The sequence below is a fragment of the Haliotis rubra genome, unplaced genomic scaffold, assembly GCF_003918875.1.
Source record: "Haliotis rubra isolate DU_JTF1 unplaced genomic scaffold, ASM391887v1 Scf351, whole genome shotgun sequence".
In the NCBI taxonomy this organism is placed as follows: domain Eukaryota; kingdom Metazoa; phylum Mollusca; class Gastropoda; order Lepetellida; family Haliotidae; genus Haliotis; species Haliotis rubra.
In genome coordinates this window covers 634,372-698,296 of record NW_025767026.1, presented here as the reverse complement: position 1 = coordinate 698,296, position 63,925 = coordinate 634,372, and the positions used below count along the sequence as shown (strand labels likewise).

Genomic DNA, 63,925 nt, shown 5'->3' with positions numbered 1-63,925 from the left:
TCACGTTGTTTTTCATTTGCTTAAAAAACTAATTCCAGATTTTAATTCCGTTTACTGACGCCAGCACAAACTGATGGGGTCACTGTCGGATATCGTCTAATGGTATATCCATTGTGTTATACAGCAAAAACCACTAGGTTTAATTACTCCAAGAAAGCCGTTATATTCGTGTAATTACCCCAATCACTCTCAATTTTGTCCTAATGACTCTCGCTCTTGATGTTCTATCAATAAGCAATGTCGAGTCTCTAAGGGAATCAATATATGCTCATGATGTTTTATAGGTCGTTATTGGTTAATGGAATAATTATTGATATTAATATACCAAAACACTAAGCAGGAAGACCTCAAGAATATATTCTTCTGACGAAGAGTAAGTAAGTGAGTTTAGTTTTACGCCTCTTTTATCAATATTCCAGCAAATTTTGTACCCATGTGTGGAATCGAACCAGGGTCTTCGGCGTGACGAGCGAACGCTTTAACCGCTTGGCTACCCAACCGCTGCCTCCTGACGAAGGATGACTGATGTGTGAAGTCCATTTCTGGTGTCCCCCGCCGTGTTATTGTTGGAATATTGCTAAAAGAGGCGTAAAACACAACTCACTCACTCACTCATAAGCTCCTTGTTTAGTGCAGGGAAATATTCTCTGTAGCGTTCAAATTGAACAAGCAGTAGAAACAGGGTGTGTCAAAATCACTGCGACATACACGTACATAGAGATGACGGTAAGTTTATAAATATTATTACTCAGGATTAATAAATCAATGGAAGCGTCCTTAAGTGGTTTTCCGGAATATACTACCCTCTTGACATACGAATTAATATCGGACACTTTTTGGAGCAAGAAAAGATTAATGTAAAGCGCTGATTTCCCCTCGACCTAATGTCAGGTTATTACTGTGAGTGCAGGTACCATTATGAGTGACTTCGTAAAGAGTTAAGAGACGTCATAGGATAACCAAAGTCAGTCATGAATGACAACATTTTGATCATGATCACGTATGGAAACACATTTCTCCAAGTTTCTGAAAGTGATTCAAGGAGAAAGTACAATTGTTTATTAAAAATGCACAGTCATAATGAATAAAGCATTACATAATATTCGGGCAGGAAAACTCAAATTACATGCGTGAAGCAAGCGCCATACACTATTACATTTATACACAACTCACTCATCCTTTACTGATCAGGGTCAGCTGAATTTGGTTGAATTACTAAAGCCACCCTCATCTCAAGAATCATGCAAGTAAAATAAAATGTATTAACACAGCATTTCTTGGTCAACCGAGTTATTTTTATATAACTGAAGCAATATTTTTCTTCTCCTATATATCTTGATGGGGTGTTCTTAAACTTACGTTTACATGGTTGTGTTTATACCAATAAACATATGATATTGTGTTTATACCAATAAAAATATGATATTGTGTTTATACCAATAAACATATGATATTGTGTTTATACCAATAAACATATGATATTGTGTTTATACCAATAAACATATGATATTGTGTATACCACTAAAAATATGATATTGTGTTTATACCAATAAACATATGATATTGTGTTTATACCAATAAACATATGATATTGTGTTTATACCAATAAACATATGATATTGTGTTTATACCAATAAACATATGATATTGTGTTTATACCACTAAAAATTTGATATTGTGTTTATACCAATCAACATACGATATTGTGTTTATACCAATACAAATATGATATTGTGTTTATACCAATGAAAATGTGATATTGTTTCAGGCAAATCTATGCAATACATTTCCTCTCACTTATATATTGATGTTTGTGTTTTTAAAAACAACTTTTGTTTACACATTTGTATTTACAAAAAATTATATCAGATGTTTGATAGGCATTTAGAAGTTGCTAGGGTAATACAGCACTCTTGATATGGATGTGCAACTTCTTTATTATTTACACACGACATGTCATGTGTGTAAATAATACAGAAGTTGCACATCCGTATCAAGTGTGTTGTATTAGCAAATTATATGTTCAATAAAATATGATATGAATCAAAACCATGTCCATTTTAGCAAACAGTGGAATTGGTGTATTTGATCCAAGATATTCCAACCCCGGTAACCCTGTAGAGAGTTAAGTTGATCCTAACCCTCATTTGTTTCTGGTCTGAGGCAACTGAACTGTCCATAGTCCTGTTCGGGAGTTTTCCCAATGCACAGTACTCCAAGACAATGGCCTCAAGTCTGCAGATGACGCTAGATGATCTGACAGATCACTGCAACTCGCCGCCTGACTGCATTCTCTCATTAATCAGCAGGTCATCGGTCAAATGGACATCGTATACTTATGGAAGTGTCACCATGATATATTTCACGGTGTGTTTGACAGTCGCAATTCTAACCTTTGTCACCTGACCACCCAAGGGAATGTCCAGTATTGGGTCAAATGGCTCTTCAGCAAAACATCGAGACCAGGCTGGTCACAGTCCACCGAGTCTGATCATGTCAACGATTAGGTTGCTGGGGTCCCGGAATTTCAGTTGTATTACGACGATGGCATACATTAACAGAGGAGACGAAGGAGTGCCCGGACCTTCAAAGTGTACTGAGTTCTAATTAATCAATATATCAATTTGCCGTCTCTGGCATTACGTGAATAGCCCTTGTTATATCGCCCTTATAGGAGTAACAGACAGGGTAATAACAATTACCATCTATTGAATTTGTTTGTTTTACGTTGACAGGCGACAGAACCACCGGTTCTCGTGGCAAGAACAAGGACCAATTCCTCCTGCAACACAAACTCCACACACTTGGTCCGTCAGCAGGCAACAGGCACGTGCGCCTTGCCTAGGTTTCTAAATCAGGCATATGCCATGGAATCACCTGCATTTGATTGATACAGATTAGAGCACACGACCCCAAATGTCTAATTGCCTCTGACTTTAACTATCATTTTAACGATTAGACAACCTGTCATGCGGTTTAACCATAACTTAAATTCTTACGCGTGAAGACCCGGGTTAAAATTGGTCTTTAGTAACCCATGCTTGTCGTAAGAAGCGACAAACGGGTACGGGTGGTCAGGTTCACTGACCTGGTCGTAACTTTATAGTTTACCATAGACTTACGAACGCTTTGTGGATCGGGACCCTGATTATTTTCTCTCCAATATATAATACGCCTATAAGATTAACATCCATTGTCAATTTTACTGATAGAAATAAACATTAAGCAACAACATCCTTCTCACTCCTTCCTCTCTCATGTTTTATTAATGTTCATCCCATCGATCGCTGATTTCACTATCCTATGGTCGTTACTGCTCCGAATTGTGTAACCTGATATTCAGAAACTCTGACTTGACAAGCACATTTTTCTGCCTGCCACATTAATGGGCTACGTTGGCAAACAACCAGGGACGCTATAGAACATATAAGGGCAGCTTAATGCGGCTGAGCCCTCTAGACAAGAGTGCAACAACCCCTGCCTTCACAAATGATGGCAATCACGGAGCTGATGACGTAGATCCTGCTACCGGCGCTAACGGAAACGTTGTTGTGTTTCGGAATAACACAGTCCTCGATATATCGCGTATTGACATTACATAAGGTTATGGACAAGGCGACATAATTATCCCTTATCTGTTGCACTTAAATGTTTGTGAAACATGAAATCAATGACATACAGTATGGAAGTTACAAAGAAAACCAAACTTTCTTTACATGTTTAAACACTGCATTTGCACAAAATCCACAAAAGCCAGCATACGTTTCCAGGAATCAAAGTGATGTCAATGAAGTCCAACTGAAGAACCTCGTTCGAACAGTCAACTTCAGGGGTTGATGGCCTTTCTTTGTTACTCTTAAGATGTTAGCAACGGATTTCAAAAGAGAAAAAGAGTCCTCAACATGGCAGATGATACTATACAAATCTATTATGACTGCACTAACTGACAACGTATCGTGGAAAACTCACTGAAGACAACTGTGATGACTATTGTTGTAGGGGGTAGCTTAGTGGTTAAAGCATCCACTCGTCAAGCTGAAGCCCCGGGTTCGATTCCCCACATAGGTGTAGTGTGTGCAACCCATTTCTGGCGTCCCCCGCCGTGATATTCTGGAATATTGCTAAAAGCGGCGTTAAACTAAATTCACTCACTGATTCCTTTTGTGACGGCTGCCATGCATCCTCTATATTCATCAGTTTGGGTATACATACTTGCCACAATCAGTCTATAGACCGAGATAACTATAGGCTGCTCTTTACTGAGATATGTCACTGGGCGAGGAACGCGAGACGCAGGCAACGCCGGTGTTTTGGTGTTTTGGCAACACGTACACCAAGTAGGTGAGTGAGGGAGTGAGTTTAGTTTTACACTGTTCTCAGCTGTTCCAACTATATGGAGGCGGTCTGTAAATAATCGAACCTGGACCAGACAATCCAGTGAGCATTGACCTGTGCAATTGGGAACTGATGACATGTGTCAACTAAGCCAGCGAGCCTGACCACCCGATCCCGTTAGTCGCCTCGGACCTTCACGGGTACCTAGTAGTGTTTGGAATTGGTTAAAATCTCATAATTGATGATTTGTTCATTACTACCGATCAATCATCGAAAATAATTGGTTAGCGTCATTTATGAAATTTTTTAATGCGCTTAAAAATAAGGAAAAAAACCATGTAGTTCTTTTGGGGTGTTTTGGCAAAATTTCATATCTTTTAAGGATGACTAGTATGTTAGGAACATAAATTTCCTGGAATCTTTAAGATAAATTCAATCATGACTTGAAACGAGCTTGTAGTGCTTATGAAATGTAACAGACAAAACCAGCCATGTGAAAAATATTGTTAATGAAAACAAGTGTTCCAGAATTGTTTGTGTTCGATTATGAGAATTTATGATCGATTGCTTGGTCGTTTAGTCACTACGACCAATCTTCGATTATTTCAATTAATCGGACCACCACTAGTATCTAGTGGGTGGCTCGTAAGTGACAATCAAAACACATTTCCAAATATCAGAGTGGGGGTTTTTTCAGTAAAAGAACAACAAAACAAACAAGGTGTCTACTTTCTTTTGTACGTCAGTTTAGTTATCAACGTACTGGTTGCAATCGTCATCCTTGGAATAAATCAGGGATAACACAACGTTCTAGGATTGAAACATCTAAACTATGACAAAATGGAAGCTTTATTTATCACGTTCTCAGAGATTCCATATTTACAGATGTTCCTGGATGGAGGCTGGGTGAGATGTTAAACAACAAAATAGCTCTGATCTCCTTTGGTAATCTTTAGGTAATACTGTATGATTTAGAATATAAATGCATGTAAAACACTTCAGAACAAACCTATTTCCTGTATCCTGTCAGATTCTGCAGCTGCTTTGAATAAACATGCTCTTTTATGAACATGGAACATTTGTTCTGTGTCCCGCATCATGTGATATTGATCGCCTTTCGCCATCTTATAACTGAAGATCACAATGTAGGAATTGAAAGAATTGGTCTTACGTTTAGATGCCCGTCAGATCCTAATTTCTTTTCAGAATCAATTTCACTCGCAAATCTAAAATATTTGCTAGACTAAGTTATATTGATTCGTTAAACGTAGAATTACTCACCTAATTCTCGGTGGCATATTAGACAGTATGTGACGCATACAATGTGGTGAAGTTTGCGATTGTGTAACCATGGAAAACTGTATGCCATCTTTGATGTTTGCATTTCAGCTGATGACACTGATCATAGGGGTGATGACCGGAAGTGCCGGGGACGCGGATCCGGCCGGAGAACATTAGGGCCTCGTTAGATTAACGCTTAATGTCTAAATATATATCATTTTGATCGAAACGAATGATTCCTCTTAAATTGAAAAGGAGCCCTAGTAGGATGGAGGATTAAGAATCTCTGGTCATTTTGCTTCATGTAGGGCTTTAACATTGCAGAAAGGGCTGGGCGGAAGGGAGAATAATGCTGTTCAGGGGATGTGAGACGGACCAGGGCCTCGTTTAGCAAAGCAGTTTTATCCTGCAACTACCAAATATATTTCCTATTCCTCTACAACAGGCTCAGATCCAGTGGTGAAGTCGGGTTTCGCGACCAAGACGGTGTTTTAACACGGGAGTGCTAGTTTAAATGGTAAATATATATCTGTAGGGTTCCCTCGCTGTAGTACCATGTTCCTTGGCAATAATTTTCGCGTTACCTATATTAAACGCGAGTATATTGGGGAATCAGATCACCTGGCAACATGGCAACCAACCACACACAAGACTTGAGTGAATAAAATGAATTTAGTTATTAGACAATCACCAAATGATAATATACATTCTTCTCTATCATATATACAATCGTGTTTTATAGCACGTTACAATCATTGATAGAAGAACATATATAAAACAGTAATATCTGTAAATATTTGAAAAACAAAAGAGGGCATGACACCTTCCACATAAACCTGAAGGTAGTGTCTTTAGTCGTATATTCATACCCATATGTATAATGAAACCCACTAGAAACGCATCACCGAAATAAAACGTTTTATCTCTGATGACTGAAGAAAAAAACTAGTTCCTACTGACAAATTTTCAGTAAAGATGGAAACACAAGAAAAAGCAGTCATTCATCGTTTAGTGCCGCCGTAAATATACTATACCAATGACGGGTCCAACTGACATTTCACACGCGCTCAAAACTTTCACACAGTTAATGTCAATAATGGGCATGGGCACCATCTGCGTCGAGCACAGCTACAGCTCCATCTTCGCCTCATCGCTTGGATGACCCTCGTCAAGAGAGCTGGCGGTATCTGGCTCCATATTCGTTCCCCAACTCATAGATCCGTGGTGTAGTGGTAAGAGCGTCCGCCCGGAGTGCGGAAGGCCGCGGGTTCGATCCCCGACCGCGTCATACCAAAAGACGTTAAAATATGGTACTTGTTGGTCCCTGCCTGGCGCTCGGCATTAATGGGTACAACAAGGACTGGTCGACTCGGAGTCAGTATAATGTGCCTGAGTGGGGTATTCATGCTTCACAGCGACATGGTATCTCAGTGGGCTAGCACTATAAAACCAGCTTCAGTCTGGGCTAGTACAAGCAGCCGCACATACACATACACACGCACGTCGTCATATGAGCGAAATATTCTCAAGCACGACGTTAAACCCAATTCCACCACCACCTCTCATAGATCTCCCCAACTCCCCATCTCGTCCCACACATCGGCCACAGCAGTACAGGGATGTTTTTTTGCTGAAGAAAGTTCATGCTGTGTATGAGGGCGTGCATTATCCTGTTGCAAAATGTGAAGACGTTGATCTGACGCCATATTGGGAACGACTATTGTTCCCCCTACCTCCACCGTATACGTGTGAGATGTAACTCGACTACGACAGATATGTGGCGTTGTACCGTCTGGGGACTGACGATTCCCCTTCTTCCACGGATGGTAGTGGATGTCTGCACTCTGGCTTGAACCTTGAATAAGTGAGAATGACGAGACTGTCTCGAGGGGGGATCGTGGCACGTGGTTGCCCTGGGTGTGGTCGAACACATGTTCTGCCAGTTTGTCGTAAGCTCTGTGACAATTTGACATTATTTTTAATTGTGCCAATAAAACCTTCTGGCCATTTGGCGTGTAGACAAACCAGCCTCAAGAAACCAAACAGCTCTCTGTCAAAGTCAGATTACGTCATGCACAGTTTGGGTTCAAAATTGGTTTTGCATATTCCGTGATATTCAATGGTAAAAGGATGATGCGTTACTAACAGATAACAATATAGTTAAGGTATGATAGATTAAACTTAAGACATAATGGGGCCTGTAAGTCTCGCGGAGGCGCTATTCCCAGTACTAAGCTGGTTCCCGGCTCCCTTTTAGCGCACCAACTTGCGATATGCGAGACAGGTCCCAGCTTACTTCCGGTACCAGATTTTCGGTGACAAGCATATATTCAAGAAACAGTTCTGGTTCCAAATTGCGCAACCGCCAAATATGACTTTACGAGACCGGACCAAGTGTACGTTGTTTGTCACCGGAAGTACTAAGATGCCTTGACCTACTTACGGGCCCTATAAAATATAGATTTTAACAAAGTAAGTAAAGTATTTTTTTTACCTGAGTGAATAAACCATGGGTTAATTAGACAGCCATCCAATAATTTGTGACTGTCTGTCATCCGTATTTTATTCCTATTCTTGCTATCACATGTAATCGCATTTACTGAGTAAACTGACGATAAAGTTGTTATTGTAAACTTAGGATTATATCGATTAGTTTGATCGAAATATCGATGATAACTGTGTCTAATCGATGACCCGTCGTGAGTATGCCATGCATGTATGTGTTGACCAACGTGTAATATAAACATACACCACTGATAAACAAATTGCACATTGGATCTGAAAGATTCAGAGATACTGGTCCCGGATTATGCCCGATGCTCGTTATCAATATGATCCTAAGATACTGAAACGTGGTCACTTCGTATTTAATATTTCCTATTTCCAATAGCATATAATGTCATGGTGATGTGGAGAGTGTTACCTTTGTATTCATATTTTATTTTCATAAATATTCTTAAATATAATATACATGCACAATGGCTACGTAAATTGGATCGTTGATCAAATGTCTTGGCGCCTTATCGACTCGAGTCTCGCCCCAATTATTCCTCGCTTGGGCAAATTACATATTCATTCTGTCTTGGTACAATGTGCGAGAGTCTATATATAGATCTAATTATTAGATTCAGGAAACATAAGTGCAGAAGGAAATGTCCAAGCTTTTATGAGCTTGTGGAAATCGAGAGTATGGCAGTATATGGGATCAATCGGTCCTGAGTAGAAGTGGCTACACAGAATTCAATCTATTGGGCACATCACAATTTAATTAACTTGTTATATAGAATTTTCGGAAAGTTATGAACTGTATATATGATTATTAGTGGGTGTCTGTGGCGGCAAAATTGCCATTACCTGATTGATATTTTATAATTATTCTGATTTGATTCTGCACTTGGTTTGTTCGTTGTTTAACGCCTCACTCGGCAATATTCCAGCTACATGTCTGTACATAATAGAATCTGGACCTGACAATCCAGTGATTAACAGCATGAGCATCGATCTACGCAATTGGCATACGATGACATGTGTCAACCAAGTCAGCGAGGCTGTCCCAGTTGGGATATAATGGCATCCTTCAACCAAGGCAGCGAGCCTGTCCTCCCGATCCCGTTAGTCGTCTCTTACGACAAGCATGGGTTACTGAAGACCAATTCTAACCCCGATCCTCACGGGTCCCAAACGACGAATGGCGTTGAAGTGATAACCACACACAGTGACCTTGTTCTATGTGTCACCATGGTCTCTTGTAACAGACGGTTGGGTAGCCTAGTGGTTAAAGCGTTCGCTCGTCACACCGAAGACCCGGGTTCGATTCCCCACATGGGTACAACGTGTGAAGCCCATTTCTGGTGTGCCCCTGCCGTGATATTGCTGGAATATTGCTAAACAACTAAACACACTCACTCACTCTTGTAACCCAGTGTTTGTGAATGAGTCTGGTATGATATATTTCAATTATAATACGGCGTTTAGGCAAATCAAGTTTCGAACCTATGATCGTTGAATTCTGATACTAAAACGGGACAGAACACACTATGCATATCAAATTACGAATCCTTGTTAGATGTGACGTCTTTGATTGGCGTTCTTAAAGTTGAGGAGATGAAGAATGAGGACAATACCAATATTAGAATCTCTATCGAAACGTCGCCTATGCAGAATAAAGAAGTTGTATATCGATACAAATTGTCCTCATTCTTGTTAGGTATCGTCAACTGTTCCTCCGAATCCTCAAGCGATACGGTCTACTGTCGACCAGGAATCAGCGTGAAACAGATTCGAACCCACGACAAGCCGACACTTGTATCGTGGCAATTCTGTACAGCATATGAAAGTGAGTGAATATATTTGTCCGCCGCCTTTAGCAATAGTCCTGCAGGGAGATAGGCCTACCCATGTAGGTATCGAACCTGGGCCTTCGGCGTTGAGTGAGTGAGTTTAGTTTTACGCCGCACTCAGATACCAAGATGGGCTTCACACAAGCATAGGCCTACCCATGGGTTGCTGAAGGTATCGAACCCGGACCTTCGGCGCTGATGATCGAATACTTTAACCACTTGGTTACCCCAATGCCCTTTCAATATTTGATTGATGTAATTCTGTACAGCGATCACGATTGGAGCGCATGAAAGTGAGTGAATATAGTTTTGCGCCGCTTTTAGCAATAATCCAGCTTGGAGGTAGCACGCCGATACAATCTATTGAACCCATGCCGATCACTAGGCTACCCCATCGCCCCCTAGCCCCTGAGAACAAAGAGATACCCATGCTTTATTGACTGCGCAACGCACACCAGACACATGAGGGTTAGAGAGTACATGACATGCGCACTGTGGAATCTGGTTCCGCTGATGATCGAGACTAGTTGCAATGTGGCGTTGACGTGATACTTCCATATTGACATACTGAACACTTAAAGTTGTCTTTCATTAGTTCCACAACACAAGCTGAAGGTGGAGGTGCCACCATTGCTTTCCCAGTAGGGCACTGAGATGAGTGTAGACATAATATGATATCTAGTGGTAATGAAGCGTCACTTTTATGGGTCCTCTGGAGAAATGAGCTGACATATTTGGTGAAGTCCCTGGCCACGCGAACACCTCGGAGTGCCATTATGTCGACATTAGGGTCAGGTCAATATATATGTGCGTCATCGTTTATTCACTCTCATCATTGGGGGTGGGGTAGCCTAGTGGCTATTGAGTCCGTTCGCCTCGATGAAGACCCGGGCTCGATTCCCCACATGGGTACAATGTTGGAAACCCATTTGTGGTGTCAGCCGCCGTGATATTGCTGAAATATTGCTGAAAGCGGCGTAAAACCAAACTCACTCACTCACCCCTCATCTATGTCAAGCAGAGTACACTACGTCTATAACGTACACGCCTATAACGAACAGGTGGATATAACGAACTGGCGGATACTGGCGGATATAACGAACTAGCGGATATAACGAACTGGCGGATATAACGAACTGGCGGATATAACGAACTGGCGGATATAACGAACTGGCAGATATAACGAACTGGCGGATACTGGCGGGTATAACGAACTGGCGGATATAACGAACTGGCGGATACTGGCGGAAATAACGAACTGGCGGATATAACGAACTTGCAGATATAATGAACTGGCGGATATAACGAACTGGCGGATACAACGAACTGGCGGATACAACGAACTGGCGGATATAACGAACTGGCGGAAACAGCGAACTGGCGGTTATAACGAACTGGCGGATACAACGAACTGGCGGGTATAACGAACTGGCGGATACAACGAACTAGCGGGTCTAACGAACTGGCGGATACAACGAACTGGCGGGTCTAACGAACTGGCGGATATAACGAACTGGCGGATATAATGAACTGGCGGATATAATGAACTGGCGGATATAATGAACTGGCGGATAAAACGAACTGGCGGATACAACGAACTGGCGGATATAACGAACTGGCGGATACAACGAACTGGCGGATATATCGAATTGGTTTTTGTCGGTGACGGCCACTTGCTGTATATTTTGGTTGAAATTCGTAAAACGAACCAGGGTTATAACGAACTAAGTTTGTGGTTCGTTATAAGTGACTGAAGGAGTTGAGTTTTACGCCGCTTGTAGCAATATTCCAGCAATATCACGGAGGGGTACACCAGAAATGGGCCTCACACATTGTACCCATGTATGTTCAAAATGTATCGAAAGTATTATTTCAAGGTCGCCATCGAGTCATTCAAAACGACTGGAATACCTAAAGTAACTCGTGACCAAATACGCAATGGACTGAGCCCCATCAGCAACACAATATCTTGACTGCATGTATCGCTGAAACTAAGAATATATATGCACTAGCAGTGTTATGTCCTGTATTTGTAGGCATAAAGATCTTTAAAGATTAATGCTCCATTGTTTGGTTTCCCGTTTTCAGTCTCGGCCTTGACATTGAAGCGCATGACCTGTATAAAATTGACTGATTGTGCTCATCCTATGCACGACACTGTACTGTCCAACATACTTCATTAACTTTAAGACCGTGAAAATCAGGGTTGGAAATGATCGCCAGAAACCCATGCTTGTCGTAAGAGGTGACTGACAATATCGGGTAGTCAGGCTCGCTGACTCGGTTGACACATGTCATTGTATCCTAATTGCGTAGGTCGATGGTCATGCTGTTGATCACTGGATTGTCTGGTTCAGACTCGATTATTTACAGACAGTTATCAAATAGCAGAAAAAGTGCCGAGTACGACGACATACAAACAACCATTAACTTTTACTCTTTGATACCCTCAGTTTGGAGAGTAAAATTAAAGGACTTGTATCCTTGAGCAGCTAAACTGGATATTGGAAGCTCGCAAAATTAGTAGAGTATGACTTGTATCCTTGAGCATGATGATGATGATGATGATGATGATGATGATGATATGATGATGATGATGATGATGATGATGATGATGATAAAACTTGGCTGACAAACGACTTTGCCATTTTCTCACCTGCTGACACTTTGAAATAAAGATTCTTTCGACAACCTAACTAATGGTATTTTACCATGCTTTCCTCCAGATCTCATCCGAACACTGACCTCATCACGTGGTGTCTGATTAATGTGGAAGACAAGCCCGATGTGGTGCAGGTCTTGGCGGAACCCGCAAGGTCAATAAACTGTTTGATAATCTTTAAAAAATGATTTGGAAAACTGGTGACCCATGTCATACATCATACACACCCCGGGGACAGGCATGAAGTGATCTGATCACACTTCGTCATTTTCGGGCGTGCATCAGCTGGTTTCCATTGGACTTCCATTCATAACTGTGTACATGAGCAGTCCCTAGTGTGTGGACTGTGTATGTAATATAGTGAATAGTTGCGCCATTCCACCCCTGTATAAAATGCCTATTGATATACACGCAGTTCTGCTCCCTAGGGTATACGGAAGGCGCTTTTTTCATGAATATATACTCATGCCAATAATGGTTGTCACCCCCCTCCCCACCCCAACCCCACACACCTCACACCCCCATCCCACACCCCCACTCCAATTAAAAAGATTGAAGGGTGTGACAACCATTATTGACATGAGTATATGTTTGAGTATAAACGAGTGGAAAAATTGGACAACAGTGCGGCAGGGAGTGGTGGTGAGACATTTCCGCATTATCGACGTAGTCCTTACCTTTCTTGTTGAGTATATATCAAACGACGATGCTGTTCTTCGTGGTTACGGGCGGTTGGGTAGCCTAGTGGTTAAAGCGTTGGTTCGTCCCGGGTTCGAATCCCCACATGGGTACAATGTGTGAAGCCCATATCTGGTGTCCCCCGCCGTGATGTTGCTGGTATATTGCTAAAAGCGGCGTAAAACCCAACTCAGTCAGTCAGTCAGTCTTTATGGTTACAGTAATTTCTGTTAGCAATACTCCAGCAATATAATACGGGGGACACCATGGGTTTCACATATTGTACCCATGTAGGGATTCGAACCCGTCTTCGCCATGAGGAGCGAACGCTTTAACCACTAGGCTACCCCACCGAACGTCATTTATCTATCTACAATGTATCATAGCTGATTATTTGTTACGAGATTTTTACACGTAGTTTGTATTGACGTTAACATTGCTGTTAAGACGTTAGTTGCGCTTTGCAGTTCGCTGGCGATCATCTGAGAGTATTACTTCCGGGTTGAGAGGTGTATTGAAAAAGCCACCGTTTGGTTCGACCATGGACATAATGTATTAAAGGAAAAGAAATATGCGTTTCTTAATTTACTTCGAAGATATAAACCAGATACTAATTAGTGTGTGAGTGAGTTTAGTTTTACCCCTTTTTCTAGCAATATTCCAGCAATATCACGGCGGGAAACACCAGAAATGGGTTTCACACATTGTACCCATGTGGAGAATCGAACCCGGTCTTCACCGCGAGGAGTGAACGCTTTAACCATTAGGCTACCTCACCATGATTACAACATTCCAGAAACCAGCAAAGGTTTTACAAGGCTCTTTGGTAAACATGAGAATAACATTTCCTAATTTGACGATTCAGTGGCCCAAACGATGTCGGATGCAATTCCCTGTTTTGACTTTACTATAAGTCCCATGTTGTTTCAGGAAATAATTGACCTACCTGGAATGTTTGCTATGGCAGCCACAGGTAGGGGTGGGGGTGGGGGGTGGGTGGGGGGTACGCCCACCTTCTCGCGTGTCACTATTGGATCATGATCATTACAAACGTAATCGTCATAAATTGAAATTGAGAATTACGAAATCGAATCCCCAGGCAACGCAATACACCATTGTACCATTTATAAAACCGACAGAAACAACACGATTTGTACTACTGTAGCGCTTGGTATTTGACAATATGGCGGACTTCAGGCGGATGTGACGTCACGAGCGGAAAGGTCACGTGGGTTCCAGCGAAATATGCATAATTGCCGAAGCTGAGATTTACAGAAACTGTTTTCGCGATTAAAACATAATTATACATAATTTTTAATTGAAAACTTGGGAATATGTTTCTGATGACTTTATCTTTCACCCAGCAAATGATTGCAATTCACTCGTATTCTCCTTTAATTGTGGAAATGTAAAAATGGAAAATGTTCGGTTCTATTTGAGTGTGAATTTGTATCGAGAGCAAGTTAACGCTTACTGTTAACGACTGCACTCGATACATAAAGCCCCATTATCCAAGCCCCAATGTGAAAGGCAGTGACATTAACCAAAGCAACACAACCAATGCGACAATGCGACATTTTGGCAATGTGTCGCATAGTCGTGCTTTTGATAATATTCTTTATTCTACGAAAAGTGTCAATTTCGCGTTGTCGCATTGTCGCGTTTTCGTTGATGTTAACACATTTTGTAACGATGTCCCATCTGGGATTCCATAGGTGACAGGTTGTTATACTTATACGTGTTATCACACAAGTGCATTACAAAGGAATCAGAGCCCTTCTCCATAAAACGCTCAGGGTGGTAACTGTTTACGCGACTTAAAAAATTAAACCTACAAACAAAAATAGATTTTTCAATGGAATTTGATGATAATGAAACGTATATTGCACAAAACCGTGCAAAATGTTCTTCAAAATATTCTGAATTTAGGGCCTGACACATTTCAACAAACACATATTGTTTAGAAATTGTAAACTGTGTTTTTTTATACGTGTTTGTGTGATTTGAAAAAAGCAATGAAAAATGGCGGCCATCTTGAAAATGGCGGCTGTCAAAATGACCTCCAGCTGGACATGTGGGATGTGTCCATCACATGGTTTCATGTAGCACAGACATCTGCATATTTGAAAAGCATAATGGAAATCTGTCCCTCGATTTGGTAGTCAAACATGAAAATCAGGGGTCTGGCTCATGGCCTAATATGTGTACATGTACTGGATAATTGTGTTATTACCGTCTCCAGCGGTCTGAAGTCGGAGCAGCTTGGCACCAGCCCTGTGGAAGTCTGACCAACTTGGCACCAGCTCTGTGGCTACTTGACGAGTCTATGACCAACGACGGTCTCCAGAAGAATATGTTTTAGACATTCGTCAATTTGTTTTAGACGCTCATCACTTCAGTGGGATCTACACGCAGCTTATGGCGCTAACAACATCGCGTAAATATTTAGTGAGTGCGTGCTTGGACCTATGCGTGGATGAGTGAGTGAGTGAGATTAGTTTTATGCCGCACTCAGCAATATTCCAACGATATGGCGGCGGTCTGTAAATAATCGAGTCTGGACCGGACAATCCAGTGATCAACAGCATGAGCAGCGGCCTTCGCAATTTTGAACCGATGACATGTGTCAACCAAACCAGCGAGCCTGACCACCCGATCCCGTTAGTCGCCTCTTACGACAAGCATGGGTTACTGAAGATCAATATTCTAACCCGGACCTTCACGGGTTTGTCCTAACAAGCTGACACCATCTAGAATGACCATACCTGGCCGTAGGGGTGCGTGACTGATGAATGAGGGGAAGTGATGGGAGACTGAGGCGAGATGTACCTTTGCAGTCTGCACACGTTTCTTGCAGTTTACAATTGATGCTTTAATTCTTGTAGTCCTATCAAATTGTTAAATTGTTGTCATGGTGGTTGTGTCCGATGAGGTAGTGTCGTCTTTGTCGTTGTTGTAACAGTAGCAGCAGCAGCAGCAGTAATGGATCTGGGACCCTATCACTAAGCGTTCGTAGCATTACGTCAGTCGTAAGCCAATGGTAGAGTATAGAGTTACGACAGTTCGTAAAGTTGCGAACGCCTTGTGGATCGGGACCCAGGACGTGTTTAGCCCATGAGTACAGTTTTACACGGCTGTTAGCAATATCCCGGCTGTATTAACATCGGGCGACACCGGGAGTGGACTTCACACAGTGTATCCATGTAGGGAATCGACCCCATATGTCGTCACTGTGTTTCAGGGATCCAGCCTTTCATACCTACTTTGACTTGTCCAGTGGGTTCTGTTTGGGTGGATATTTGAGACTGGTTATTCTCTGGCGCTGACCTTACGTGTCTATTGAGACACGAGAGGTCTTCAATATGCACGTGCATGCCGTTGCCTCAATAGGTAATCTCACACTGACCCGGACCTGTGAAGATCAGGGTTAGAATTGATGTTCAGCAATCCATGCTTGTCGTAAGAGGAGACTAACGGGATTGGGTGCTCAGGCTCGCTGACTTGGTTGACACATGTCATCGTATACAAATTGCTTAGACTTGATGCTCTTGTTGATCACTGGATTGTCTGGTCCAGACTCGATTATTTACATATTGCCTCCATATAGCTGGAATATTGCTGAGTGAGGGCGTATAACTGAACCCACTCACTCACTCATATTAATTTCTACCTTGATGCTCATGCTGTTGATCACTGTATTGTAAAACAACAAACAACAACCAATCGAATTGGTCTGGAAGTGAGATCATGTTACCCCACCACAACTCATCGAAGTCCACGCATCGGCGTTTTGAGCAATGTTTTATTTTGAAACTAAAGCAAACATATGTAATATCTATAATCCTATTACATGTGTTTGTAATATAGAGGCGGTGGGGTAACCTAGTGGTTCAAACGTTCGCTCGTCACGCCAAAGACCCAGGTTTGATTCCCCACATGGGTACAACTCAAGGCCTCCATCTCTCTTTTAATGACAGTTTTGAGACAGTACGAAGCCTCATCGCTTGTGTTACAAGTGGTATTTTATTCCTGCTTCAGTCGGCGACAGCAGTAGGATTTGTGTTGTACATGTAGTTCCAGTCGTATAATCCAGCCAATTATACTTTTTCAGCCAACTGTACATTTTCATACATGTATACATATACCATTGTATTATTAAGAAAGTTATCTATACATGTTTGCCTGTACATGAAATATGGAAAATAAATTTTTTTAAAAAAATGTAGTTCCAGTCGTGAAAACACTGACATACCCACACAAGAAAAGTTCAGCAGCCAATTACCGACACTAGAAGTGAACAAAAAGTTGTTTGTATTTTCACCACAACATTGAGCCCTACATCTCAGGTATATGGAGGAGAAAGTACTTTGCACATTAAGGGCACTTTTGACTTCTTTGCTTCACTTTTTACGCTTACAAGAAAGGAAGAGTTTATTAATATATATAATGTGTGTGTGTATCTTTGCATCATAGGATTTCATCTCTACAACATGGGATTTCATCTCTGCATCATGGGATTTCATCTCTGCATCATGGGATTTCATCTCTGTGACATGGGATTTCATCTCTGTAACTGTAGTCACAAGTCTAGGGGAGATAACTCTCATTTGTTTTAATTCTTGCCAGGTGTGCCCTCACCGGCGGAAGGACAGTCACTGTCTGGACATAAATTCATCGGAATCACGGTAGCAGGACTAAATTATGTCAGAAAACAAACAGAAATATTAGATGCTATTGAAAGGATCGGTGGTGAGTTTAGGGAATTTAGTACAGACAGAAGATTTCATGCCACTGAATCGCAGATTTGTCATCGCCAGGATAGCGGCCATCTGCATGCTGACGTAGCATCATCGAGTAATGACGCCCCTCTCGGGCCTACGGACAATCCACAGGATTGTACTGTCGAGATAACAAGATCTGTGAACAGTTTTGAACAGCAAGGTAGATATAGGCAGATCAAAGACAATTATCACAAACTCACACTTGAACGTCAATATATTGTTCCCGAATGCAAGGGCGTAAATCGGGATTATGAGCACTTGGCTTCTGTGGTAAACAAGAACGCTGGGTTCGTGGAAACGGCCATTAAGGTGCTGTGCAGATAATCTGCCTTCGACTACTGCATCAATCCTGAATGACCTTAGTTCTGTGCTGCAGGCACAAGTTGCGTATTTACAAGAGGAACAGGCACATTTGTTTGTTCAGAGCAATTTTGACCACGATACGGCACGAGTGTTCAAGTAGTTACAAGGAAATTCACAGGAATATTCCGATTCCACGCTGAGTAACATACAAACTGCGGTTTTTCTCTCAGCTGCTCGAGTCCCAACCAATAGAGGTAGATTTGGCTTTAATGGTCGAGGCGGCTATTCACGGGAAGGTTTTCAAGATACGCGTCTTCCTCATTCCGGGGTGAACACAACTCTGACCGAGAAGTGTTCAACAATTACACACGTGCGTCTGGAAGATGATTTCAGCCATCTCCACAAGAGAAGAATAAGACCCCTAGTTACGATGACAATAGAAACTAGACACAATGTAGTAAGTAACATCTATGGGGTCTGTTGCTAACTCTCTGAAAGAACATTTATCAGAATGGCGTTCTATTGGTGTGAATGATAACATTATAAGTTGTATGCTTCTCTCGAGGGTAATACGGTCTGATGTACGCCTCTTTGTAGTTGTGTTACCCGAGCCAGTAGGCGAGGGGTGACACTGCTACAAAGAGGCGTACATCAGACCGTATTACCCGAGGGAGAAGCATACAACGTATTTATCTTACCGCCATGTTCAATGTTCAAAATATCATTTTATTTTATATTAAAGATCGCTACCGATTATATGACATGCAAACAAAATGGCGTCTGCCTCTCGACTGGATTTTTAACATCAGTGAAACATATTCTGACAAGCATAAAACTGCTATAAAAATTGTTAATCATGTTTAAGCTGAGTGTGGAAACCACTCAATGTATAAAACAGCTTAAATAAAGCAGTGAAAGTCGGTAAAATATATCTGTACAAAGTGAACACAAAACAGCTGAGCGAACGGTTTTCGAACTCAGGGCACTGCATGCGTCATATTATGACGTCATACGATTGTTAGCGCTTCAGCTTCTCGGCGGAGAGCTTGGCGGTTACCGTGGCAGCGGGTAATATTTTTTCCAGTTGTCGGAAACTTGTTAAACCGTCATTGACCAATAAAATTAAAGAATTTTACATGGAGGTAAGAAAAACTAAAATGCATATCTGAAGGCGTTGTGTTTGACTTTAAATCTCAAGCATAAATTTATATGTGTGATAACCATGATTTGTCAAGGGAGCAGTGGAGTTTTGTTGATACAGAAATAACTAAATTAGTTCAATCTGGTGCTTTTGTGAGATCAAAGACTGCTCCCTATTGTGTGTCTCCTATTGGCTGTGTACGCAAAACGAAGAATAAATGGAGACTGATAATTGATTTTCGTAGACTAAATGGACACATAACCACTCCATCATTTAGATATGAAGATGTCTCAGCTCCCAGTAGCATTGTTCGCCAGGGTGATCATATGGTAACCTGGGACCTACAGAATGGCTTCCATCATGTACATGTAGGCATTCATGCATGTCTACAGTCGTGTCTTGGAATATGCTGGAGAGACCATATGGTAACCTGGGACCTTACAGACTGGCTTCCATCATGTACATGTAGGCTTTCATGCATGTCTACAGTCGTATCTTGGAATATGCTGGAGAGACCATATGGTAACCTGGGACCTTACAGACTGGCTTCCATCATGTACATGTAGGCTTTCATGCATGTCTACAGTCGTATCTTGGAATATGCTGGAGAGACCATATGGTAACCTGGGACCTACAGAATGGCTTCCACCATGTACATGTAGGCGTTCATGCATGTCTACAGTCGTATCTTGGAATATGCTGGAGAGACCATATGGTAACCTGGGACCTACAGAATGGCTTCCATCATGTACATGTAGGCATTCATGCATCTCTACAGTCGTATCTTGGAATATGCTGGAGAGACCATATGGTAACCTGGGACCTACAGAATGGCTTCCACCATGTACATGTAGGCATTCATGCATGTCTACAGTCGTATCTTGGAATATGCTGGAGAGACCATATGGTAACCTGGGACCTACAGAATGGCTTCCATCATGTACATGTAGGCATTCATGCATCTCTACAGTCGTATCTTGGAATATGCTGGAGAGACCATATGGTAACCTGGGACCTACAGAATGGCTTCCACCATGTACATGTAGGCTTTCATGCATCTCTACAGTCGTATCTTGTAATATGCTGGAGAGACCATATGGTAACCTGAGACCTACAGAATGGCTTCCACCATGTACATGTAGGCGTTCATGCATGTCTACAGTCGTATCTTGGAATATGCTGGAGAGACCATATGGTAACCTGGGACCTACAGAATGGCTTCCACCATGTACATGTAGGCGTTCATGCATCTCTACAGTCGTATCTTGTAATATGCTGGCGAGACCATATGGTAACCTGGGACCTACAGAATGGCTTCCACCATGTACATGTAGGCATTCATGCATCTCTACAGTCGTATCTAGTAATATGCTGGAGAGACCATATGGTAACCTGGGACCTTACAGAATGGCTTCCATCATGTACATGTAGGCGTTCATGCATCTCTACAGTCGTATCTTGTAATATGCTGGAGAGGTCAATATTATAAATGGACAGTGTTACTGTTGGACTGAGCGTAAGTCCAGTGTTTTTTCATTAAATTACTCGTTCTGTGGTTACATGTTTTAGGTCACAGGGTTACCGCTTAGCCAGTTATGTAGACGATGGTCTGTTGTCAGCTACTCCAGAAGACATTTGGAACCATAAGAATTTTGTTGTGGAGACACTTGGTTCTCTGGGATGGCAGCTAAATGCTGAGAAGTCTAATCTGACCTCAACTACACATGTTAGGTTTTGATATTAACTCTTGTGGTACTGGCGGCACTCCCACGTTACATGTGCCACAATATAAACTGCAGAAACTAAAACATGATTTGAACAGAGCCTTGAAAAAAACACAAATCTCGGCGAGAGCTCTTGCACGTGTAGCTGGTCTTTGTATAAGTTTAACTAAAGCAGTGGTGCCTGGCAAATTGATGCTGCGGAGTGTGTATCGTGTGCTAGCTTCAAGAACGTCGTGGGAGGACATGCTTTGTTTGACTTCTGAAGCTGGAAGAGATTTAGAATGGTGGATACATTCTATAGGCCAGTGGAATGGCGTAACACCTATACCAAAGGTCATTCAGACCCAGCTTTATACAGATGCCAGTCACACAGGATGGGGTTCAGTACTCGAGAACAAAGTGGCACAAGGGTTTTGGAACCCCCATATTTCGTACATGTCCTCAAACTTTCGAAGCTATTGAAAGTACGCATGGCTTTAGAATCGTTTGGACTGGAAATGCGAGGAAAGCATGTGCAGTTGTTGTCGGACAACGTTACAACTGTGGCATTTGTAAATCACCTTGGTGGGTCATGCCAAGATCTGATCAATGTTGTAACGGGAATATGGGGAAAGCCTTTCAGTTGGACATCACGTTAACCGCAAAATATCTGCCTGGTGTCCAAAATATATCGGCAGACAGATTTTCAAGACTGAATCCTCAATACGAAGGGATGCTGAATCAGGTGGTTTCAGGTGATAGACTTTATCTATGGTACACACGACGTCGATCGTTTTGCATCAATGACAAACGCACAACTACCAGTATTCAACAGTCGTTTTCACGACCCACTGTCAACAGGGGTAGATGCGCTCGCCCAGCAAGACTAGGGACAAATGAACAACTATGTCAACCCTCCATTCAGACTTTAGAAAAGATGATGAATGTAATTCAGTCTCAAGAGGCACATGCAACTGTCATTGCTCCTTACTGGAAAGGTCAGGTCTGGTTCCAGACTCTTCTAAGCATGTTAGTCGCCCCACCATTACCACTACCAAACTGCCGGACAACTGTCCTACGCACAACAGTGCCCCCGGAACCACTGAGAAATCCTCGCTGGGGGTTGTATGCCTGGAGACTTTGTGGACGACAAAATTGTTGTCGGAAGGTTGGTCGACGAGGGCTTGTGGAACAATTCAAGTAGTGTTTAGCTACATCTACTTTGGCTCTGTACAATCGACTTGTGCAAAAACTGCAGCAGTTTTGTTTGGACAAACAATTGGCGTTTCCAGTAGTATTTGCTTGCAAGTTGGCTGATTTCCTGTGTCACGTGGCTGACTCCAGTGATCGTCGAGCCTCTCAGCTTCGTTCTGCCTTGGCAGCTGTGTCCTTTTGGTGTGAGGCACAGGGGTGCTCTGATAAAATCTAGCACAACACACGTGCGTCAAAAGTCAAAGGTCATTCCAGTTTTCCGGTTCCGAGAGTTGTATCATGGTCTCCCAAATACAGCAGACATACCAGTGAAGGATCTGAGAGAGAAAGCACTCGTGTTGTTGTCCCTGGCAGCCATGTTACGGCCATCGGATGTTGCTCGCGGGGTGTTCACTTTGATCCGCATTTGCTTAGTTCATCTAAATCTGTATTCAGTGCTCACAATGTACATTTTAATAGCGATGACTCTATGGATATTGAATTTCATCGGATCAAGAATGACGCTGAGCGATCTGGATTTCGCGTGACAATTCGGCCAGCCTCTGATATTCAGATGGACATTAAAAGCGTACATACATCGCACAAGTGTACGAGAACGTGTTCCCGGTGAACCTGTATTTCTGACATTAAACCGTCCGTACAAGGCCATTGACTCCTGTACGGTTTCACGAATACTTGATGGGGCTTTGCACAGAGTAGGTCTGAAACAGGAGGGATACTCTGCAAGAGAGTTCAGGTCCACTGGGGCTACAAAGGCGGTAGAAAGCAGGGAAGATCCTAAGAAAGTGATGCTAGTTGGCCGTTGGAAAACAGAATCAGTATTCTATGATCACTATGTGCATGCCAGGCCAACCAGGTCCATAACTGACAGTATCATGTCATAAGTGAAACATGAAAGGCAACAAGTTTGTGGATGGCATTCCAAACACAATCCATTATGACTATTGTATTGCATTTGTTACATTCTTTTACCGTTATTCAGTTCCATACAATGCTCCACATTTGTGTAGTCTGTGAGTTTTATCATTGACAACTGGTTCAACAAGTATTTCCGTTTATCTCTCTATTGAAGGGCATTTATGTTCATAGAGTAACATATAGCAAAGTGACGTAAGTTTCATTAAACTGTAGTCAGAAGACAAGTGGAGATAACTCTCATTTGTTATAATTCTTGCCAGGTGTGCTGTTTTTGTAACTGAATTGTAATCGTCGATTGCCATAACTTGTCTGATTAGAAGCTGTGTACTACTAATATGTTGTACTGCTGCGTTGAGGGCCTCCTTGACAACAAGGGCATTTATGTTAATAAAGTTATCATATAGCGAAGTCACGTAAGTTTAATTAAACATGGGATTTCACCTCTGCAACATGGGATTTCATCTCTGCAACATGGGATTTCATCTCTGTAACATGGGATTTCATCTCTGCAACATGGGATTTCATCTCTGTAACATGGGATTTCATCTCTGCAACATGGGATTTATCTCTGTAACATGGGATTTCATCTCTGCAACATGGGATTTCATCTCTGTAACATTGGGATTTCATCTCTGCAACATGGGATTCATCTCTGTGACATGGATTTCATCTCTGCAGCATGGGATTTCATCTTTGTAACATGGGATTTCATCTCTGCAACATGGGATTTCATCTCTGCAGCATGGGATTTCACCCTTGCAGCATGGGATTTCATCTCTGCAACATGGGATTCATCTCTGCAACAGTTGGTTACCACTTTATGTGTGTTATTTCAGTTCCAGAAACTTCCTACACTTGTTCGTGCTTGTGGGCCTACCAGTGCGTACGTCTGTCTTCAAACCATATAACTACTGTTACCACTTAGTACTACTACTACTACTACTACTACTACTACTACTACTACTACTACTACTACTACTACTACTACTATTACTATTACTACTGCTACTACTGCTGTTGCTGCTACTTCTACTTCTACTACTACTACTACTACTACTACTACTACTACTACTACTTCTACTTCTTCTACTTCTACTACTATTTCTATTACTACTACTGCTGCTGCTGCTGCTGCTGCTGCTACAAGTATCATTCTCAATGTACAAATTACCGATTATGCCAGACCGAGTTCGAATCCGGACAACGGTTCAGTGTGAAATGTGAACCCATTTCTCGATGTAACCTACCATACATTCGCTGAAGACAAATCATAATAAATAAATATTAAAGCATGTAATTACTTTATTTTATAATAATTTATAAACACAAATAGAGCACTTCAAAGGACAATAAATGACAAGGGCCCTTTTGTATCCAGGTGGTCTGCATTATTCATTAAGTTAACTTTTAACATTGGTGTAAAGGAATAATACGTCAAATATTATTACTTTTTAGGTTTTAAGAAAACCTCAATAGTTCAACCACTTCAGTCAGCACTGATTTTTTAAAATTTTAATGGGGAATTATAAATAAACAAGCCCATGTCATCTTGGAACACGTACTGATGCATTGTTAGACAATAGTTGAGCTTAATCGGCGTTATTGGGCAGCACCGTATCTGTGTTCTTGATCATATTGGAGTATGGTTTTACGCCGCCTTTAGTAACATTCCAGCAAGATCACGGATTGGGGACCAGAAATGGAATTTACGCATTGGAGAATCGAATCTGGATCTTCGGTGTGACGGGCGAACGCTTTCACCACTTGGCTACCCCACTGCCCCAATCATGTCAGAATTCCGAACCTTCGTAAAGCAAAATATCAATCTAAACATGAAAAATATCTTTGCAGTATAACAAATCTTTCTGTCACTCCGCAAGGGCCATTTTATTGTCTCGTCCTTAGTTCGCTGTCTGTGTGGGGTGGGGTTTTTTCCACGCTTCTTTTTCTGAACGAAATATCCCGGATGATAGAAGAATAGGCATGTCTGAATCTCCTCCCAGCTAGGAAGTACAGATAGAAGTTAACGGCGTGGTTGCTGTCGGCGATGTTGGTGGTCAGGACGTCGAGGAAATATTTTCTCGCTTCACCTATAGAACAACTAGTTGGATTCCAGTAGCCATTTGCAACCAAGAAAATGCATCTTGGAAACGACAGAAGTATAAACACTGCCGCAACAATTACCAACATCTTTGTGATCTGTGCATCCAGTCTTCTTGTGGCAACAGTGGTCGAGTGGTTCTCTGACAGAGTCCGTCGATTGTTGGCCGACCTCCTGACGTAGATAATGATGAGGATGTTGCAGATGAAGAGGCAGGAAGCCGGCAGGATGGCGTACACGAAGGACCCGACATAGAACCAGGCCTTAAAGGATGGACCTTCTAATGTCAGCGTGCATGTGTATCCTTCGTAGTGAATGACAGTCCAAAACAGATGCAGGTGGATCAGACACAGCAACACAAACACACAAGAAATAATCACCAGACCTTTCCTCACGGTCCACATGACCGCCATCTTGAACGGGTACCTCACCGCCAGGAATCTCTCCATTGCCACGGTAGTAAGTATCCAGTTTGCGTACGTAGAGAAGACAAGTCCCAAGAAGAACAATCCTCGGCAACTTCTATCGTCCATGGCGAGTCTCCTGTTCTGGGACTGGTTCTCTACGAGTTTCAGAACAATGGCGATGTTGTCCACCACTGCCAACAAACCGACGTAGAACAACGACGTTGTCAGACGTTGCTGGCACATCCTGGTGACCACAATGGCGCTGATGATGTTGCCAGGGAAACCAACGACAAAGACAACCCAGATGTAGAATTGTTTTATGATGTCGGACACTCTGATTAGATGGCCATAGTCTTCCGACGTAGAGTTGCCTTGACACAATGATAGGTTTATTTCTGCCATGGATATATTGTGTTGAACAGTCATCTTACACAGGGGAGGGTGGCTAATTCACAATGATCTGAAAAATAAAATATATGGATACAAATTATGCAGAAGAAAAGTGTACATTTTTTAACTTATTTAATGTTGTATTTTTGTCACTTGATCATTTAACATTTTATTTATTCATTCATTCAAAACAAATGTTTTGTTGGTTTTTTTTACTAATTTTAATGTTCATATTTTTTATTTTACTTATTTTAATGTTCATATTTTGTAAAAAGAATTCCGGGTGTAGGGTCGCTGTCTTTTACTGATTGGTAGAACCAATTATTATCAGGACAATCCAGGGACTGATATAATCAGTAATGTCCCACGCCCTCGACGAACGCAATATCATGTGGTGTCTGACCACGTCATCCGTTCAAATGCCTCCCAAGACAAGCATAGCATGCTTTTAATTCCATGGGTTCCAATGTAGTGACCTCTTAATAGAGGTTGAGTCCTGAATCATAAAATGAACTAGTTCACAAACAAATATTCAGCAATTACCCTTACTCCGTTACTGAGTTGTCTATGCATCACACGCGATATAAAACTTGATTGCTGCATTCTTGTAACTTTTTGGACTTTGCATTGCAATGACAATGTGTTTGCATGTGTTATTCTGTGGTATTACAGAGCTCATATCCTTTATTTATAAGCTATTCTTCAAATGTATATGTTATATTTGGGATTACACTTTCTTAGTAAAGTACAATTTTTTGTGTTGAGTCCCATCCGGGATTCGAACCCACACCCTCAGAGTTCTTCAAATGCATTCGACAATTAGCAGATCAGAGAAATATAGTGGACAAGCACCAAGAAAAACAATCCCCGGCAACGTTTGTCGTCCATGGCGAGTCTCCTGTTCTGCGATTGGTTCTCTACGAGTTTCAGAACAATGGCGACGCTGTCCACCACTGCCAGCAAACTGATACAAACATATACTGCATTAAAACCAGGAACAAAATTAACCACACACAACTTTGTTGATATTTGTTCGAAAACAAGACCTAGTTATATGAGATGATGCTTGCAAAATAAAATTATTCTTCAGAATGTTTGAAAAAGGAAACACAAAAATGCATTGATGTAAGGTGAAAAAATTGCAGCATGGCTGCTCTGAAGTGTCCGTTTCATTGCTGCAGATGTTTAAAAGGACCAGAATATGAAATTAGAGACAGTTATTGAAGTGGAGGAAATAGAATTGAAAAACTAGAACTTTTCGATAATGAAACGATAAGTTCATGACGCATGATCACCTGCCAGTGGTGTAGGAGGATCACGTGGAACCCATCAAAGAGTGAGTGAGTATGGTTTTACGTCGCTTTTAGCAATATTCCAGCAATGTCACGGAGGGGGACACCAGAAATGGGCTTCACATATTGTACCCATGTGGGGAATCGAACCCGGGTCTTCGGCGTGACGAGCGAACGCTTTAACCACTAGGCTACCCCATCGCCCCACCCATCAAAGGCCATCCAAGGAGTAACATGACTGTTTAACTCTCAACCATAATTAATGAAACGTTACTGCCAAAATGAGTCAACGTCTCGGTTGATAAATCCTTGTGATTTTGTTGCCATAAAACGTTAATCTAACCTACATGAGCACTGATTCTGATATCAGCTAGGTAGTTCTAGTATAAGCAGGGGCGGTGGGGTAGCCTAGTCTTTAATGTGTCCGCTCGTCTCACTGAAGACCCGGGTTCCATTCCCCACATGGATACAATGAGTGAAGCCCATTTCTTATGTCCCCCGCCGTGATATTGCTGAAATATTGCTAAAAGCTGCGTAGAACCATACTCGTTCATTCTTATGTGACGGACATAGCACAGCATTACGTTCGATGTTGAGTGTATTTGTATTTAACGATAGCTCCACTGTCGATACAAAAATAACTACCACATATTAATCTTGCTATTATTCACCAGGGTAATGTTGAAAGTTGACTGATTCTGGAGCAATGGCAAGGTAGTATTTTCTAAATTGTCATTAAAACATGATGAAGGTTGTCAAGTATGATGTTAGACATGTTGAAACCTTGTTGGTATCTTACACATTATCACAATTACATTGGTCTGAATGGTAAAGTGGTAACATCCGTAAAAACTCCATGCTTGCTTTTATCTTGAGAATTTAAATTCACATATATTCCAGACAAAGGTAGAGGAAATTGGAAAAATTTAAGACGGTTACGGAAAACTGAGCAGTGATGGTCGGGGAGAAAGATAGGACAAGGTGTAGCATGACCATCAACAGCATTGTAAGGCTGCAGACAACCAACAAAGTCGACAGCGGTATGTAGATAAAATACTGAACATATGACATGCCATGATCAATATCAGATGATAACTATGATGCCACGAATCGCCAAACATTCCTTTATACGATGTGTCCGATTCAATCACCAAATTCGGCTGACGGTGCTGTGGACGTGTTGTGGGTGTCCACTTCCGATTTTGTCCCAGACAAGCTCTGTTGGAGAGAAAGGACAAGCCGCTGGACATTCTGGAGATGTTTCTTTGCAGAGGAAGGTGTCAGCAATGACGGACACAATTTGCTGAAAGGACTCGCACTCTGCACAGCTATTGACGTCAGAATGTTGTCCTTCAATGGGCAATATGCACTGGCGTCATATTGATCCTGTCCCATAACGTTATAGACCCGTCCTCAAATCTGTGATGTTGCCTTCAAGTGAACTTCCCATGACGTTCCAGACATTGGTACCTACTGGCTACCTACCACAGAGTTCTTTCAGTTTGTGCATGGCAAGAACCCTTAGGCGTTCGTCACATCGCAGAAGATGCATTGCAAATGTATCACAAATACTTTATGAAAGCAAGAGAAGTTCACGTGTCACTGTGGATTAAACAATCAACATGGATCAGACCGAATTGACGACCACTGACGTGTCAATATCAACAATGGCCTCCGGCCTACGTGCACGGAAGAAATGCATGGTCCGCGCAATGTGGTGGGGCGTTAGCTTCTGGTTTCGAAACACTTTCTATCGTCATTTCTCTGAGCTGCTTTTTCTTTTAATATTTATGGTTCATCATCTCCTAATACGTTTTGAGAAGACCGGTGAAGATCCAGGTTAGAAAATTGATCTTCCGTAACCCATGCTTGTCGTAAGAGGCGACTAACGGGATCGGGTGGTCAGGCTCGCCGACGGATGTCATTGGTTCCAAGTTGCGCAGATCGATGACATGCTGTTGATCACTGGATTGTCTGGTCCAGACTCGATTATATATAGACCGCCGCCATATAGTTGGAAAATTGCTGAGTGCAGTGTAAAACTAAACTCACCCACTCACACACTGTTAATTACATTATATTTCTTTGTTATTTGTTGGTTTTACACCGAGGTATTTTACGGGCTGATTCCCCGTTTTACTTGAGAAAAATGACGTACCAATATGTTCCGGTGCATTTGTCAGGTGGACATTGGACCTAATGAGTGAGAAATATATGTCGTTTTGAAAATATCGAAATAGTTAATTGTAGTTTAGTAATTTGGTGTTAAGGTTAAACATCTTATGAGAAATGCGAAATTAAGAAATGGAATATATCGGTTGATGAGAAACATTTCAGTGAATGAACTTTGGTGTTGTTGATTTTTCTAAATTAAAGAGATGTGAATTAGGAAGGCGGTAAATCTAATTTCCAAGGGGGAGGGGTTGGAGTGAGGGGTAATAAAGTTGAGCTGGAAATTCATAAGATAAGCGAAAAAAGGGCAAAAATGCTTAAATTATTAGAATTTTAGAAATTGAGGTAAAACCTGAGCGAATTGCAAAACAGAACAAAAAATGTCTAAAAAATGACAAAGATTATGATTTTAATAGAAATATGATACTATCTCCGTTTCAAGAACATGAAGATGGCAATGTGTTTTTACTTTTTTCAGGCAGTAACACATTTGAAATAACCAATAGGGCATTTGGTAAAGTTATTCCATTTTTTATCGAGGCTTAAAAGTCTGTACATTATCAACAATTTGAGGTTACCTCTAATCATTATGGAACGAAAAGGGCCAGTATCCAGAAGGTGTGTGTCAAGAGTTCGAAAAGCTGGGGCAGCTGATGTTATTGGAAAATTTTAAGCAGTGTGTGTATGTTGACTTGTTTGGATGAACTGAAGGTGAAACAAAACTTCAACTTTAGCAGGTACTAACTCGGTTACACAGAGCGTGGTGCTTCTCCAAGAAATTGTAAAGCTAATACCCACATAAGTTTTTCGGGTACCAGAATAGACCAGTTACTCAGTCAGATTTGTTCGAATCCCACCGTTAATTTTGTTTCAGACTGTCTTGAACACCTTGACTCGCCCTTGTATCGATCTGCCATACATCAGGAAACTTCTCCAACCATTGCGTTCATTGTTTCTGACAAACCTGGTTAATACAGCGCTCGATATGTTACCAGCGTTACAGAGATTTACAATCACTACAAACTCACAACAGTATTGACTAAAACAAAGCATGGCGTCATACAAGGCTACGACGTCGCGTACTGAAATTACATCTCAGTGAAACTACTTCTATTCACTTGGCGAAAACAAAAGCGCCAAAATAAAACTTAACAAAATCCATCCCCGTTTCCACATTACACGCTTTATAATATATGTTGCATAATATCTGTCAGAATAAACGACAGATCAAAACGTATTACCCCTGACATGTTAAAATAGTTGCACAAATTAACCAAACAACTGTTCCTTTAAATTATTCAGATGATGATGACAACGCATCAATAAAGCAATTTCTATTTACCGATCTTCGGTTATCTATATAATTGCAACTCAGCAATGTAATAAACTGTTAGGGTTCTATGTTTTATCTTGATGTGATCTGTCAATGCATGAGTATTGGTTTTAAGCAGTGTGAATGACTGTGGGAAGGAACATCTGACTATTAACATTCTAGCGCCTCACAGGCAGCTTCGGTTATCCAGGCTAATAATGATTGACTGTGCGCTTTGTGCAGGATATTAAGACTATAAATGTTTTTATTTATTATTAAATTATACAGACACGGATCTGATGCTTAACATGACACTCTTCCTTATTTCAAATTATGATTGATTGACGGAATGTATTAACTGCATACAGTGAAAAATGTGAATAAATATATATTTTCACCATGAACATTATAACAAGATGTGTTGTTTTGTTGTTTGTATGTTTGTTTCTTTTTATATGTTTGGTTTTGTTTCCATTTGTTTTACATTTCACGGCTCGCGTATTTCGCGTTGCCAAGTTTAGTGTGCATCTTCGTTTGTGCACTATTTTCTCATTATAACTGCACTATTATCTCATGTCTAACCGCACTATTATCTCATGACTAAGTGCACTACTATCTCATGAGTAACCGCACTATTATCTCATGACTAACTGCACTATTATCTCATGACTAACTGCACTATTATCTCATGACTAACTGCACTATTATCCCATGTATAACTGCACTATTATCTCATGTATCACTGCACTACTATAACATGTATAACTGAACTATTATCTCATGTATGATTGTACTATTATCCCATGTATAACTGCACTATTATCTCATGACTAACTGCACTATTATCTCATTTATAACTGCACTATTATCTCATTTATAACTGCACTATAATATCATTATAACTGCACTAGTATCTCATGTATAACTGCACTATAATCTCATTATAACTGCACTATTATATAATTATAACCGCACTATTATCTCATGCCTAGCTGCACTATTATCTCATGACTCCCTGCACTATTATCTCATGACTACCTGCACTATTATCTCATGTATAACTGCACTATAATATCATTATAACTGCACTAGTATATCATTATAACCGCACTATTATCTCATGACTAACCGCACTATTATCTCATGACTACCTGCACTATTATCTCATGTATAAATGCACTATTATATCATGTATAACTACACTAGTATCTCATGTATAACTGCACTATAATCTCATTATAACTGCACTATTATCTCATGACTAACCGCACTATTATCTCATGACTATGTGCACTATTATCTCATGTATAACTGCACTATTATCTCATGACTAACCGCACTATTATCTCATGACTAAGTGCACTATTATCTCATGTATAACTGCACTATTATCTCATGTCTAACCGCACTATTATCTCATGACTAACTGCACTATTATCTCATTTATAACTGCACTATTATCTCATGACTAACTGCACTATTATCTCATGACTAAGTTCACTATTATCTCATGTATAACTGCACTATTATCTTATGACTACGTGCACTATTATCTCATGTATAACTGCACTATTATCTCATGTATAACTGCACTATTATCTCATGTATAACTGCAGTATTATCTCATGTCTAACCGCACTATTATCGCATGACTAACTGCACTATTATCTCATGTATAACTGCACTATTATCTCATGACTAACTGCACTATTATCTCATGTATAACTGCACTATTATCTCATGACTAAGTGCACTATTATCTCATGTATAACTGCACTATTATCTCATGACTAAGTGCACTTTTATCTCATGTATAACTGCACTATTATCTCATGACTAAGTGCACTATTATCTCATGTATAACTGCACTATTATCTCATGTATAACTGCACTATTATCTCATTATAACTGACACTAACTGCACTATTATCTCATTTATAACTGCACTATTATCTCATGACTAACTGCACTATTATCTCATGACTAAGTGCACTATTATCTCATGTATAACTGCACTATTATCTCATGACTAAGTGCACTATTATCTCATGTATAACTGCATTATTATCTCATGACTAAGTGCACTATTATCTCATGTATAACTGCACTATAATCTCATTATAACTGCACTATTATCTCATGACTAACTGCACTATTATCTCATGTATAACTGCAGTATTATCTCATGTCTAACCGCACTATTATCTCATGACTAAGTGCACTATTATCTCATGTATAACTGCACTATTATCTCATGACTAACTGCACTATTATCTCATGACTAAGTGCACTATTATCTCATGTATAACTGCACTATTATCTCATGACTAACTGCACTATTATCTCATGTATAACTGCCCTATTATCTCATGACTAAGTGCACTATTATCTCATGTATAACTGCACTATTATCTCATGATTAACGGTACAGTTGTACAGTAAAAAACAATCTTTGCCGGAGTCTTTAGGGATTGATTTCAAGAAATCAATATATTGTTATTTATGTCCCTCTTATACAGTATACACGCCGACGGGAGGACGTCTGAGTGTGATGAATGGAGATCAGATTTTTCGAACACATTTCTTTGACTGAAGACAATCAACAGGATGGGGAAAAACTTGAAAGTCTATAATTCGTTTTATGGAGCTACGACCAAAATGTAGTGCCTTGTTGGTGACAAGCTTGGAAACTGTACAAACGTTTCTGTCTGCCTCCAACACTGAATGATAACCGTATAAACAACCATTACGTGGTAGCTTTCTTCAGAAGCAGCTTTTGGAATGGCGCTAGAAATTCGTGATGTGTCAAACTGTATTATTTCTTTTCTGTCAGTTGCATTTTATCTGCATAAGAATTTAGTTCGAAACTTTGTCCTGTGCGAGAAAGTTGTCACCTTCATTATCTGATAATGTGTTTATATGTCTAAGTAGTGTTTTGGGCCTTACATGTATGTTTCCAGAGTCTCGGCGACTCGGTCTAGGAACAGTTATAATGAAATCCAACTTTTTGGTATACGCTCCTTTGCCCAACAATCGCTCGGCATATTTACACATCACAACACTCAGTCCGTACAATAATGTATATTCTAGAAAATACAGCGTCAAGATAATAGGGAAAACATTTCGAGCAAAAGGCAATCTTTGCCATAGTCTTTGGGGATTGTTTTCAAGAAATCATTTATTTTAAATTTTCTCCTAATACAGGACGTCTGGGGATCAGATCCATTCATTGACTGAAGACAATCAATAGGATGGGAAGAAAAGTCTTAAAGATTTTATTGAACTTAGACATGGCCAAAATAGATTGCCTTGCTGTTGACAAGATGTAGAATGTACAAACGTTTCTCTGTCTGCCTCTAATAATTAATGGTAACCGCGAAGTATAGACAATCTTCAGAAGCATCTTTGGGAATGCCAGTAGCAAACCGTGTCTAGCTGTGCCATTTCTAATCTGACAGTTATTTTGGCAGAGAGCATCATATCATTTATACTAGCTGATTCATTCCAGAACCTATTGAGAAGGGACGCAAAGTAACACAATCGAAAATGTTCTTTGTAGGAAGATTTCAAAGAGCATCATGCGACCCTGCTCAAAGGTTGTTTTCAACGCTTTAGTACAGTTTTCACAAGCATGTTTAGACACCAGAGACCAACATTATGTGGGATTTAATCATTTGTTTTGGCGTATGCCATATTGTTATATGACCGTGTTATTCATTCAGTAACAATGTTCGAAGTGTGATATACACATCACTGTACGTGTGATGTTCACGGAGGGTGGTTGTGTGCTATATTTAGATTTGTGCTGGATGTAGTGTTCTGGAATGTACTACAACACTTTAGGTAAAATCCCGTGACTAATAGAACAGTATGGACTAACTGGTAGCTTTTTCTGAGGTATATGAAGGGTGGGATGGGGTGGGGGTAACTCTTGCTTGTCATCTCACATTACATCCCAAGTTACCAGAAGACCAGCATTGTGTGTGAACCATACCCAGGCCATCTTTACAATTTGGGGGTGGTTGTGTAGCCTAGTTCGCTCGTCACGCCGAAGACCCGGGTTCGATTCCCCACATGGGTTCAATGTGTGAAGCCCATTTCTAGTGTCCCCCGCCGTGATATTACTGGAAGATTGCTAAAAGCGGCGTAAAACCATACTCACTCACTCAATCTTTACAATTTGGATTACTGTTGGTGAGAGGTGAATATTACCATTATTAGCATCACTCTTCATTACTATAATCACTTATATTACCTTTGAATCTGTACTGCCACTTTGTTGTGTACTGGCATAGTGATACTTTTGTATCGATTTGTGAACTTAGCTACTTTTAGAATACAATTGTTAATTGCTAATTATATCATATAGCTTTGTTGTTTGTTTGTATCACACAAAGGTCTTTTACTACCTCATTCCAGGTTAACTTTTTGAGTTCTAACTTGGGAAACAACTCGTACCAATATGTTCCGGGGCTTTTGTCAGGTGGGCACTTGTCTTTGTGTGTGACGGCACCAATGGTGGGGTAGGATACACATGTTATCGCCACTTTATATCTAATGATTATTTGGAACATTCGTGTGATATAGCCGGAATTTCAACAGAGGTATCTATCGATTATGGAAATGTTTTTGTTGCTTTTAATTACGTAGGCTTATTTATAGAAACACTCGGTAAACCACATAAGCAGTGAAGAAACGATTAGATGAAAATTCATTTGAGTTGCCAGAGTGGTTGATGTCACAAAGCTCATGCATGGCAACTCTTTTAACCGTCTACGAATAATATGTATATGAAGCAATCCTGAATCCTTTGATTCCTACACTGTGGTGGTTCATGGGCATCAGTGACAGCTGTAACCGTTATCAACGTTCCGGGATCAACGTTAGACTACGTCGGGCAGTTCCTGAATACACTCGTCGTGCGCGCTTTAATGTGTACATGCTTTATCGTTGATTTTAATGGATCCACTTTCCCCTATCATTGATGATAAGTATCAAGTCCTTTGTATATTCATACCAATGGTCTTGAACCACAAAGTAAACTGAGTTAGGTAGTTCCCCTATCTTACGATCGCTATGAGAAGCATTTCGTTGAGGCAGTGATTCATGGAATATTCCGTAACGCTCCAGATACATGAGCCCAGTTTAGTCCTTAAACAGAGCAAGACAATCTGAACCATCTCTCACAGAGCAGTGGTTTACCAAACATATCAGATCAAAGTGTTGGTGAAACATCGGCCATAGAGTGCTGGAGACGTTGGTGCCATGGGAATAATGTCTGTCTTTGCACACAGTTCTTGAAAAAACCCATGAGTGTGTATGGTTTTACGTCGCTTTTAGCAATATTCCAGCAATATCACGGCGGGGGACACCAGAAATGGGCTTCACACATTGTACCCATGTTGGGGAATCGAACCCGGGCCTTCGGCGTGACGCACCAACGCTTTAACCACTAGGCTACCCCACCGCCTGATGTTTAATTCTGAAACCTCTGACCAAACTTGGTATAAACATTCTTTTCCACTTCTACTCAACTATGAGAATCATATGATATAATTGTGTGCATGGTTTCTTTTTTAAAGAAACATTTTCGCAAAAACTTGGCAAGCAGACGTGAAGTGATAGTTTTATTTCCATATAGCGACAGGGCTCTTGTTTATATCAAAACAATAATCGCAACCAAAAAACACGTGCACACGTATTCTTGCTGTTTTATTCTTGTATGATCTGCTGTTGTTATGGCTGCAAGCATCTTTCTTTTTGTATTTTTGTAGAAAGGTAATATGTTGGGGTTTTCTATTCTTTTTTTAACGTAACACAAAAATTCGTAGCAAGCAGAAGATGCGTTTATTTTTTATCGTTACAAGATACCGTTACATGTCAGGCTTTGATTGTGCTCTGCTACTTTTCATGTGACAGCAACTGTTCGTCCTTTTTTAAATGTCAGTCAAAATGAGAAGGGCCGTTATACAGAGGATGATACACACTTTATCTCGACCCGACCATACACAGATGTAGAGGTGTACATACGCATGAGCATTAATTGTGCACAACCTGAATCCAAGGGCAAGTTTTGAAATATTTGTCAACACAGGTGATCATACTTTAGCATAGTGGAATGTGAAGAATGCATTTCACACAATATCTGAAAATAACTATGGGTCGTATGTTCATGTGCTGCAACGGTGCCAAGCACATGGGGTATAAATTACATAACTGCACTCTGCATACACTACCGGTTTCTGAACTGAATTAAGTGACGACGACCATAAAAAGTCTTGACTTAAATTTTCTTAAAATGGCAAATATTTGAGGAAATGCATGATATCAGGCTGTTGGCATTCACAAAACACTACACAGGAAATTTGGTTAGTCAGCGGTACAAACTCTGGGAAGGGGTTTTAGCTTGGAGTCGCAAAGTCACGATTTTTTACAGCTCTTAAAGTACGGTTTAGATGTTTGACGTCAACGTCCCATTTTGCAGCTGAATCTGCTGGTTGAATTGCGTATACAGTTGTATAGGGGTATTTATGGTGAACATGGAACAAACTTGGTGATGACCTCGTTACAACCCGTTATAGAGCTTAGTTGGTTGGTTTGTTGTTTAACGCCACACTTTAGCAATATTCCAGCTATAATATATGGCGGCAGTCTGTAAATAATCGAGTCTGGACCAGACAATCCAGTGATCAACATCATGAGCATGGATCTACGCAATTGGGATAAGATGACATGTGTCAACCAAGTCAGCGAGCCTGACCGCCCGATCCCGTTAGTTGCCATTTACGGCAATCATGGTTTGCTGAAGACCAAATCTAACCCCGAACTTCACGGGTTTATATAGTGCTAGGACTCGGGTAGTCACAACATATACCTGTAATGTAATCTGTTCTATTTATTTATCTTTTTTTGTTCTATGTATATTATATCATTATTGTGTGTGTGTGTGTGTGTGTGTGTGTGTACCAGCCCTGTGTGAAAGCATCTGGACATTCATGCACTGACTTATAATGTAGTATTGTACCTTATTGTTCGATTGATCCCCTCTGTATTGTCTGTTTTGATTATAAAACCCCAACTCGGTGTTTCATTATTGTAGATTTAGTTTTTATTGATAATTAAAGAGACACCTTTCAAAGTGAGCAAATTGGATATGCAAAACATAAATTATATGTAAAGATGACAAAGAATACCAAGATGTGAGTTGAAATATGATATTAATATCTCCCTTTTGCAGGAACACATTTCAAATAACAAAAAGGGCATTTGGTAATGTTATTCGCTCGTCATTCTCGAATCCCACATGGGTACATTGTCTGAAGCTCATTTCTGGTGTCCCCGCCGTGATATTGCTGGAATATTGCTTATAGCGACGTAAAACCAAACTCACTCACTCACTCACCGTTCAGCACTAACAAACTGTGGTTACCTGTACTCATGATGAAGTGATTTAGGCCAGGTGTGTGAAGGCTAATGTTTGGTATCATCTGATGCATATAGACCAAAATTAAGACGTTGAGGGTTGAGGACACTTTTGTGTTTCTTGTTTGCCAGAGAAAATGAGATTTTGATGAGAATCAAATAGGAAAAGGGGATATTTATAGGAGGATGTGTGTCAAGATTTTAAACAGATTGGGAAACTAGTGTTATTGGAAAATATGAAGCAGGATTCAGGATTTGTTTGGATGAAGTGGAGTGAAAGTTCAACAAAACTGTAACTTTGGCGGGTAATTACCTTGGTTACACAGTCAGCAAAATGGTTCCTCTCCACGAAATGGTAATCATAATATTTTGGTACCAGAATAGACCAACAAGATAGTTTCAAATTCTAGCCTTAGTTGTTCAAACATATGCTATATACTTCCGACTGTCATAAACACCTTGAATCGCCCTAGCATCGATCACTCACTCACCATGAAACTTCTCGAACGATTGTGTTCATGTGTTGTAGTGGCACTTCTAGTGAACGTACGGTTAAAACAGCGCTCGGCATGTTACCAGCGTCTACTGAAACAAATCATGACTTCATACAAGGCTATGACGTCACGCCCTGAAATAACATCTCAGTGAAGTACCATTCAACGAAAAGAGCAAAAGGAAATTTGAATTTTCCCTCGATCTATCCACATTACACGCTATCATAGAAGATTTAATAGATTTCATCATGTCTATCAGAATAAACGATAGATCAAAATGCATTGTCACAGACATGTTTAAATGGTTGCACAAATTGACCAAAGAGATGTGTTCGTAAAATACACAAATGACGCCCATAATACAGTGAAGCAATTTCGATTTATCGATTTTCTTCAGGTTTTATGTAATTGTATCTTGGGAAATGTAATGACTGTTAGGGTTCTGTGATTATCTTGATGTGATCTGTTATTGTATGTGTATTGGTTTTAAGCAGTGTGAATGACAGTGTGGGAAGGAACACCTGACTATTAGCCTTCTAGCGCCTCACAGGCAACTTGGGTTATTATCCAGGGTAATAATAATTGATTGTGCGCTTTGAGCAGTTTGATAGCGTGAGAAGGAACTGAATGAACAAATTCACTGAGGATCAAACACGGATCTACTTCTTAACATGACACTTTCACAATGTATAAGATGTTTATAGTGAATACTGTGGATACTAAGATGTTTTCAGCATGAATACAAGATGTTTTTGTATATGTTTTGTTTTTTTTGGGGGTTTGATTTTAAGATGTTTTTTACTAGCCGTGTTTTGCTTTTTATTAAATTAAATTTTTTACAATTTTTGGTTCATTACCACCGATGTCTTCGAAAAGATTTGAGCGTCATTTTACTTTGTTAATGCACAAATATATTTGGAAAATATTTTGGGGGTGTTGGGCAAAATTTTATCTTTAAAGGATGATAGTATGTTAGGTGTGAGTCTGGTGTCTTTAAGATAAGTTTTAATTTGACTTGGAACAAGCTTTACAGAAATATAACATAACATAGCCTTGTGAAAATATTGTGATAATGGTTCCAGATTGTTTTTTCATGATTTCTTGGTCGTTTAGTCACTATCTTCTTTTTTCAGGTCGGACCATCACTATTTGTTATGTTCAGGTGATGTGCTTTCTTGTCCCCTGAGTCGCGCACGTGTGTATTTTCTTTACAGAAAATATTGTAATCTTTGAAAATGGACGATGATTTTTTCGTAAAACCTAAACTTCAGTCAGTCAACGTTAAAGGAGGCAACCGATGCAGTGTAGACAGCCGTCCCTTCTACATCATCCAGTCCAGCCCACCCTTCTACATCATCGTATAGATACCGTTCGAAAGAACTGCTTTTTGGTTACACAGTAATATTTCTCAGCTACCTACCACTTTAACACCGGCAAACCACTGATCTTCCACTGCCGGGTAGAAGCTATATTCAGAGGGCCAAGGAAGTAATTATATATTTTGAGATGATCCCCACCAGATTTCATATCTATCACATGTACTAGTATCTCATGTCCAGCTGCACTATTATGTTATGTTTAACTGCACTACTATCTCACGCCAGCTGCACTATTACCTCATGTCTTACTGCACTATTATCTCATGTCCAGCTACACTATTATGTCTTACTGCACTACTAACTCATGTCTAACTACTCTAATATCTCATGTCTAACTGCACTGTTAGCCTAGGACTTACTGCACTATTATTACATGACTCACTGCTCTTTTATCACATGACTCCCTGCACTATTATCTCATGACTGACTATTATCTCATGACTAGCTGCACTATTATCACATGACTAACTGCACTATTATCACATGACTCACTGCACTATTATCACATGACTCACTGAACTATTATCACATGACTCACTGCACTATTATCACATGACTCACTGCACTATTATCACATGACTCACTGCACTATTATCACATGACTCACTGCACTATTATCTCATGACTCTCTGCACTATTATCACATGACGCACAATGATGTGACCTTATTGGCATTCGAGGTTTTCATGGGGTCATTACGAGTATGAAATTGTAACCAAAGAAGTAACAGGTCTCCAAATGAGTCTTCAGGCAGTTTTTTCTGTCCGTTAATCGACAAGTGATTCGTGTAGAAAGGATTTTTGCGATGTACGAGTGCAAATGGTTAAGATGAAACACTTATAGACTCACATATAGCTTGGACGTTTGTTGGACAGAGCAAGCTCTTCATTGTCTTTGTAAAATAAGCACACATATCAATACAATACTTAATTCATATTCGTAAACAGAAGTGGGCTGTGGGCTAGAACTTACCGACTGGCAGCTGGTAAAACTGTATTCAGAAAATGCATATGATTTATCAAACAAACAGGTGCAATGTGGTGAAGCACACTTTTTCTGAACATCGTTTAATTTGAAAAACGTGAATTTAACTTTAAATATTCATGAAATGTTTACTCTTTTAACTTCAGTATTTTCTTGGTTGTAAACTGCATCACCTTGTAATAGTTATATGCCCTTGGCGATTTGGTTGTACATTGCACTATTCTCGAAGAAACATCTTAACCTCAAAAGCTACATGAATCTTTAAGAATAGGAGTGGATAAGGAAGGCGATGGGGAGTAGGAAAGAGAATGGGTTGAAGTTTTCGGCGCTCCTTGACATCTTTATACATGATACATGCAAATTTGAAATATGTGAGCAGGTCTCACTTATCTTCCATGTTTCAAGGTCAGGTGGATAAATCTGTGGAAAGGAAATTGACTACATTAAAGGAAATCAGAATATCGATGTACCTAAAGCATAGGATAAACATCTTGGTAAAATAATATTGTTTTGATTGTGCCAACCAGACCAGAAATTCTGATTCAGATCCGCAAGTATGGGAGCACAATTGTTGCTCATGGGGATGACTTTACGCAGACTTTTATCAATGAGGACGTCATGCATGTCACATATTGATTTCTCAGTAAATTCCATATGACATTTGCTTTCATATTTGATAAATTGCCCTAAAGCACGTTTATTTAGAAATGCCCTGTGGATCAATAAATGACGGTTTCGTTCAGTTTGTGAGTGTTATACAAAGTTGCCAAACGTTTTGTCAGGACTGATTTCTGTCCGTTTTTTTGAGATTGTACACATTAAGGAAATCCTTTGAGTTTTGAGAATCCACATGGTATTAATTCCGCTTGTCACAAAATACCTTCTGTGGATACAGAGAAAGTCCTTTCTTGACAGTATTGAGGATTATGGTTAATCCTTGCAAGGGAATTCTGTGGTATATTTACTGCACCCATCAGCCCTTAACGACAGGGTGTCTCCCTTCTGTCCTGACGAGTTAGAAAATTATCTGCCACTATATAATCCACTCAAAAATTGGTAAGGATCACCATTTTTTACCAAATATCACCAAAGTGAGTGCATCTGTTGAAATATATCATGGATTAAAGTCGTGTTTAATTATCAAAATTCCGTTGTCATATGACACACAATGCCAACAACAAGCATGTGACGAAGAATTAGTCACATCGCCCGTCAAAATGAGAGTATCCATCCAAAACTGAAGCGTACAAATGAAACCATCTCTCAGCACGTCGTAGGTAATCCAAGTGACCGATCAGTGCTTGGCACCGTTGTCTCTGGATACAACTAAGAGTCTGGATGGATATCAAGGAAAATCGTTCTACTCTTCAGTGAGGGCATTGCCGAGTTCCCGTAGAGTTGCAGGAGTGAGTGAGTTTAGTTTTACGCCGCTTTTAGCAATATTCCAGCAATATGACAGCGAGGGACACCAGAAATGGGCTTCACACATTGTACCCATGTTGGGACTCGAACCCGGGTCTTCGGCGTGACGAGCGAACGCTTTAACCACTAGGCTACCCCACCGCCCCTGTAGAGCCGGAAGGACAGGGCGTGAGACTACTCGTTCAACGTGTGTAGGGTTTGGGTTGGGTGACCACCCAGGCCACTCTGTTAAGACAATGATTTCCTCTAAAAATGCACTAAGGATCCTGCCACAACGTGGTTGTCTATTTTCCTCCATGTCGTCTCTGTTACGCATCCAGAATGTCATTCCTGTAATCGTACCCGATGTTGGACATTGAGATCGGTTCTTCCAGCTCTGCTGACCACATCCTAACCTGATTGATCGCCCTTGGTGGCGGTTACCTTCGGCTATGTTGAAAATATGATATATTACAATCTACGCATGAATCGGACGCGACGATTAGAAAGTATTTCAATTCATCAACGTAAAATACATTTTTCCAGTTCTGCCTGACCCATTGACTCGATCTTCAGCCCACCCAAAGCGTGCCTTTCTGTGATGGCGGGCAGTGGGATTCACATGCCCAGCCTCCGTGGCCCTTAACCAGGCGTTCACGCCACTGGCGTTCTTTCTATAAAGGCCATTTCTGGTTGTGATGGCACTCAAGAAGTGATGACGTCTTCATGCAATTCTGCCTTACCCTTTATGGTGTAACGCTGTGGACCAGTCGCTGTTAAGCTGATAAAACGTTTGTTATCGATTCTATAATATGCCGATCATTTACGCCATAGACGTTTGGAACATGACGTTGTGTTGACCCAGTTTAACACATACCTAAGCATTTGCGTAACTCTACGAACGTCAAGCGACGTCTTTGAAGCTAAGGTGCATTCAGTTGTTGCAATCCTCAGGAGCAGATGTTGTTGTGATCTCTGATAGTGACGTCCAGCAGTAGGAAAATAGTTTTTCAAGTACCTCGAGGCATACGGTGCCTATAAATGCGCGCCTCTGTTCGACAATCATGAAACTGAGGTCCTGTATGGGTTACCCAATCATTGTGTACCGGGATGTTCTACTAAACAGGGGCGGTGGGGTAGCCTAGTGGTTAAAGCGTTGGCTCGTCACGCCGAAAACCCTGTTCGAATCCCCACATGGGTACAATGTGTGAAGCCCAAGATTCGAAAATTGAAATCTCATGAAGGTAAGCGTTCATGTTTATGGAACGTTCATGGTAAAGTGACGTAATGATCCCAGATGAGATGATGTCATGCAGTTTGACGTCCATACGAAACATTCGCACAAACACACCAACACTGCAGCAAAACCATAATTTTAGCACGTGCATCGACGGTTCTTGGTGGAAAGCATGCATTTCACTCTGAGGTATCCTTTATAAAGGTTTGTGTCAAAAACAGTTCAGTATTGACGCTAGGAGGTGTACACGCCACGCAAACGATGCCTAGACTAACGACTGAGCAGAGGAATGGCCAATGGAAAGTTGCACGGAGGTAGCTCTGCAACCGCTGTAGCTAAACAATTGGGCTGTCATCTTGCCACCATTACGCAGACTTGCTCAACGTCATCAGCAAACCGGGGTTGCTGCTGATCGTCCCCGTACCGGACGGCAACGAGTGACGGCAGCGGCAACTCATGCGCAAGATCGGTTGATCCGGGTCACGGTGCGAGAAAGGATGGAGACGGCACAGCACAGGTTAATGAATCAATAACTTGGTGGGCACGTGTGCACGTGCTCCTTTTCTAACACCTGGCTGTCCCTTCTCTGCACTCCTCCCTCGTAACAAATAGTGAACTGTGTACAAATTTTAATGATAGTTTGTTAAACAACTTTTTTAATTTTAGGACATACATTCTGCAAACAAACCACAGAGTTGGTCTGATGTTTTAATTATGATCAGCGTTTCATTGAGTATTATATGTTTATTAGTTTTCGAGTTAGATTGCAATTCATCGGTCCGCTTTTTTAGAGGCAAACGGACTATAGACAGCCACTCACATTTGCACAATTGGAATAGAGATTGGTGTTTGAGCGGAACCACTTGCCTAAGGCATTCTTTCAGACTCTAGTAAACTCAATGCACGGCCTGTGTGCAAGCTCAAGGTGGCTATACCCGCTTCTAAAGAGACTGTCACTTGTCGGGTTCAGGGGTATCTCCATCTGACGGACTGTGATCAGTTTCAACTTATCGCAGTTTAATGTCAACAGCAACTTTCAGCTGTTAAATTGACAGTCTATTCTATAGAATAAATGATTAGACATAATAGTGGTTGTCTTCTATTCAAAAACTTGACAAAAAGCCAGACTTGCGTTTCTTTTGCTGTTCAGTATATAAAGTTGGATGGCAATTAATAGCAAAACCGTAACTTAGCAGACTTTGAGAAGTAGAGATTGTGATATGAATCAAGTTATCCGAGATTAAGTCTAATATCGTAATCCCTCTCTGAAGTCCAAGTACTTGTCAAATACTCCAGAATGTGTGCATTAACTTTGTAATAATATTTCAGCCTTTTCTCAGTGACGCTTTGTTGACCGTGTGTCCATTTCTCAAAAACCATGCTGTTGCTCTTGACAGATTACAGCTGTTGGAACCCTAACAACTCTCTTGCAGTCAATGCATGTATCCCGGGCTGGTTAACGCGTTTTGGGGGATATTGTCTCTTCAAACACAAAGTCCATCAGTGGGTCCACAACACTTTATTCGTCAGCTAAGTAAGTAATTACATGATAGTGCAGCAACGGCCAGGCAGCATCACAGAGGCGATCGTCAGCCCACCTCCTAGCCGCTGTCCGAGGGTCAAGTCCGTTTCCATTCAGAATTCATTGTCTATACACTATACTGACTGTCAGGCTGCCCTGTATCGTATTACGATACATGTATGGTCAACCTGCAGTATCCAGCATGCACCTCATCCACAATCTTAAACTTCCGTGGCCAGCCGGCCATACTCTAAGGTTAATTAGGGTTAATTACACGCAGGCAGCTGACCTGTACATGGCTGTGCTGATGGTCATGATAATAAGCTGCTGATATTTCATGTATATTGTCAGCACTGTGATTTAGATTTAGATAACACAACTTTAACTTAACTCAGGGAATATACAAACATGTCTATATTTCCCGATAAAACCCATACCCCATCAAAGTGCCTACGACATACGCCCTTTCTGTGAAGAAGGACGTGTCCCACGTCCTTATAGGCATTAATGAATGAGGTAGCGATTAAGTTACAAAATACATTAGATACATTATACGTCACCTATACGAAAAGTTATGATATTGTTTCAAATTGCCAAATAACATCACAGGTTAGCTGATGTGACAATAATTACACAAATTCCTCAGTAGTAGGGATAAGCTCTATAATACCGACATTCTGAAAAAGACACCCTGATAATCGCAAAATTGAAAACATGATTTCAGCTGAGGTTTGCTGACAGGAATATCGACATAAGAATGACAACATTTGTGTGAAGATTTGTATAGGACATATAAAGATTTGTGTCGTGGAACCATTTTTCTGTTTTCTTTTAAAACAATAACATAAATGACAGAATAATTTGCTTGATTAAGCTTAAGTAGCGCTGTATTACAAATACATTCAAGAAATTCAGGTGAAAGATTGCATGTTTCGGCGCACATTTTATGCTATGCATGGACAACAAATTCCTAAATATTAGTCAAGCTTAGATACAATATAAACATGAAACTCTTCTTATATTTGAAGACACACACATACACACACACACTCACACACCTCAACAGTTTGTCAATTCTCTTTCCCTCACACACTCTCTCGCTCACACACACGCGCACGCACTCACACTATTCATATCATACTTATTTTAACACACACACTCACACACCTCAACATTTTGTATCCTTCTAGCAATAAAATAAGAGTCAATTTGCTCTTTCCCTCACACACTCTCTCTCACACACACACATGCGCACTTTCTCACACTATTCATAGCATACTTATTTTAACACACACACTCACTCTCTCTCTCGTCTGTTCTATCTCGACATCAACACTCTTTCCCATTCTTTCTCGCCTTCTCTTTCTTTCTCTCTCTGTCGCTCTCGCTCGCGCACACACACGTTCTCATGTACTCACGTCACACCATTCAAATCAAACTTAAACTCTCCTTGCATTTTAACACACACACAAACGGTCTCTCGCCTGTCTCTCTCTCTGTCACACATACTCATACACACTCTTGCGCGTAATTCTTCTCTCTCATGTTCTATCTAAAATACCAGTAAACAGCAGCCCCTCACTCACTCTCACGCACGCACACACACACACACACACACACACACACACACACACACACACACACACACGTTCTCATCTACACTCGTCACACCATTCTAAACGCACTTTCAAGTCCTATTAACATCATATCAACAACACAATTAGATATATATCAAAAACATCATATTCCAGCTTATGGGCACAACACTACCATGAAAAGCAAAGCATGGCAAATCAATCTCAGACATATTTCAAACACATCTTTCAACACCAAACATTAATCAAACAACGGCCCATAAATACATCCATATATGCTTCAGTACATATTAGAAAGCGGTGGCCAGGAGGACAGACAATTACTTTGATGGAACATAGACACACAGGTGTATGCTGCGATAGAGAGCATACAGAACAGGGCATGAAACGGAACACATTTACAAAGAAGGTAATAAGCGGTGTCGGAAATAAGTTGAGGGGGGTGGAGGCGACACTCTTGGGGACTGAGATGGTATAACCCACAGTGGATGCATTTGAATGGGTGTCTGTGGGCATGATACACTGGGGGTGGGATGGGAGGTGGTGGGACAGGGGAAAACTGGGTGATGGCAGGGGAAGGAGGGGTTGGGGAATGCATTGCTGGGGGAGGGTTGAAAGTCATTAGTTGGCTTCTGCTGCCCTTCATGTAGTCTGTCCAGCTTAACTTTAATGGATGAGATGAGAGACATGATTCCCTCCATACCAGACATTTGGTATGTGTCCTCTGCTACCTGGGCACTTTCTATCATATCGGACAAAGTGTCATGGCGTCTGGTGGCAATAAATTGAACGATATGAGGAAGGGAATTTCTGAAAATGAGGTCTTTTATGAATTGGTCATCGTTACATTTCAAAAGGGATGCCTCATGCCGAATTGATTGAAGAAATAATGGAAAGTCCTCATGCTCTTTTTGTTTCCTGTCGATAAGGGCATCTGTACGATTTATAATTTGGATAGATGTGGGGCCATACCATTTGAGAAAAGATTGTTTGAGTTCGGGCCATGTCATATTGTCTTTACAGGGAAGTCCTTCATACCAAATCAGCGCAGATTCCGATAAATATAGGGGGAAAACGTTAATGATTTCTTCATCAGCGAAATTTTGAATATTAACAAATTTCTGGAATCTGCTTAGCCAGGAAGATGCAGAGCGGGGATCATGTCCATCAAACAGTGGCATTGGGAGGGTTGTGCAGCAGACATGGGGTTAGGAATGGTCAGCAGGGCGTTCTACGGGCGGGGAGGAACATTGAGGGGAGAGCAACAACGGTTATCACAGTGGGGATTGTGAAATTCGACATGGGTGATTACCGGGACTAGAGGTGGTAGGCTGAGGGGAGGCTGATGGAGAGACTGAGCTAGTGGCAGTAGTTGTACGTTTAGACTTTCGGAGGACCCTCCAGGGAAAACAGGATGGACTGGAGGACCCGTCGTCAGATTTAGTAGATTTAAACGAAAAGAGAGGCATTGTACTTTAAAGAATGAACTAAATGGTATAAACACTCACCCTGTAGGATACAATCGTGGAAAACACAGAACAATTACAAATTCACAGAACAAAGCACAGTCCACTAAAAGTCACAATGTCAATAACACATGGTAGATGAGGTGACCTCTTCGTCTTGGAATCAGTCTTTGAGTTTCTTTACACAGACACAGGATATGGAAGAAGGAGGACGTCGTACAGGTGTTGCTTGAATCTGTGCACGGTGGAGCGTCAACGGACCAGTTCTTGTTTTTACACCGGCGTTCCATGAAACACTATCACTTTTTTGTAGTTGTAAACGATGGATCTCCAAAGCGTCAAAATGCAAATTGTTACTCAGTTGACAAGCTGGGTGGCTGGCTGTTCTCGTAGACTTAGCCTGGTGGTGGTGCCTGTTTGACTTCTGTTGTGATGTGGACCCAGGATGGATGAATCTCGACAGATATTTGCTGAAAAACTTCTTGCAGAGAGGTTCAGGGATCTTGTCTCCACCAATATATCCCGGGCTGGTTAACGCGTTTTGGGGGATATTGTCTCTTCAAACACAAAAGTCCATCAGTGGGTCCACAACACTTTATTCGTCAGCTAAGTAAGTAATTACATGATAGTGCAGCAACGGCCAGGCAGCATCACAGAGGCGATCGTCAGCCCACCTCCTAGCCGCTGTCCGAGGGTCAAGTCCGTTCCATCAAGTTCATTGTCATATACTATACTGACTGTCAGGCTGCCCTGTATCGTATTACGATACATGTATGAAAGTCAACCTGCAGTATCCAGCATGCACCTCATCCACAATGTTAAACTTCCGTGGCCAGCCGGCCATACTCTAAAGGTTCATTAGTTAATTACGCAGGCAGCTGACCTGTACATGGCTGTACTGATGGTCATGATAAGAAGCTGCTGATATTTCATGTATATTGTCAGCACTGTGATTTAGTTCTCTCAGAATCTTGTTCACTACGACACATTCTCTTCCTCGCTCTCTCCAGCTCCCTCTCTGCCTCTCTCTCTCTCTCTCTCTCTCTCTCTCTCTCTCTCTCTCTCTCTCTCTCTCTCTCTCTCTCTCTCTCTCTCTCTCTCTCTCTCTCTCTCAAGCTCTCTCCATCCCCCTCTTTCTCTCTCACGCTCTCTCTCTCTCATCAAAGGCAGCGTCTTCCAAGTTATACTTACTTCTCCTACTAATCAACATTTTCATAAAATATCGCAAAACTTGGGTAAAGTAAACTTACGGTTCTGCATACTAGTATCCCGATTTCATCATGGTTTCACGGCCCTATTATTCCTCCTTTTGTCCAAACAAAACCGTCACACCACAGTACTCCAAGCCGCTCCCATCAGCCACTGCCTGTCCGCTGTTCTCTACCAATCTTAACTCTAATAAGGAATCTATACTGGTGGGGCTGGCATACCTACCCCGCTTCACTGGGTCCATATTGGTACGGCGTCACATGGCTGTTTATTTTCCAGTGGCTTGTTAGTAGTATGGTGAGGCAACTCGGGATATCGATTAATTGAGCAAAGCTTCTCGTATTGGAAAAGAAATATTGGTTTTCTTATATCAGGAAATTACAAAATAGATTTTATCTTAACGGGTTTGTTATTGATGATTTCAGTTCCGCACGATTCAGAGCTTTTCATATTGTATTTGCTTGTAGATATGACTGTCAAAGACCAGTTTGGAACTTGATCATATATTGTTTTAGATAAGTGGCCAGAACATCTATCTGATGGTTCGATTCCCAGTCACGTCGTGAAAAGATGGTACTTGTTTTTATCCTGCCTGCTGCTCTGTATTAGGGGCTGAAACAGGGGCTGAGCAGATTAGGGACCGTTCATAATTTATTTGATTTTTTAAATTTTTTTTGGGGGGAAGTGATGATTGATTTTAGGGGGGTCACCCATTTTGTTCTTGGGAAGTAGGGGGAGTATCAGTTTTGTACACAAGTACTAGAGGGGTCAGCAATTTTGTCGTATGGATATATTTAAAATATGCTTGGAAACCATGGGAAGGGGGAGTCATTGATTTTGTACATGACATGCAGGGGTGACTTACTTTGAACATAAATCTTCGGGGGTCATTCACATTGTACATGATTCTCCATAAAATCATCATCACCCCCAACACACACCCACCCCACCCACCACCCCACCCAGCCATAAATTATGAACGGTCCCTTAATGTGAATGAGCTGGGCATCCATGTGAAAAAAACTGTGCTATGAAATTTCAGTGGGCTGGTACCATAAAGCCGTCATCACTTCGCACGCACACGTCGCAATATAAGTGCAATTACATTTAACGCGACCTCATTTTACTTCAGCGCCTCGCGGGTCTAAATCTATTGCAATTCATAAGCCTAAAAAAACATGACATGCTACTCGCGGTGTCTGCAAAATTGCTTGTCAATGAACAATCAGTAGCTCTGAGTAAACCCATCTACAGCTATCCACTACAGGGCCAAATGTCTCCGGGCAGGTTGATCAATGACATGATCGCATATCTCAGGGAACATAATATTCAATATGCACAGAACATCTTGTTTGATTTATTTCAGTTTGTTTATTAACTACACCAGAGACTACGGATCTGCATTGCATCGCAGAAAATAGAACCTCAAATAGGAGTAATAGTTGCAATGTCTTGAAGGAGCTCATGTTGGATATGAATTTTAAACGTCAATGCCGGGGACGCAAAAGGCAAAACAGTTGTGAAAACCATATGACTCAGGCGAGGACACCGGGTGTTCGGGAATGGAACAAGCCTGTCCTGGTCTACCTACAACCGTCTCTCTCATAGCGTGCATTAAAAAGCAGTTGATAGTTTGTGGCCCGCCGGACTCGTGAAGGTCCAAGTTAGAATTGGTCTTCAGCAACTGTATACTTAGAAGGTGACAACAGGGAGCGGGTTGTCAGGTTCGCTGACTTGGTTGACACATGTCAGGTATCCCAATTGCGTAGATCGATGCTCATGCTGTTGACTGTCCGGTCTAGAATCGATTATTTACCAACCGCCGTCAATTGCTGTAATATTGCTGAGCGCGGCAACAATATTGTGGCCCGCCGCCGTGCTGTAGCTGTCGTTATAAGGCCAGTATTTCTAGACAGACAGATTATCTATTATGGTCTCACCTCATTGACATAAAATAGTACAGCATAGTATATAGAAGAAATACATGAGCCCACTCCATTTGGAGTTATGAGAGACTATCCGTTAAAACTATGTACAATAAAAATATAACTTCTCGAGACATGATATGAGAAGCATAAATATAATATATATATATATATATATATATATATATATATATATATATACAGATATCATATCATATATATGATGGTATGGTATGGGGCGATTCCTTATTGTGGTTTTCTTAATCACTGTTGCACTGTTGGCAGGATATCGAAATCTGCACGATTTGACACCAGAGTTGGACAATTTGAAACAGCTGAATTTTTAACTCAACTGCATTTTTAAATAAAAAGCCCAAACAACTTAAGTAATCTATCAACCAAACGCAAATTGTCTACTAAGCTGAGAGCTTAATATTGATTTCAGTTTGTTCTGGAAATGCATTTTCCTGCGTTTTCTCAAATTTGAGTAAAACTCTGACTTAAGTCAAAACTCAGACTTAAGTTTGTTTCGAGAAATCGGGGCCTGGAATCGATTCCTTAGTTGGGTCAACCAAATGTGATTGTCTTGCTGACGTGACGTCATGAGTGGACGGCCCCTCTAGGCAAATCTCTCGTGTTCCCGTTATGTTGAAAACGTCTCCATAGAGATGAGATCGTGTTTCGATGGACACCAAACTGTCTGGCCACTTCATTTTGGGCCATTCCAGTTTTCAGCATACCCACGCCGAGGAGATGCTGATTTTCTATAAGTCGCGGCGTGACGCACTGTTTAGGTTGAAATTAGCGTGTTTTCCACAACAGACAGAGGCTAGAGAATAATCAACCGTTCTTCAATTGTCAACTTGTAAACTTCAGGTGTAAAAAACATGCAAAACGTCAGTTCATTGTACACAAAGTGGACGTGCCACGCTCTATACGTGACATCAAATGTCATGCAAAGTGCTTTGTTACATGTTTATATAAGGTTACCATTATAACTTTTCAAATAACTTATATTATATGCTATTTTATGTACGTATATGTAAATATGGCAATATGGATGCAATATTACCGAAGCAAAGTTTTAACTCAATCACACACTGAATGGCGGGATCGTGCATGTTAATACCCTATGTCTGCAAAACACGACGGAAGTGACCGTTATAGTGTGTGGGTTTGTACCGTACAGTTGGTCGGAGCAGCGAGGTACAGATGAGAAACACATCAAAACTAATGCTAGAAACAGGATACAGGCTAGCTGGGCTTCTGACCATGACTCAGACTCTCTTGTGACACTACCAGGTAGTTTTGTTTAAATGTTTTTCCTGTGAATATTGAGTAATCACGACTGTAAACCAAATTCCGGCTGAATAGCATGAGTAAGTGAGTGAATGCGTTTTTTTCTCCATTTAGCTTTATTTCTGCCATGACATCAGAACAGTTTCTAAACTAAACTGACGGCTGGAAGAAACTTTAACACTTTCAAAGTGAAATTTTAAAATATTTGAAAAACTATATTCAAGCTAATTTAGCTAAATCAGTCAAACACATAATAAAAACACAACACTGGTGTGTACAGAATATGATACACGTGTACAACATGTGCATGTTTGCTAAACAATCGCAGTATTTAAAATGCCTATACGACTGTCAATTATGTACTGTACAGATAACTACCATGATGACTAATTTACGCAGTGTTACCAATGTGAATATAACCTATGAGTTACTATTACATGGCAATGCAGATCTGACTGTTCACATAAATCAAAACATATTTAAAATTGTTCAAACATATATTTGTCAATCAAAACGATTTTCTTAATCATTGCAATTGTTCCACTCTTTCTTGTAGAATGAATGTAAATAACACTATGTAAATACTACGGAGAGGGTGTTCTAAGTTGTATAACTTGTACCCAATCCTTTTCTCATGAAGAAAATATGTTTAAAACAAACAAAACAAGCAATGCCTATACGTCGCTGATGGTAACCTTTGTAACAGATGCTTTCGTCTTCTATACAGTGACTCTTCCGGGAGGACGCTGTTGGGAACTACCGTCGATGTGCGTGGGTGTTTATTTCCTGTTGATTGAAATTGACAACATCACGTTCACTGATCTACAAGTATATTTGGTGATAATTAGATAAGTACATGTACGTTATTCAATTAACTGTTGATCAGACACTCATTACACTGACTATTGTAACCATGTAATGCAGTGAAAATAGGATATGTTTGGTCTAGTGTTGATGGTGACTGACAGGTAGTTTTATTGCTTTGTTACTCACCTTTGAAGATATAGCTATATATGTCTTTTTGGGAGGAAAGAGCCGTCATTCTACATAGCCGTTAATCATGCGAATATAAAATACATTAAACTACCTTTACAACGAACACGCTTGTAACGAACACTGAGTGAGTATGATTTTACGCCGCTTTTAGCAATAACCCAGCAATATCGGAGGACATCAGAAATGGTCTTCACACATTGTGCCCATGTGGGGAATCGAACCCGGATCTTCAGCGCGACGAGCAGACGCTTTAACCACTAGGCTACCCAACTATCCTCATAACGAACAGACCGATATAACAAACAGTGTCTTTTTGTATGTTATATTAAAAATGCATATAACCAGTTTTGGTTATACCGAACCGATATTAGAAGTCACTTTATGTTTATTTTAACCGTAGTTGCCTGTAGTTTGTGAATGTAGTCGATACTTGTAAAATACATAATTATTTTGTACCCATTAGTACAAATGCCAATTTACACTTCAGAGGGGTACACAAAGATCGTGGTCGATACAACCAGTATCGCTGGCTGAGTGGGCTAGACGGCTGACTTTGTGTGCTGGCGATTAGGTGCCAGACTCTAGGGCGTGGGTTTGAATCCCGGATGGGACTCAACCCAACAAAAGTACTAGAATTTGTACTTTACTTAGAAAGTGTAATCCCAAGTATAGCATGTCTTACATTTGACCACTTTCCAAAATGTCATTGTGTATTCATCAGTGTCATATACACTATACACATGTATACGTATTATATACACTAAACGCCAAAAGAAACGTTACCCTCCTACCTTTATAAATTACTTAAAATCTATCAAAGATTTGATAGAAGGTATAATTATATAGACTTATTCAGGGCTTCTGACAGACTTGGGTCACCGTAGACAGACCAAGAAATGGACGTTGACGCATTACAACGCCAGCTGAAGATAGGCTTAAGGAAGGAGGGTAACGTTTCTTTTGGCGTTTAGTGTATATATAGGTATTTCCGTTGTCTACTCTGAATCGTCAAATGTACTTTGCAAGTGATTCGTCGTTAATCAAAGTAATTTCACTGAGGCGACACTGTCCGTACATCAAAGACAGTCTTGTTCAAAAGTTGTTTGTTACACAAAAGCTTACGTGTATTATTGTAGATTTGGAGGACATTTTCAAAGTCGACGTATCAGTGACTAGACTGTCCGTTGCAGTGACCTATTTTGACATTTACCACATGTTTTTGTGTTGTATTTTTTAGATGAATAGTTGACTTGTATTAGCATGTGTTTTGGTGGGTGCGGCAGGATCCGCTCACCTTTCCCGAACACCTGGTGTCATCATTATTTCCTATTATGATGTAATCGGAATCGTTCACTGGGTCGTCGGATAACTCGAAGTACTATGTGTTTGCTCGTCACGCCGAAGGCCCGGGTTCGATTCCCACATGGCAAATATGTGAAGCCCATTTCTGGTGTCCCCCCGCTGGAATTTTGCTAAAAGCGGCGTAAAAACACACTCAATCACTGACTCGAAGTGTTCCACAGATTCCTATAACTACAACACAAGCCTCTTTGACTGTACCTCAGTTGCTTGGGTACTTTTGATCTTGATCATATATGAAATATACAAAGACTACACATTTTCCCTGCAGTAGTCTCTTCAATCACAGTTCTACAATGAGGGTGAGTAATTCCAGTATTTGTGTTCAGACATCAAAGGGAAATTACCAATCATATCACGTGTTGCACGATTCTGCCCTAGATCACATGACCTTTGCACCTCCTGTCGCACCTGCTGGTAATTACGTTAGTAAGGGACCGTTAATAATTTAGGGCGGTGTGTGTGTGTGTGTGTGTGTGTGTGTGTGTGTGTGTGTGTGTGTGTGTGTGTGTGTGTGTGTGTGTGTGTGTGTGTGTGTGTGTGTGTGTGTTCGTGTGTGTATGTTTTCGTGTGTGTGTAGGATGATTTTAAGGGGGGTCACCCATTTTGTTCTGGGGAGCTAGGAGGGGTCAGCAATTTTGTACACACACGCACGGGGGGGGGGGCAGCAATTTTCTACATAAATATATGTTTAAAATTATGCTTAGAAATTATGGGAAGGGGAGGGGGTCATTGATTTTGTACATGACATGCAAGGGGGGGTCACTTATTTTGTACATAAATTTTAGTGGGGGGTCATTCACCACCCCACCTAGCCATATATTATGAACGGTCCCTAATGAAACTTAAGTCGTGACGTCCATGATTTCCAGTGGTCCATTTACATGATTCATTATCGCTCGTTTTAAGCCCTTTGGAATTTGTTTCGACAGATACTCGAAACTTATTGTTTTATGGAGTTGGTATTATGTAGTTCGCTGACATTCAGGACACAAGGAGGATGTAAACTAACCATACATGCCCCCGTGCCAACCCTGTTATATTTGTTTGTTGTTTAATGAAGCACCTAGCAATATTCCAGCTATATGATGGCTGTCTATAATTTATCTAGTCTGGACCAGACAATCCAGTGATTGACATAATGAACATTAATCTACGCAGTTGGGCAACGATGACATATATCAACCATGTCAGCGTGCCTGACCATCTGTACAACTGTGATACGATGACATATACAGCGAAGCCATTGAGCCTGACAACTGAACCAGTTACAGCCCCTTGCGGCAAACACGGGTTGCTGAAAACAAATTCTAACCAGAATCTTCAGAGCGGCACTGTTACGAAAGTGATGGTTGTTGAACCAAAGATTTCATAATTCCCCAAACGTTTGACTGTCTTCAACAGGGAAATGTGTCCCAGAATCCTATTCCAAGCCACAGAACCAAAATAGGACTTCTCTCACTGTTGGAGGTGAGATCAAATACATCCTCCCATCTCTGATGAGACAACAGACATGGCCTAACGATGTCGCTAAACATCCAGTCCGGGAGGAACACACGCTATCATCCCAGCCGTACCCAAATCACCGTGTTTGGTCTGATATGGGGATTTAAATGCCCGTACATGGTAAAAAAAATCCGCAAAGATCAATGCCACTCCAAAAGACCAGCGCTGCTCAAATGACAGCAAAGTAACGGCACAGGCGTAAGTAACCCAAGTCAGCAACAGCTATCGACCAGTCTGCTGTGGCCCAATCTTCTGGCATATTGCAGTCTAACTCAGTGTTTCTGACAATTTCCAATGTATGTTTCTTTCTATATTATCAAGATGGCCCATTAACTTTCACTTCAGTCAGTAATAGCACTTTTAGGCGGATATAAACCAAGTTTTCCTGATCCCTAAATCCATCCGTTTTCATTACTGCATATGCCAGACGGAACGAGCCGCGCCAAGGGCTACTGAAATAAGCACAAAGATCGCGACTATTCTGTCGTTTTGTTTGTTTGTTGTATAACCCCATATTTCAGCTATATGGTATGTGGTCTGTAAATAATCGAGTCTGGACCAGATAATCCAGTGATCAGCAGTATATGCATTGATGATGTGTCAACCAAGTCAGCAAGTCTGACCACCCGATTCCGTTAGTCGCCCTTACGACAAGCATGGGTTGCAGAAGACCGATTTTAATCCACATCTTCACGAGTATTATCGTTGTTTAGAATGGAGATAACCCAACCGTTTTCTCAATTTAGCGGTTTCGAACTTACTGTCTATAGATTTTCTGATTCCAAACATAACGTTATCGACAATAATTTATCTTACATGTTTCAATCTACGTTTGAAACCTCAAAATTGAAAGGGGCGGCGGGGTAGCTTAGTGGTTAAAGCGTCCGCACGTCACGCCGAAGATCTAGGTTCGAATTCCAAGATGGGTACAATGAGTGAAGCCCATTTCTGGTGTCCCCCCGCCGTGATATTGCTGGAATATTGCTAAAAGCGGCGTAAAACCAAACTCAGTCAGTCAGTCAGTCAAATTTGAAAACACAGAACGATTATTTCCTGATCCAATTTGCCACTTACCTGATATACTAAGCAGATATTACCGACAGTAAACAAAAAGAACACCAAAAAAGGGATTTTGATGATAAAAAAACAGAACGTCAGTATCTAAGAGAGGGGCTCATTGCCCAAAGCTATCTTTGCGCTAAGGTGTTCTTATCTCCCAAAACACAATCTTACAATAGTCGTATCGCTAAGATCGGTTTGTACATGAGGGCCCAAAACGTTAGGTCCGTGTACTGAAAGTAAGAACCACGGTTGGTTACATTATTTTAATATCATTTAAAGTGAAGTAAAACATATAAAACACTTATTTATAGGACAATATATTACTATCCTTTTCGGAGCCCTCCTCTGTTGGACAATGTCTTGGCATATTTCTTTTACGAGAGCAACATTTTTAAAGAAAGAGAATTTTTATGGATGTCAACTTCTTTATTAAGAGGGACACACCGTTTCGGATTATATCCTTACTCCTTGATCAGGTGAATGAATGGTAAGAGACAGATAATATATACTCTCCCAAAAAAGAAACGTATACAGGAATTTCAACTGTATTTTTATGTTTATTTTGAAACATCTTGTAGGCTTTATGAGTCAATGAAATATAGCGAAACTGCACACTGGGAATGCAGACTTACTCGTCGGCACCAACTCGAGGAAAGTCAGTTTGAGTGTCACATGGAGACGTGTGGTGGCGCTGAAGTCAATACCTCGTGTGACCACCGTGGACATACGGGTATTTTACGGATGGTGCGTTTTGTTGTGATGTTTCAAAACATAAACACCATAGGACTCATAAACAGAGCAAAATCTTTTGCAAAATGAATCGTTTTAATTCATTGCTACATGAAATTGATATTTTCATGATGCGTTTCTTTTTGGGGAGAGTATATATATGTACATGTAAGAACAACAAAAGTAATAAGACAACAAAGATTAAGGCTTTTTTACTTTTGATATTCTTACATGTACATATATATGCTCTCTGCCTCAAACTATTCACTCACCTGATGAAGGAGTAAGGATATACTCCGAAACGTTGTGTTCCTCATAACAAAGAAGTTGACATCCAGAAAAACTCTCTTCCTCATGTGTATCACTTCTAAATGCCATTCAAAGACCCAACGGTTTTTGTTTAGGAGTTCCGGCGCTCATATGATAAGCGTGAATTTCATTCGAAACTATGGAATCTTGGAAGGGACATTGTCGACCCACACTGTGGCGTGTCTCCAATTTACTTTGACAAAATGAGTAAATAACGAATAACCTTTCTTAAAGCGTGGTGGTGTTGGTAAAATGATAAATGAATTGTTTCCCCGTATGATGAATATCAAATATAACAAGTACAAGGCTCGCCGAAGTTTATTGTTATAATTAAATGTAAGATACGAATGTGCAGGGATATTTTACTCTCGGTCATCGGTGGTCATTATGAGGCGATGCAATGTTCTAACGCCAGGACAATCACTTAGTTTAGTGCTGACTTCGTTGAAACAATGTAACGCCCCACGCAATGTCCAGTTCTTAAAGGTCACATGCAACCAAAAAATCAAACATAATTAAAACACTATTATCACTTATTCATGACATATAATATACATTGCTGGTTATGAAAAAACATATAAACAAAATTATAAGCGTATAATCGCAAATCAAAAGTGCAATATTGTTACTTGGGTTTACTTCCCAAGAAACGAAGCAGCCGGGATACAGAACCCAGTCAGAGCGGGTGGGTGTGCACTCAAGTGTAACGGCTGGTTCATTTGCAGATGCCCTCACGGCTCATTGTGTGTGTATATATATAGAGATGTTGGGTTTTGTAAATACATGCTCATTTTTTGTGTATAACATTTTGCAATCAACAGACATCATAACATGTCATGTGTTCAAGTATCACAACTGCCCGTCTGTGTAATTACATAATGTGACAGAGACCGAACTCGGGCCATAAATCAATGCATTTTGTTTATGGTGTATAGCCTGATTGGTGTTACATTCAAATTGCATGTGGTCAGTGATCGCAGTTGTGTATTGAATATTGTCATTAGCAGACAGGCAGGCAGACACACAGGTGTCAATAAAACAGACATTGAGTTTTCTCTGTGACAACGACATATCTATATCACAGTTAGAAATTCTGTCAACGCTAAATAATGACATTGCTTTTAAGTATCGAACTGAGAAAGTGACTCGGTAAGAAGAACGTGTGGTGAAATAGACAAATGAAATTATATAAACAGTTAATTTACTGTCATAACATATAAAAAGCTCGCGCCTGTGAGATATCAACAAAACATTAGAAAAATAGCTCACACCAAAGCCTTCACCGAGTATTCAGCGGACAACCCGCCGCCAAGTTGCGCGAACCTATTTCACTGCGCACGTGCTATGAGCGCAGCCCAGCTGTTGAAACCACTTGAATTCCCCCCAAACGCTGGGGGAAAATTAGCGATTCGTTTGAACTACGATTTCGCGCGGTTTTTTTTCATCGCGTTATTTTTCAACTTTATAAGTTGAATTTGCATTTTTGATGATTTGTTTCGGTAAGTCCATACCGAAAGGTATCAGAATCTGCAAAGTCGTGTTTTACGTTGCATGTGACCTTTAAGTTTTGCTCCACCTCTCATGTCGCAAGTTGACGACACGCAGGGGAGCCAGGAACCAGTTTAGCTCCTCGCTTTGGCGCAAGTAGACGACGCGCAAAGGGAGACGGGAACCCAGTTTAGTTCTTAGGTACGCACTTTTGCGGTCTGAATTAAAATACAACCATTTAATCTTTCGTCATTAGAATATATTCGTCTAATATGTATAAGTATTCTTTTTGGGACAGCGTTATTTTAATTTGCCTACCGGACGGGTTTGCGATAACAAATTATGTTAATGCATATTTCAGTTATATCACGGTGTTGCGCTTAAATGTCGCACGAACCCCGATCGTAAGCCCAGTGTTAGACAGTTACCTAATCTGTCAAACCATATGGCACACAATCAGGTAAAATCTGTGACTCACGCCCATGATCATAGTATTCTGGCACACCCATGGGACACTACTCTCCATCAACTTCCCGTCGAGACGTGTTGTGGTCCATGGTTGCGCTCTTTACATTGACATCAGATATACAGATCACAGGGCAGTTACGTACAGTTAAATATTGCAGTGAATTATGTCGGTCGTGACATTTCACAGAATGAGTTGGATGTTCACACTGCTGTGCCGGCCTGGTATGTGAGTGTTTCTAATGTGACATCTAAATCACTGCATGGAGCCCTCCCAGTGATATCATGATTAGATGTCAGATTAAAGACTAACAGTAAATAATTGGATTTTTTTTCAAGGAATCTCGAGAGGCACAAACATACACTCATATCAATGAATTATTCGTTCCTGTGAATATTTCTTGAGAATAATTCCTGCTGTGTCTTAAGAGTGGTAAACTTTGCAGACCGACATTCAGTTTTGTAGTTTTCGATATTTGAATCCAATAGACCCTCAAAGATTGAGTCTAATAAATTTAACTCTCGACGAGTGAAATACCCATACCATAAAAGATTGAATCTAAAACATTCTCAAGTATTGAATAGAATAAACTCCCAATGATTGAATACAACACGTGCCAATGACGGACTGAATCAATTAATGGTCAATGAATGAATTCTTCGAATAAATTCAAAATGACCGAGTCGAATCATTCTCATTGTTGTCATCTTACTAAAAAACAAAACAGTAGACTAAGTGAAATTAACATAATTATTTTTTATAATGACCCCTAAATCATATTAATAAATATAATACTAAGGAATCCAAAGACTTTCTTCATTTCCTGAGACTGTGGCAATCTAGACTCGCCAAATATAGACACAGATCAGTATGGAGTGGACATAACTGTAGTTGTATACCACAGACACACACACATGTGAATGCAGAGAGACAAAGTAATTTGAAGAAACTGAGCGACTCACACTGAACACTAGCAACAGCTGAGAGCAGACCATTATCAATTTGAACATAAACAAATGCTGTAATAACGATTCGTGGTGATGTTTCCCGCCAGTGGTGTGTTCCGAATGCATTTATATCTAAGGGCCTGTTTGATTATTGCGAAACTGGGTTTGGCTTCTGAAATTGGTTTCTCTTGTTATAAACGAGTGTCCAGTTTCGGATACATGGTTTCAAAGTAAAACTAGTTTCTAGTTTTATAAACGAGTGGATGGTTTCACCATCCGGTTTCAAAATGGATACAAACAAATGTCTCAGCTACTATATATGTGGAAGGAAGTGGATGACAGCATTGGCGAAGGTAATATTTTTTGACATTTTATCGGGGAATGAACAAATAATAAAGAGATGAGATGCTTTTGGAAGTAAATATTTGCGTATATGTAATTATACTGTAACAGGCAATTATATGTATACAAGTTACATAAAATAGTCATGTTCAATAGATTGCGGTTCTAAATAATATTTTCCTAGTTTTCATTTGATTTTCATTATTGTTTTGGTTACAGAAACTGCTGCTCTATTTTGCCACCACGATCAGCTGAACTTCGTTTCCACCATCTTTGTTGTGAGGGAACGCGAAACCGAAACTGCGAAACCTGCCTCGGGGATGGTTTCGAAGTTTCAGAACCCAGTTTTAGGTTTCGACATAATCGAGTGCATGGTTTTCCAGAAACTAAAACCGGTTTAGCATAATGGAATAGGCCCTTAAACAACACAAATCTGTTTTACTACTGTCATGAAACAATGTTTCAAACTATTTTCTTGGTACGTCTTTAAGGTAACGTGAGACAATATTTTATTTGATTAAGAGAATAAATTTCTCCTACTCAAGCAAATTTGAAACGAAAATCAAACTTACCCATGTGATGTCGTCAGACGCTGCATATCCATCCCGTCCATGTGGTCATTCTGTGCAAGCTGACGGTCCTTAATTCCATCCACAAGACGCACCCGAATGAGTGACCATCACCATGGCAACGTGTCTTGAAAAGATAGCATCACAATGTCAGTGTTCCTAAGCAGAACAAACATGGCATTGCACTTCCTTCAGGTTCCTGGTTTTACGGCCTGAATGTTAACCTAAATTGATTCTACTTCCGTGATCGCAGTGAGCTGTCGGGCGGTTGAAACTGAAGTACATATAACCAATGCAATGAGTGTCAAGTTGCAGTTGATGGATAATGTTATTAAAGTATATTTAAAGCCTTGTTTGGGTTGCTATTATAGACAAATTTAGCTATTATAAAAAACGTTTGTAATGTGAGGTAGATATATTTATATTCGTGGAAACCATCAATAAAACTTTATTTTACATATTTTATTTTCAACAAAGGGCAAATTACTACTAAACACATCTTCACAACAGGATATTGTTCCAGAAATAGATAATGTACATTAATATAAATGGCAACGAACAAATTTCGGCCGAACAACATAAATATTTAAAGAACTACAGAGGATGAATGGCTTGTGAGCATGTGGCTATGCCTGAATGTCAGATATAAAAGTTTCGGAAACCTTTGTAATAACGGAATGAATATCATCAGATATTTATAAATGATTGATTAGAAGTGGTTTCTTTTCGTCGTTGCACTTGCAAGCTTTTTATACATCTAACATCTTCAAGTACATATGTTTAGCTAAAACGAACAGAAGTATTATGGGAAGTAAATAGAAAATACAAACGGACAGTTCTACAGTACACCTTTATAACGAACATGCTTAAAACGTATTTAATTTTTACTGTCCTTCAAAGATTAGTCCCAGCCACGTGCTGCCCATAAAAAGGTAGGTGAATATCGAGTTTCTTTGCAAATATCGAGTTAAAAGGGTAGTTTTGCTTGTTGGGACCATGAAATTATATCGAGATATCCGAAATATCGAGACATCTGTATCGAGTTAAAAGAGCTTTAATGATGATAAATTATGATGGATTTTGCCAGGACCGAGATGTTATATCGAGACAACCGAGATATCGAGTTATCAGAGTTCGACACAAAGCATCCTCGATAATCTCCAGGGTATACGTTACGATAACTCTCCACTA

At 40.5% G+C, this 63,925-nt stretch overlaps 1 protein-coding gene across 2 annotated transcripts; it reads right to left on the bottom strand.

The window, feature by feature from the left end:
- Positions 1-24,645: 24,645 nt before the first annotated feature.
- Positions 24,646-62,913, bottom strand: LOC124285098 (galanin receptor 2a-like). 2 transcript variants are annotated; one of them, XM_046721254.1, is made up of 2 exons: positions 62,738-62,913; positions 24,646-26,322 (listed from the first exon to the last, which is right to left on the bottom strand). In XM_046721254.1, the coding sequence occupies exon 2, from the start codon at positions 26,286-26,288 to the stop codon at positions 25,242-25,244; it is 1,047 nt and encodes a 348-aa protein (XP_046577210.1). In that variant the 5' UTR covers positions 26,289-26,322; positions 62,738-62,913; the 3' UTR covers positions 24,646-25,241. The 2 variants fall into 2 exon arrangements, with proteins under 2 accessions (XP_046577210.1, XP_046577211.1); XM_046721255.1 differs by lacking the exon at positions 62,738-62,913 and adding an exon at positions 49,779-49,869.
- Between the last annotated feature and the right edge of the window lie 1,012 nt (positions 62,914-63,925).

Bases quoted from the DNA above. Each gene is read 5' to 3' on its own strand.
- LOC124285098 (XM_046721254.1), bottom strand. From the start codon at position 26,288: ATGACTGTTCAACACAATATATCCATGGCAGAAATAAACCTATCATTG.